Here is a 72,089-nt window from a genome sequence, read left to right on the forward strand (position 1 = left end):
TTCTACAAAATAAGAAGAGTTAATATAATTTTTGGTCCTTCAAGTTTGCTCTTATTTTGGTTTTGATCGCTCAAGTTTTAAATTATAGATTTTGGTTCCTCAAGTTTCATTCTATTTAAAATATTGGTTCCTATAATCTAATAAAAACTTGGATCATTTTGCTCCTTAAAGGACCAAAACCTATGGTTATAGATTTGAAGGATCAAAAATTAAAATTAGGACAAATTTAAAGAACTAAAGATTATATTAACAAAAAAGAAAAGAATTAGTTTGCATTTTATAGTAGCTTTATTTACTTCCATTTTTAGGAAGAAATGCTGTTCTAAACTGATTTTTTATGTTTATTTTGACCAATAGCTCAAATAAATATAAAGGGAAAAGGTGGAAAAATTCCAGCTAAAAAATTTAATTACAGATAGGTCTTACTTACGTATCATTATGTTGTGGTATTTACATGTCAACCGGTGATATGTTGTCATAAACCTATTAATAATTTTAAAAAATATATATCTCTTTACCTATTATTTATGTTATATATGAAAATGCATATGTTTAACTTTATAGTAATTTTCTTGATCAATAACCCAAATAGACATAAAATAAACAATGAGGAGGAGAAATGGATGGTAAGGGTAGACGAGGAAAGCTGCTCCCGTGACTGAGTTGCTGAACCTTGAGAGTTTTATTTTGTTTTGTTTACCAATGGGGTGGCTCATTTTTTGTGGGGGAAAAATATTCTTCAATGTATGCTAAGTTACTGCCAAGGATAAATGTTTAACTTTTTTCAATAGCATTTGATTGCCGACATTTTCACTTATGAGTAACAAGTAGAAAGATCATAATCCATTAAATAGATGATTACTTTAAACATGGCCACATTTATTCTATTTCATAATCCTTATTTTGGTATTGTGTTAGATCAAAAATTGAACAAGCAAATTTGTGAAGTTATATATGGATAATATTTGACTCATGAATGATTTAATTGATTTTTCCACAATTGTCGGACAAAGGCAATTATTATTACGATCATCATCATCATCCAAACACAAAAGAAAGCTCTGTTTTGCTTGCTCTAAAACAGAGCATGGTGCGATCGATGCGTAATGTTGAAAACCGATTGGGAGGTTTCTTCAAAACCCATTCTTTACAAAGTATATTTGAGATTTGGTGCAACATATGGGACTCTAGCTAGGCCAAAAGAATATAAAGCAGATAAAAATATTAGAAAGAAGGCATTATAATCTGCATGAAACCAGATGGGATGGCAGTGTTCTTGATTGAAATTAAAAAGGCATCAAAATTTGGACAGAGAAAGGTGCTATTTGCATGAGGCACAGGATAAATTTTAACAAGCATGAAATAGAATCTGAATAATTTGGCCGTGCCATTGGGAAGTTTTATAAAGTGTCTCATAATAATTTGTGTCCAAAGCCCAAAGAGGAAATGGAACCAGTGAATAGCCCAATTTGAAGAGTCTTGGACATGGCGCACCAAGTTCAAAAAGAAGAGCATCAGATTTGTTGGATTGGGATTCATTAGATTGGACCAAGGAATAAGTAAAATAATATATCCTGCCTCTCCTTAAACCACTCAGTTTAGAAGCACCCTCACATTCATTTTCGCTCTTACAAGTTGCAACAGCAAAAAGAGAGAAAGAGATGAGAGACCGAGAGAACTGAGGGGATGTGAAGAAGAGATCGAAGATGAGGCAAAGCTGTTCCCTCACATACAACAAAACATGTAGACCAACGTAAGGACCTTAAATCTCATTCCATTAATACTTTCCCCCGCGGCTGTGTTCTACAAGTAGATGAGAGGTTTAAATATAGTTTTTAGATTTTTCAAATCTGGAGTTTCTATTTTAGGGGACTATTATTGTGTGTGGGTATATTGTTGGCATTCTAAATATGATCTTCAAACTCTTTTTTCTCATAAAAAGGACAGAATTTCCTGACCATCGCCACGAAATTAAAACAATCCAGCATATGGGGGCCGATCGAGAAGTAAAATGATGCCATTAGCAATCAAAATCATACCTTGGTGGGGGATTGTTGTGTTGCTTCTCCCATGTTTAAAGATTGATGTGAAGAAAGCTTATCCTCTGCTTTTTCTTCAACACGAGAATCTGTTGTTTTAGGACTTGCTTGAAGTTGGATACCTGAAATTTCTGAAAATAGAATTTTAAAATGTTATAATAAAATTCATATAATAATTTTCAATTTTAAAGAACAAATTAATTCTCTTAATACATACCATGAAAAGAAAACTTAGAACAATCACCCACTTTTGTGTTATCACGTCCTTTCAAAATCTGAAAATCAATCCCATAGCAGACACTATTGAGGTGAGGAAGATTCCATAGTATCAGTTGATTTTGTTGTGGGAGCAAATCCTCCATGATTATCTCTTTCATCTCACCTCGTCTTACTAGAACATGCTCAAGTTCATAGCCTCCTAGTATCTTCAAATATCTTAGCTTTGGAAGGATATCAAAAATAGCGATAACAAACAGGTACCTCAATTTGTCACAATCACTTACAGAGACAACTTCCAAGTTGGGAAAGCTTGATTTATGTTGTGAATGATCATCATCATTTGTTTCATAATCTTCTTCAACAATGTGAACTAATTCTTCACAGCCTGATATATATAGTTCTTTCAACATGGGTGGGCTTCGCACCATAGACGTGGAGAAGATAACTTCGAGCTTGCGTCCATCAATGAGTAGCGATCGAAGACAATGGAAGCATATGATATGTTTAGGCCCCACACATATATTCACCAACTTACTTAGATCTCACAACACCAATATTTGTAAGCTTGATGTCAGTGGTTCAAGACCATTCCTTTTTTTCTTTATGTGCACATAGGTCAAATCAACAATTTCTTTTATCTTGGAGTCCCAAACTTCAAGAGTTTTCATAGTTTGTCCATGCAGCTCAATTGTCTATAAATTTCATGAAAGATACATCAATTCCAAATTTATTTTTAAAAAATATAAATTTAAATGGGCAGGCCAATTCGAAATATAGTAGACTTTAGGATGAATGAAACTATTAAATAAAAATTATGACGAAACAACTACATTTGAATTTTGAATATGAATGTTCTTTTCAAACATGTAGATAGAAAATAAACTAAAAAAACTCTTACAGTTTAACGAAAATATATAATTAGTGAGGTAATATTATTATTTTCTGCTTTAAGAGAAAATATGATGAAGTAGTAAAAAATATTACTGCTCCAGTTTTTAATATAAGACTTATTTAACTAATTTGATTAGATTAAGGAAGTTAGGTAAGTTAATTAATTATAAAAAAAGTGACACATTTTTCTTAAAACACCATAATCATCTTTCTTAATACCCCATCTCCCTCTTCTACTTGATTATGACTGAGGAAGTATCCATAGGGGTAATTTAGAGAAAATTGATAAATATGAGAAATGGGTCTTATATTTAGGATCAAAATCAACTTAAGAATTAGATCCTATATTAAGGACCGGAGGAGTATTAAAATGCAACTTATCAATTGGGGAAATATATTAGGGCTAGTAAGAGTCATACCTTTGCTTCCAGTTGTTCTGTATGCCAACAAAACAAAAATTCTTTGAAAGGTCTTGTAAACTCTAAGAGCCCCCTTAAAACAATGGACTTTGGAGATAACGATCTTAAATTGTAGTTTTCGGGATAAATGCTTACAAGTTTTGGCACATGACAAATATAAATATCAATTACAGCAGGGAAATCTATGTGGGTTTTGTTATTCTGATTTTGATGAGTTAGACTATCTTCATATTGGCTTCTTCCAAATACATATTTCAACCTAGGAGCCCAATTGATCTTCAAAGATCCCAAATATGCAGGGCGTCTAAAAGCATATGCTGGCAATAAATATTCGAGTGCTTAAAGAGTCTAAAACCTGTAACCATTTCAACTTTGGAAAGATGGAATGGTGGTTCATGTGAATTCTAGCATCTCCCTCATCTTCTACAATGCATTTCAAGTTCTCACAATATTTGATTGTCAAATCTTCCAACAAAATTGTTGAGGCAAGGGACAGAGTTGACAATGATATTAAGTTCGTACACTTCACAAGTTCCATTTTTCTAATATTTTTAAATGATTGAATCAGAGGGGCTTGGGCTGCATGGAACAGAGGAGCTCCATTTGTGGGTAAATCTACTTCCTACAAGCCAATAATTCATCAAGTCTCATCATGCAATAATACACAAAAGTAATATACAATATACTACCTAGATTAATTTGAAATAAAATTTAGCTTAATTTCCATTTTAAAAAAGTGTGCTAATTATCTTACTCATACTAAAATTAAAACTTAAGTTCAAAACGTTTTCATCTTATAAGCATCAATATACTTCAATCCAAGAAACAAGTAGAGCATTTTGATAGCTGACCTCATTCCCAAAGGTAAATTTACCAGACTTCTCATTGTAATATGTTCAAAGCCTTTTTTAAGGGGGAAAAACCCTAAACTAACTACTTGAATTATCATGCCCTATTGTAATATTTGGTTAACAAACAATTAATCTAGAAGCTTAATGTATAAAAATATTCATAAATGGTTGTGTCAAATTAATGTTTCATTTCACAATGATCCAAAATAGATCGACATGCGTGATGTTAGGTGTTCCATATGTGAACTACTGATCGTAATGTTACTTGTTCTACATCGACGAATTTGATAGGATGAATATATTTATCTTGCAATTTTAATTTAGAAATCAATTAAAATAAAGGCTAAAGTATACGTTTAGTCCTTAACTTTATATAAAGTTTTATTTTGGTCTCTTAATTTTAAAAAATAAACTTTTAGTCCCTAATCCTAAAACTGTTCACAAAAAATGATGATATTGAGCTCTTAAAGGCTGATAAAATATTACTAAATACTAAAATATTAAGTTAAATTTTCAAGACAACCATAATTGTTACAAAAAATATCATTTAAGACTCACATTTTTTCGGGTTAAAGGATTAAAAGTATACTTTTTAAAGTTAAAGAACTAAATTGAAATTTTATATGAAGTTAAAGGACCAAATGTATACTTTAGCCTAAAATAAACTTCTCAAAATATGTAATGTTGGAAAAGAAAAGCAAGTTAAAAGTTGTGTATGAGAAAAATGGGAAGAAAAATCGTAGACATGCATGAGGCATAAATTTATTTGTTAAGTTCAATTTTTATTAAGGACAAAGAGTTTAGAAAATATCAATGAAGGATCATAGTCCTTGGTTGAAATCAGAAGTTTTGTTGAGTTTATTTTTTCATTACTCAACTTTAATTTTTTTAATATTACTATTTTCAATGTTTTCAATACATTTATTCTATTTAATATTCATGTTTAATGTTTACAATACTAAAAAAATCAGTTAAAAACATCAAAGTTGATGCCATGGATAAGGGAACAATATCGATACTGAATTTGAAGGGAGAGATATACAAGTTTTATTTTCTTAATATGACCAACATGGAGTACTAGCTGTCTTACAAGGATAGTATCGCATTATCAATCCGTTTCTTTGATGCAAGTAATCCTTACAAACAGACATTGTTATTCAACAATGAAACCATTTAATGTATTTTTCCATTCATGAAATGTTATACTGATACTAATCAGTCAATGTTCACCGCGATGCATTTTTTTGACACGAAAGATACATATACACAGAGAGAGACAGTGTGTGTCTCTTAAATTTTTATGCAGTCAATCTAGCAAATTAAGTATCAATCACGTGTGAAGAAAAAAAAGAAAAAGGTACTTTGAATTATTTTTAAATAATGTATCATACCGAGGATTATAATCGATATTTTCAACACTCAGACTTATTTTATCCAGTTGTATATCATTCATATTTTTGAAATAATTAACCACAAAATTCATTAGAGAGACATTTGAACAAAAATAGTAAAGCAAATGTAGCATACCAGTGTGATAGTGTGGTCAAGCGGCCTATGTTCAGAAACAACAATATTGGTCTCTTCATTGGCATGCCCCGATTTATTAAGAGAACAACATGCTTGAAACCAAGAGAAAGCATGGATAGCAAGACTTTGTTTTATCTTGTTAGGATTATGTCTTGAAAGTGGAGGTGATGGTTTTTGCAGTGATGAACTCGTAAGTGGTTGATGTCCTCCGAAAATTCCAATGAAACACGGTACTCCGAAAAGTTGCAGCTCTTTTAGTGAGGGAAGCATAGCATCTTCCTCCTCTTGTAGCTTATCAAATATGTATTCTAGTTGCTGACACTCACATATACTTAACTCTTCCAAAGATGCAAGACCTCCAACAAATAGGATGGGCAATATTATTCTTAACTTGGTGCACTTTGCTATATGAAGCAATTTCAATTTTGGAAACAATGAGTCATAATAACTCTTTCTGCTACTGTCACCATCTTCACCCACTATGATGTATTTAAGTGCATTGCAACTTCTAATTGTTAATTCTTCCAATTGCTTCAGACTTTGAGCAGCGGATGGCTGAAAAACTAATGTCAACATTGGACAATCTTCTAATTGCATGGACTTAAGATGACATAAGTTGTAGTTGCCATTTGATAATATGCTCCTTAGGCTATGACACTCCTTCAACTTCATAATCTCTAATTTCTCCAAAAAGTCAGATGGTAGAGGATCACAACATAAATCTTGAACACCCACGTTAGGGAGACGTAGTTCAACCAAATTAGCGAAAGCAATCACACCCAAATCATGAACTTTGGTATCTACGAGGCACTCAATTTTAGGACATGAGCTCAAATGAAGAACAATCAAATCATTCATCATCTCAGGGATAAGATTCTTCCATATTCTTTGCACATCATCTCCTTCCAAGATAAGAAGTTCAGCTCTTCCAACAAGTTGCTTAAATGTTGCGTCTGAAACTAGATGACTTAATTCATTATCTATTTGAAAGCATCTTGAGATGGCACCATACTTTTCAAAATAACTTGAAAGATACTCAGAAGATATGCAATATCTATGTAATGTAAGAGCAGGTCTATTTTGAGAAATTGCATCTTTCTCTTCATTGTCACACTCATTATGAACAAAAGTTAATTCTTCTAGTTTTGAGCAACTCTCAATCACATTAAAAGGATTGTTCTTTGTAATTTTACATTCTTCTAGCTCCAACAATCCCAACTTCTTTAGTTTAAAAAATTCTCTTGGTTATTCATTGATTGAACAACCATAAAACCAAAGAGTCCTTAGACTCAACAAGTTTCCTATAACAGAGATGTCACCTAACTCCAAATTTGCTAGGATGAGTGTTCGAATATCTTTCAATGGCTAAAGTGAATTTGTCAATGATAGAGCTGGAATTCTATAGACACATCCATGAACTAAAATAAAAACTTTAAGCCTCATAATCTTTTAAACGAATATATTCAAGACATTCAAATCCTTTGAATCATTGAGCATTATTAGAACCTCCAATCTATTTCCATCAAATTCTTAGGAAAAACACCATTCTTTGAAAACGAATATCTCAAATTCTGTTTTATAGGATTTTTCACATCCATAAGAGATTGAGTATCTTTCTCTTCTATCCACAAGGCCACTTCACAAACCAAATCATGCATCTTTAAAAAGCCTTCCTCACTTTTCAGCAATAAAAAAGAATTCGTGAGTTCATTTATAGCTCCGCCCACTTCACTTCTTACTAAATGTTATTTGTCATTTTCTCCAAAATAATCCAATCCTATGCCAATTTAGGTTAACATTTGTATAGGAATTTGGGCATCTTCTCAGAACAAAGAAGATATCAGAAAGAGCTCTTTAGCCTTTTGATTTTTCAAGTTATCATAACTTAACTTCAGACAATTATAAGCCTCTTTCAAATTTTGGTCAACACTAGGTTTTCAAAGCATCTTGCCAAATTGTTATAGGCTGATTTTTTAATGCTTTTGCTAGTGCTATAATTGCAACTGCTATTCCTCCACAATGCTTCACAAGACCATGAGAGGAATCATTAATGCTAACATGCATAAGAAAAAGATTCAATGCATCTTTATTAGCCAATGATTGAATTTGAATTGTTACTTGGCATCCCATTGATGTACAAACATGTAAGTTACACGTGGTTATCAATATATTGCAAGCCTTGTGTTCGTGGCTTAATGGGATCCCTAAGTCTTGTTTAAGATGAAGCTCTTCCCATACATCATCTAGAATTATAAGCAGCTTTTCCTTCATATTAGTGATTTTGGACCATATTTTCTTTGATTGTCCTTCTTCCTCTTCTTCTAATGTCAAATCATCAAGATGCTTCACCAAATCATGTCAAATCTTTTTCAAATTTGGAGGTGAGAGATGACAAGAAAGATGACTTTGTCAAATTTGGATCCTTCGAGTTCAGTATCTACTTGTATTGCCATTGAGGTTTTCCCTCTTCCCCGCAGGACATGCAATCCAATCATATTGTAATTTTCATATTCTAATCTCTTCTTTAGGTCTTAAAATATTGACCTTCTACTCTCAAAATGCATGAAATTGTTGAGTCTTCTCTGTCAGGTCCTTAACTTTCCAATATTGTCACCAGCAATTAAGATACTAATTATTAAAGCATTTCCCTTTTCTATTATCGAACTCAATGAGACTTTTAGCTTCACATGTCCAATGCACTACTTTATTTGTAACAATAGAAACACCTTTGGCATTTTCTATTTTTCTATTGACATCATGTAGTTTTGCTTCTATTTTTTTTTCTTTTTATGATTAAATGTCTCAGCATAACTACTAAAACAACATAAATGTTGAGCTTCGCCTTTCACAAAATTCACTAAACTTTGCATTTCATTCTTTGCAATTTCAACATATGCCCTCCATCTCATTAACAAGGATATACACGAAAGGCTATTATAAATATATTTTAGACTAGGATTTTATTTATGAATAATGACTAAATCTTAAAGCTATATATATAACTACAACAATCTATGATTTTAACAAGTGTGCAAATGGAGAGGTAAGGAAACTGATTAAAGCAATAAATGACTTTCAAGATAACTTATGAGAAAAAGACATGAGATCATATGTTGAACACCCAATATATTCTACTACAGATTTTCAAATATATGTTGCTCGACACTTGATGATTAAAACCAAAGAAGATCACCTATTGTTAGGTGGAGATTGTGTTAAGTAATAAGTGACAGTCATAGTTCCAACTCACGTATTTGTTATACATATATGATGGTTTTTTTCTTAAGCCATCATCTTTTGTTGTCAACAATTAAAATAAAGTAGTTAAAAAAAATGACAGTATTTTTAGAACAATATCATCTATTATTTCTAAACATTTCATCTCCCTGTCAGATTGTCGAAATAGTGCAAATGATGACTATATAGCCCTAAGAGTGACTATCCATCTTCAACTTTCAAATACCACAATGATGGCTCTAATGCATTGTTTCCACTCGATTTATACCCCTCACCCCAATAGTCTTTTTGTACCAAAAATTAACATCGCCCTCCCTCAAAATAGTTCTATGACAAAAGGCTCTAGCAGGCTGTTCCCCTATTAGGGACCTTCTACCCCTTCTCTGCTACTTCCTTTATCCCCTCCACCTGCACGTCCTCCACCAAAGCGAGACTCTTGCCCCACTGGACGACATACTAAGGCGAGTCATACGCATGAACCATGTCATGCGTAGGTTCACCTTGTATGTCTATGAGTGTTGGATAAAAGTATAGAGACACAAGGGATGTAAGAGTGGCTGCTAGGAGCAAAGTGAAATGACGATCCATTTCATGGTCTATTATTTTGTTGAGTAATAAAATAAATGATGACGACGTGAGATGTGAAGACCATAAAGTTGAGGATGATCCATTTCATGGGATGTCCCTAATGAGTCCTTATTTTGTTATGATTTTTCATATCTTATTTGAAGATTTTATCACATTTATTGGGTTTAATTGCATTTATTATGATTAATTTGAATTAAATGTAATTTGATGAAAATACTACTAAAAAGAGCAAAAATATCATATTTTTATGATTTATTTTAACTGATTAATTTTTAGAATATTTGATATTATATTATCTTGGATTTTATTGTAGAAAAATTAAATGAAAAGCTGAAAGTGAAAAAGAAAATTGGGGTCCCAAACAAAGAAGGACCAAGCCCATATGAAAACGCAGCGTTCAAACATTAGGGCCGGTTGGTAACTATTCATTGATCATCTTCGTAAAGGAGGAGTCCACGCACGACTAGAGGAAGCGACTTCCATTCCTTTCCACCTTCACCATCTTCCATCTCCCACCTTCTCTTTCTCTCTCCACACACCATCATCGCTGGCAAATCACTCCTTCCTTCCGTCACCGGCGATGACCTCCTTTCCAATCATCACCATCTTCGCAGAGGAGGGAGATGAGAGGCAGAGTGGCGGCAACCTTGAACATGAGCAACCATCATCATCATCAGCAACACCTTCCACCTCCGTCTTCACTGTCGACAACGCCGTTCATCACTACCAGGATCAGTAACGCCTCTTTCTTCTTCCTCTAAACTCACTGCGTCTGACGTGATGAGTGGCTGAATCTCATTGCCTCTTGGGATGGAGACAATGATTCGAGTTCCATTCATTTTCTCTTATCTATGTTTTGATTCTCTGGTTATAGAATGGTGCTTTGTAATGTTAGAGACTGAGATTTTGAGTTGATTATCTCTGTTGAATTGGGCAACTGTGACTGCAATTGGATTTTATAGTTTGAAAGTTATATATTCCTATATTTCCTTTTGTGAGTTTATTGATATTGTATTGTTTGGCATGGTAGTGTAGATAATACAGTTGATTTGAGCTTGCTTTTGAGTGTCTTGGTTGAGCACTCTATTAATGTCTCAGTTGAGCATTATTTTTAAAAAGAACGAGCTATTGATTTAACCACAGTTGCATACTAAGTAGCTTTCAATAGTAACTTAAGAGGTGTTTATTAGTTACGATAGTAGAAATAATCACCAATTGAGATTGCTTGAATAGAACAATGTTTTGGGGTTTTCCATTAAAGACTTAGTGCATTGTTTTTAACTCCCAAAATATTTTGAACAAGGAAAGTCATTAATCCATTTCTAAGAAGCATTCATTTAATACATTTTATCATATCCATTCCCATTCACTTTTATAAAAGAAAATATAAAAAATAATAGTTTTGATTTATTCCATTACATCTTTAATAGTTAGTAAAGTAAAATTAATTTTCAAAACTCAACACCTTTTTTCCCTGTTAATTTATTATTTTTGATATTTAGTTTGCTTAGGATTTTAAATAAAGGCTCCTTAGAATGAAACGACTTGAGTTTTGCATTATATTGTATTGCTTGGATTTATTTTTGATTCGGAATCCCAAGGCGAACGACAAAGGCTCTCATCAGTCCCTTGAAACAAATTTTAATGAAGATAATGCTTTGCATGACAGGCATGATCAAAATGAAGGAATATGAATTTCAAAAGGGGAAAAACTTCACAACAAGAAGGAAAAATTATTTCAAGTTAAGACATTAAAAAAGGTCAAGATTAATAACGAAAAAAGCAGAGACGCTACCACTTGATTGAGAACATAACATTAGTATTATTATTATGTATGCATCCTGTTTAATCACTTAATTAGCTTTTGTTGTATGTAATTTAATTTGCTAGTTGTTATCGCATTTTGATTCTTAATTTTATTTCGTTGTATATGCTGGTTTGTGACAGAAAAGTAGGGGGCTGCTGCTCGAAAAGCAGCCCTGCTATTTTAAAAACAAAATGGTTGCCTCACGTGACGTTTATTTGTTAAAACCATCATGTATTGTTATCATATACGTGATGGTTAGGAAAAACAAACCAACACGTAAGGATACTCATGTAGGTTACGCGGCCTTACTAGAAGACTTAAATATATAATCATTTTGGACATAGAACTCACAGATATTCTAGACAATACATGATGGTTGCGAGCGTTTTGAATAGTCACATATTTTGCCAAGAGAAAATATGACACATCTATTAGTGATAGCTATCAACGATCATGTATAACTAAAATTACCCTCCCACACACACACACAGACAATTGCCAAGGAATTTCCCGTAAACAGTGAAAGATTTTAAGTAGAAAGAAGCTATGTCTGTTTTATGAAACTCTCCCACGTGAACGACTCATGTAATAATTTCGTATGCCCATAAATTTTGGACATATAATATAGTTTTGAATTTTCCTTGTTATTTACTCACGTAAAAGTTTTGCTTCGAATTCACCAACATTAACATTGAATGCACTTAATGAAAAATTATATATCAAAAGAAATAATGAAAAGTTAATTATAATTTTGTCATAATTATTTAGTTTTAAACTATTTTTGAAAATTTTAATTTTATTCCCAAATTCTAACCCTAAGAAAAAAATTATTCATTAGTTTTATATTTTTTTAATTTTTTTTTAAATGATAAATTTATAAAAATAGTTATGCACTAGGTTATATAATTATTTATATTTATATTTCAAGTTAGTATCATAACGAAATCCAAATAGCACGACATTTATATTGATATGAAATTAGAGCAATTGCATCTTTTGTTTTTTATATATATAATTGAAATGAAATATAATACTTAATTAGTATTACGAATTCAACTTCGTATTTTAAAAATTAAATGCAGAATTGGAATGAAGAGGTTAGATTAGTGGAAATATCATTCTATAAGTACATATCTAGTTAAAATAAAATCTAAAATCATGTACAAGGCATAATAAGTAAAATACTCTAATCTTTCTTATATTTTATCTTAATTAGAATAAAATCTTCTTTATTTTGAAAACATACACATTCAAACTGTTAACTTCATAAAGAATATTCTAAAAAAATGTTTTCCAATTAAAATTTATCTTAAAATACTATTTCTTTGCTAATTTATCCTTCCTCATATTAAATCTGTAATTTTAAATAAAACTGTTTCAAAAAATTTAAGATTTTTCCTTTTATTTTATTTTTTTAATTTTGAAAAATAATTAGTTGTTTAATTTTTTTATAATACTGCAATAGATAATTAAGTAATTTAGTTAAAGGAGAAAAAACCTTAATTGAAATTTTGATTAATTTTTTAAATAAATAATAATTGACAAAATATGTTTATAAATGTTAGTAATAACAACAATAACAAAGTCTTATCCTACTAAGTAGGGTCAGCTATATGAATTACATGATGCCAATATGCTCTATCAACATCCAAATCCTTAGATATGTTGTTGATTAGAAGGTCTCAGGCAATGACCTTATTGATCATTCTTCTCGGTCTTTCTCGGCTTCTTTTTATAGGACTCCATACTGTCTGATCTACCATTCTCACCGAGGCCTCCAATGGCTTTCTCTGCACATGCCCAAACAATTTCAAGCAATGTTCAACCATTTTCTCTTTGATAGACGCCACACCTATCTTGCTCTGATATTTTCATTTTAAATCTTATCTTTTTTTGTATGACCACACATCCATCTCAAACATTGTCATTTCTACTACCCCAACTTTATGCTCTTGTTTTCCCTTTATTGTCTAACATTCACTACCATACAACATAGCTGGTCTTATAGCAGTCTGATAAAATTTTTCTTTAAGCTTCTTAGGTGCCTTCTTATCGCAAATAACTTCAATAGCCTTCCTCCACTTTAACAAACCAGCTTGTATTCTATCAAGAATGTCTCCATCAATTTCACCATTCTCATATGCAATGGATCCTAAATATTTAAATTTTGACATTTGAGGAATGATTTGATCTCCCATCTTCACCTCCAAATCACCATGGTTTTGTCTCCTCCCAAATTTGCAATGCATATTTTGTTTTGCTCCTACTTAAACCTTTTGACTCCAAGGTCCCTCTCCATAACATATAAATTTAAGTGATTTATATAATCTCTCAAATTTACATTATTTAAATCAAATGATGAAAATTTAATAAATTTTGTAACATATTAGAAAGCTTCAAAAAATATGCGACAAAAAAATCAAGTTAAATAATTGTGATGAAAAATTAAAATTATAAATTTTATAATATAATCAAAATTAATAAATTTTATAACATATTGGAAAGTTTGAAAACATATGTATTAAAATTATATTTCGCGGTATAAAAACTTATTTTTTAAAATATAAATCACTAAACAATTCTTATGTTAAGGAGAGGTATTTATGTCAAAATAAAGTTTACAAACCAAACGGTTGGATGGATAAAAGTTAAACTTCAAATGCAAAAGAGCAAGTTTGTACAGTGTATTACTCTAGTCATTAATAAAAGAGCTAGTTGGGAGTTGGATTTAATCCTAAATATAAGAGATCAATTTATTTTGTCTCCTATATTTATCTATAATTGATTCTCTAAAGTATCCCATTGATTTTAACAAGGGAATTTCAATTCAAGAGTAGTTATGACTAAAACCATGCTTTAGGAAAATCAACTCATATTTATTAAAACTAACTAACTTAATTAACTAATATTTTTAATCTAGTCAAATTAATTAAATAGTTTTTAATTAACTAAATATTTTTGACATATTAAAGACCAAAGGTAGTACAAAGGGAGTTTATATAATTTAGGTAAAATAAAGAGCCAATTAATATATTTTACTCTTACAATACACATGACATCATATGTATTTGTCTTCTTGACTTTGAAAATTTATCTTTATTGTAAATTAACAATAAGTATTTAAAAAGTTATTGGTTACAAAAGAAAATGCTATAGACTAAATTAGGATATATATATATATATATAATTATAATTTTAAGGTAATATCAAAATCATGCAATATTTTTGTGAGTTCCCTCTGTCGAGTTATGACTTTTTTTTGTTGCTTTAGATCAGGTTAATAGTTTTTTCGCTTCTCCAACATCTCTAAATTGTATACTCTTTATGTTCTCTTCAAACACTACTCTAATTTATCAATTGTTCAGTATATTCTTCTCTTAAGTTTTTGCTTGCAAGCTTTTAATATGCAAGTATGACATTTCTCTCAAATAATACTATTAGAACAAAAGTTCGGTTTCATCCCACAATTTGGAAAATCGAAGGCTTTGAAAGGTTAGTGTTTCAATCAGCAACCTTCCCACAGTTTTATAACTTCACTTATACATAGATGTTTCTTAACCTATCCAAAGATTTGGCAATTAAACCTCAATGTCATCATTTGATCTATATAGCTACCCCATCTAGTTGGATAAAACTTTGCTACTGTTGTTATTGTATACAGATGTTTTTAGTTTTTAGAAATTAATTCCTTAGTGCCCCTTTAATTAGAATGTTGCCACTGATAGCTTACTTTTCAGTAGCAACTTTAGAAAGATGCCCTTAAAAATTTTCCTTTTACTTGCTATATTTTAGAGGCCTCTAGTAAAGGTCTTTTTTTTTTTTTTGGCCAAAAGACTCTTAGCAACAATAAATCTGGAAGACAGGTTTTAGCTGGCAACTAGAAATTTCACCCCTGGGATGCACGGATTAGCATCTTTGATTATATTTAAAATTTTAATAAATTGCATTATCTAAGATAGCTTAAAATTTACTTCTAATAGGAATATATTTTTTATTTATTTTAATGAAATTTGATTTAGAGATGTGAAATTTATGGAAAATAGATGAAAATTTGAAATTAATTATTTGTTTCTCCATTTAAGCCTCTTATTTATATACTATTTAATTATAATACCCCCATTTAATTTAATATATTCAAATTTCAATTAAGGTATTATTCAAATTCAAAGTATATTATTAATTTCTTCATTGGAATCTTTATTTGAAATTGCATTTATTTATAATGTTTCCTATTTAATTCAATATATTCAAATTTCAATCACGATGTTATTTAAATCTCTTTAGTTGAATATATTCGGATCCTATAATCATATACCTAATCCATTTTCAAACGAATCGGGTATTACAAGTTTTTAGGAATCTAATTGATTGATGATGATTGATAATTGATTGATTGACTAACTGACTTCTATAGAGTCATTTTATTGAAAATCTTCACTGAAAGTTGATTTTCTTTCCTTTTTAGTGAAAATTGGTGCTATTATATAATATATAATATATAAGATGTTGGAATATGGCTAATATGATTTCCAATGAAAGACAAATATACGTGAAAAAAACAAGACCAACATATATTCTCACCTTTTTAAATTTTTGTGGATATTTAGAAGTTGTAGCTATGACAAAGAAATTGCTTTTTCTCTGTCTTTTTTCCTTTCCCCTCGTTGACTTGAAGGAGAACAAACAATAAAGAGAACAATGATATGATTTACAACCTGTCAAACAAAAACATATTTAAAATATTTTAGTATTGACGAAAGAATATGTACAAAATATATAGCAACATTGGGTACAAGAGTGATTATACTATTAATTGGAAATAAAATATTAAATATATAAGCATGGTATTAAAACCCGGACCGGACCGGCCGGTTCGGACCGGAAACCAGCAAACCGGTCACTTGTCAGGTCCGGTTCTTATCTAAAACCGGAAAGAAACCAACCCGGCCTAACTCGTTCTAAACCGGTGTAACCCGGACGCAACTCGGGTAACTCGCTGGGTTAGATGGGTCACCGGGTTAATTTTTCTTTTGTCTTCTGGGTTCCAAGGATGACACCACACTCTAATAGAAAAGAAGAAAGGTTGAAGAAGACGGAGATAAAAGCATACAAAAAGAAAAAAAGAAACTTAAAGAAAAGGAAAAAATAAAAAAAAATTACCTAGCATAGTATATAGCTGTTAATAGAGAGAGAAGGAGAACACTAAATCGTTGATAAGAGGGAGGAAAAAAACGCCGAGCAAACCTGCAGAAGACGGAAGAAAACGAAGAGGAACTGGAAAGGAAGAAGAAGTGAAGAACTGAAGAAGTGCGAAGGAGGTAGACGCCTGGGGAAAAAAGCGCCGAGCAAACCTGTAGAAGACGTAATGTTCAGTCAGTCTGCTACATTGGGAGAAAACAAAGTTTTGAAAAGTCAAATAAAAAAATTATATGCAGACCAAAAACGTCCATATCCGGATGCGGCTTTTGCTGGCTAGGCTGTAAGGATACTAGTGCATAGGTAGAGCTGTGTAAGTCTAACACTCTAACTGATGTTCAAAAAAAGTAGGTGTAGGAAAATAAAATTATTTATTCTAATCTCTCACGGTTACTTTTATTAAAAAATAAAACTTATGTTTATTATAAATTTGTGTGTTATTATATTTTGCCATTTATTTATATTATTTAAAAAAATTTATATTATCATTTTGGTTTATTATTGTATAATTAAGAATTATATTATTTTTATTATGACCGGTCTGACCCCGGTCTGACTCCGATCTAACCCACTAACCCTTAACCCACTGTCCTAACCGGTTCAGTAACCAGTCCGGTTTTCAGTACCTTGTATATAAGTGTTTAAAAAAGAAAATATAATTTTTATACAATCACTACGAGAATAATTTAGTAGTCAAAATAATCTCTCACATACACACTACTATTCTCATTTCTTTTTTTTACCAGCGCTACTATTCTCATTTCAGATATCGGAGGAGGCTGAAGAATTTATGTTTTTTCTGAAGATCTACGATGTATTTAAGTGAGTCAAGCTGAATAAAACGTAAAGTATTAAAATTTTGAGGTAAAATGCTGCTTCAAGTTCACTTACGCGCATTTTCTTGTTGTTAGGATCAAAAGGATGGATTATCAGGCTCTCCAAACCCAACCAGTTAATTTCAGTGACATCTTTACATCTATTATCTCTCTTTTGAAATTTAGAAAGCCTAAAAATTCCAATGATAGAAGTGAAATTAGTGAGAGCACATTTCATGCTCATCTTTGATCAGCATGAAGTGTTCATCATTAATTTGATTATATGTTCAACTTGATTTGATTAAAATATAAAATAATGTTCTATTAATATTCGAGAGTCGAGACCAATAGTTAATTCTCGGATTATTTTTCCTTTCTTTATTTAGCTGTAATTCTTCAATGTGTTGTAAATTTGTAAGCATGAAAAAGAATCACACCAAGTGAAGCATTCTAATACTATATTGCTAATTAAAAAAAGGGAGAATACTTGGGATACTCCCCCCCTGCCAATAGAATACTTGGGATACTTTGAAACATAAAAGGAAAAGGTAACTTGAACATATGAGATTATATGCTCAAATTAATAATTTAATTAATTTGATTATATGTTCAATTTGATTTGATTATACGTATTCTGGAACATAAAATAATCATTGTAGAATTAATATAAGGAGGAATAAAACGAAAAAATTTTGAGAAAATTTGATCATTCTTATATATAGTTCAAAAAACTTTTCTTAATACGCCAAATTTAGAACGTCATATTTACGTCTGACCGTTAAAAAAAAAGGTCAATCTCATAATTATTGCAAGATTGATAACTCTCTATTTTTAATATATTTAGAGAATATTTTGAGTGATTTTTGAAAAGTAAAAAAAATCAGAAGATTTGATTTTAAGCATTATTTGGGAGATTTATTATAAATATCTTAGTTGAAATAAATAAAAATAATTAATATTAGGTTTAAGATTTAGTTGATTTTATCTTATCTTATTTCAATTTTTTATAGTTTAGTTCCTTTCCTTTTATTTTATCTTCCTTTTCATTTTAGCTTTTCTTTTTATTTGTTTTATTTTCTTCTCCTTCTTCCATAATATAAGGAGGAATAAAACGAAAAAATTTTGAGAAAATTTGATCATTCTTATATATAGTTCAAAAACTTTTCTTAATACGCCAAATTTAGAACGTCATATTTACGTCTGACCATTAAAAAAAAAAAGGTCAATCTCATAATTATTGCAAGATTGATAACTCTCTATTTTTAATATATTTAGAGAATATTTTGAGTGATTTTTGAAAAGTAAAAAAAATCAGAAGATTTGATTTTAAGCATTATTTGGGAGATTTATTATAAATATCTTAGTTGAAATAAATAAAAATAATTAATATTAGGTTTAAGATTTAGTTGATTTTATCTTATCTTATTTTAATTTTTTATAGTTTAGTTCCTTTCCTTTTATTTTATCTTCCTTTTCATTTTAGCTTTTCATTTTATTTGTTTTACTTTCTTCTCCTTCTTCCAGCAAGCATCAACGCACCGTTTAGGAAATTCTTGAAGGGATCATGAGGAGCACGTGCTGATCGTGGAGATGGGGACGACACCGTTTGAGATCAACGAGCTGAAAGGTCTTGAAGGAAGACTCATCAACCTAGGCCTAGGTCCCGTTTTGCAGAGAAGTGGAAATTTCTGTAAAAAGTTGAGACAAAACTCTTCTCACATACTTGTTTTATATTCTATAAATTATTATTAAAAAACTATTTATAAACTGTTCTAAATGGATTGTTAATGGATTCGGCGGGGCAGGAAGGGAGGCCGCACTGTTCTGGCAGCTGGTTCTGGTTTGAAAGGAAGGAAGGCCGCCGGAACTGTGGGGGTGATCTTCTTCTTCGCTGGACCTGAGGAGAAATGCCGACCGGCTCTGCGGACAGGACGGCACTGGTTCTGAGTCAATGGGGATAGAGGAGGAGAGGCGATAGAGCACTGTTCAGTTTTTGGATTTCTCACGCCAATCAAAAGCAAGGAAGGAGAGATGCTGTTGAACTAGTTCTGGGAGGAGAGGAGAATCATTGGGATCGTCTTCTTCATTAGAGTTAGGAGTCGACTGGTTTTGAGCAGAGGAGCTGTGATAGGGGCTTCAAACAGTGTTTTGCTTCCAATCTTTCTTTCTTTTCATGATTTTCAATCTGGAATAATTGTTGCTGAGATGATTATGTTTAAAATCATGTGTAGGTAATTTTTTTTTACAGCCTAGAGAAACTATAAACTTGCTAGTGAATTGAGCTTTGTTTTCACCGAATTGAGGATGTTTAGTGTTAAATTTTGGTTACTTAATCTTGTTCTTCATTGTCCATTTGATGATTGGCCACCATTAATTGTGAAATTGAGAATTAAAGTTTTTCTTGACAAAGGAGATTTTAATTAAGCTCTTAGATTAAGTAATATGAGATTGGATGATAATCTAATTATGATTAGGATAGAAATATACCTAATTGCTTCGTATAATTGTTGATAAGTGAGATCGAATTGTTCAGCCTCTTAAGTCTTAGGTAATTGTGTGAGAGATTAATTAATTAATTTAAGAGAGTTATAAGTGGACCGACAAGCACTTACATCTAATTATACTCTAGATTAACAAAATTGACATTACAACTAATCAATTTAGTGAAACAAGATTTAAGAAACTAGTAAGGGATTGGTGACTCTAGGTTGTTCTTTTTAATATTTGCTCTAGTTAATTTGAAAAAGCTTTGTATAAGAAAATTAATTTGACAGTCCTTGTAATTTTATTCAATTTTGAATTAGGTCCTTATAGTTTTTTTTCTTTTTATTCCCTCCTTGTTGTTTACTCAGTTATCTGCTTTGGTCCTTGTGTTATAGATGCCGTTAGTTTGGGTTGACTAGGGGCTAACATAGCGCTAAATAATATTTGACTAAGCATACCATCTTCCTCACCCACGCCACCTCCTCCCTGAACTTCTCTCTCTTCCTTCCCCACAAAGCTCGTGTTATAGAATGATGTTGCTACTTAGGCTATCATAGCTCGTCCATTCATGCTAAGCTAAAGGTACTACAGTGGTGGTCACTATGTCAGAAGAATGACGATACTTTTTGGATTAGAGAAGAACGCAATGTCAGAACTTGTTCTGGGAGTTTGATTTCGTATCATCGTTATTTAAATCGCCAGAACACGTTGCCCAGAGACAATGGAGGAGCTTGAAAGAACTTCTATGGCTTCTTCTTCTAAGCTGAGAATTATTGGTGGAGTTGAAAGTGCACGCAGCCTTCACTAGGTGCGACCATGTTCTGTTTGTCTTACCGCCGGGACCGATCTAGTCAAGCGTTAATATATCCCAAAAGAGCAGACACTTCTCCTTCCCCGACCCCACGCCGTCCGGTCATTGGATCTGCAAAAGGAACGTTTTGGAAATCTCCACGTCACCGCAAGAGCCGTAGCCATTTCGCGAGAGCCAGCCGAGCACCATGATCTAAGTGAAGCTGGCTTACTCTCGTTGGCTCAAGCTCTGTTACTCCCGTCGCCATGGGAGGTGGTAACAATTAGGGAGGAAGAGGATACCATTACATATGCGAGAAGGAATTACTGAATCTGAAACTCAAAGCAAAGCTTCTACTAAAGACGATGATTGCGAATAAAGAAAGAGTACATTCTGGCCACACAAAAAAAAAAAAGAATAAAGAAAGAATACATGAACTATAAGAGAGAGAGAGAGATCACGGTGTTGCTTTGAAGAGACTGTGTGGAGAAGGGAGAGAGAAGCTGGGGAAGGAGGTGGTGCCGGTGACGAAGATGATGTGCTTTGTGCTTACTCAAGCATTATTCAGCGCCATGTCAGCCCAAACTAACGGCATCTATGCAGAAGGATCAAAGCAGATAACTGGGCAAACAATAAGGAGGGGATAAAAAAGAAAAAAACTACGGGCACTTGATTCAAAATTGAGTGAAATTACAAGGACTGCCAAATTAATTTGTTCTATTGTTTTATTTTAATTTCTTTTCACTCAATTTTATTAAATCCTGATTTTCTCAACTTATATAAACAAAAAGAATATTTTTATTGTCTAATTACTAATTAATTGAGTTTTCTATGGGATGAACCTTGATTTGCCACTTTCTAGTTTTATGACCCATACACTTGCAGTGCGTCTTACTATTTGGTAGCATCAAAGGTATTCACTATAATTAGCTCAAAGTGCAAAACTAGCTATTATCTATTAAAAGACAAAATTATGAAATTATAACACAATAAAAAAGACAGTCAAAAATAAATCCTTGCCTTTTTGTAGGGATTTCAATGTTGTAGTTTTTTTTCCGTAATTTGAAGAGGAACAAAATAATGAAGAGAAAATGAAAAATTTTCTCGCGGAATGACAAGGACACAGAATCGATCTGCCAAGCAAATGATCACAAAAAGTTTAAGTTTTAGAATTTTAATGATATAATAAAGAATCATATGTAGTATATGGCAAGAGAGACGAGACAAATTAAACTAATTATTTAAACGGAAGCATGTTATTCAAAGTGATAATAATATATATATATATATATATATATAAATATAGGCCATATGATACATGCGACACCCCGAAAGTTAAGGAATGACCAGCATAGAATATGAGAGAACTCACCTTCCTTAAGCCTTAGAGCAAATAAATAATTACCCGCTTAATAATGTTATTATCACTAAATCAACCATATAAAAATATTTATTGTATTCACACATAAACATACATTCCAAAATAACAAACGAGGATAGGAATTTGCATATAAACTACACAGAGCATTTAAATCATAAAAATAGAAATAGATGTAAATTTAAATTTACGTGAATTAGTAGGTGTACTCAATAAATTTACAAGCTTTGATTAGCAATGAACGCCTCTATCATTAAGGTCGGCGATGCTCTCTAAGGCTGAAATTTTTTTTTTCCGATGAATAATGTACCATTATTGAGAATAAGATAAAGCAGTGCAAAAATTAAATACATATTGTTTTCTACAATAAATGATTAACTGTTATTTATAAATCTTCGATAAGCTAGTAAAATATATAAAAGAAAATATATAAATGATTTTTAGTAGATAAAATTTGAAATTTACTAAACATTAAAACAACTTATGCATGAAATCTAATCACGTAACAATGTGAAAAACTATTTTCGATTGAGGACTTCAACAGAACTAGCAACAAACATAGACACATAGTCCATGAGGGCAAGTAACTAACAAGAGTGGCTGAAGCCAGAAATGCAAGCACAAAAACGATGCTCAGGAATATCAAGCGAGCTCTATGTTAACCAGGATGCACCAATACAAGCGTAGCTGAAACCATGAAACAAGTGTAGCCAAAGCCATAAATATCAAGCGCAACTGAAACCATAAATATCAAGTAATGTTTATGGGATGCTATTTACATACCTGCAATACTCTCAATATACAGTTTACTCCTATTAATTAGCTTCTGAATTATATTTACTCCTTCATATCTAATATTCCAAATAATGTCATTATTATTCCAACTATAACTTTTTATGAAATATTCACAATATGGCAGTTAACAGGATTTTCTTTTCCCTAACAAGGTTTTCCTTAACTTTTACCATATCCAAACATTATTTCAAGTTTTGTAAGTCACTTCGCATAATTATACCAACACTTAATATATCCATACACTCACAATTCGATTCTTAAATCAAAGCTATTGTTTATAAAACCAAACTATGTTATACCAAAAAAAAAAAAAGAAGCGCATCCAATACCTCACAAACAATATCCTAACTTTATAGGTTAAACTTATGTTACTTAAGTCATTTATTAACATTCTTCAACAACTTAGCAAGTACAATCAAGCCCTACATAGACATTCCTGGGTTAACATAAGAATAAACAAACTTAACTATCGAAGTTTCCAAGTCGTGTTCTTTCCAACATTAATTTTTCTTTTTACCAAGTTTTCAATTAGAACACTCTTAATTTAACCAAATTTCTTTCCTACACAATTCCACAAACACCAATCGTCATCATCTCAAATTGCTAACCAATCAAATTTAAGCATTCTTGTTAACCCCCAAAACCAAATAAATTAGATTTCTTGACAACTTTCAACCTATCAATAAACATCATACTCTGCCATTCAACAACAACATATCATTCAAGTTCAAGCGTCAAAGTAGTTTCACAAAAGTCTCAATATTTCATTCAATACCAATATCTTGCTTTCAACTCAGCTTTCAAACATTTTATCACACACCTAATGTGCATTTAATTTGGCAAGTTAAAAAAAAAAAAAGATGTTCCTCTTAAAATTACAGCCCCGAACCACATACATTATATTTATAATTCAACTATATTTAGTCATCAAAACTTGATAAAGCTAAACTCTAACACCAACTAGATTTCCCAATCCATACACATACCTGAATGGAGAAAGAACTTTGAGGGGGGCACTCTACTACATTAAGAAAAATAACAGCATTCTAAAAACAAAGTAGGAGGAAGATCTCTAAATATACCCAGGAAATCATATATGAATAAAAATTTGAAGCTTTGCGTGGGCCTCGTCTCACTTCCAAATCACCAAAACAAAGAGGGGAGAACCAGGTTGGTGTTTCAAAACACACCCTTTTAGCAATATCAAGCCAACTAGAGGGGCACATTGTCAGCAAGGCGGAAGAACCAGAGGAAAGGAAGCAGGCAATTTCAGTGTTGAGAGTGGGATCAGATGAGATCCTCTAGAAACTTCTTTTCCTCTACCCAGGATCACCGACCTCCTGGGGAAAGAAAGAGGGAGTAATACATCTGAAATAAAATAGCCTAATACAATCTTTGCTCTTTTAAAAATTTCTAATAGAGATTAATGTTATAAATTAAAAAAAACCTTAAGTGACCAAAATCAAAATGAAAACAAACTTAAAGTACTAAAGTTTTTATTAATCTAGGGAAAAATTAATTTGGAGATCCTTATAATCTTCATCAGTTTTGAATTATGTCTTCGAGTTTTTCCCCCCTTTTATTGGGCCCCTAAACTTTTCCCCATCAAGTCCCTGGGTCCTTGCCATTAAATAGTTATTAACACCGTTACAAATATCGACTATGTATCGGTATGAGATTAAAGACAACCTTCAGTGTCACTAGAGTATGGAGATTGTTCTAATCAATAGAGAGAGGAATGCCTAAACTGATAACCTGGGCAAACAAGATCTAAGCTGTCCCTATGGGCTTCAGATAGTAGGGAACTCTTAGACATGCTCATGCTAGAGGTTAACACAGAATGGGTCGTTGTTTTGCCTTTGTTTCTTTTCGTTTTTACCTTTCATGTATAAAAAAAAAAAATTTGATTTAGTGATGCATGCTTGAAACATTTCCCACAACGAGGCACCCACAAGAGTTTGCTGAGAACACCTCCGTCCTCTTTCGGGACTGCACCTCAACCCTTCTACTTATGGTGGGACAGAAAAAAGACCCAACTTCGACTTATGTGAAATAAAAGTGACATACCATTAAATAGTTATTATCTATGCATGATATGTGAATTAGGAGAACCTCCCCTGTTTTAGTAATTGAAAAACAGAGTAAAGTGAACTACTCACCATCAACACGAGGCTACCACTAAAGATCTGAATATTATTGCAATCTCCCACACCTTCAAGAATCAATTAATATTTCCCTGAATCTTCACTATATATATAATATTATATGACTGTGGAATCTGTAATTTTCATTAAATCATTAATCTGCATATAATGAGAAAGTACTCAATGGTGGACCTAAGCTTGCTTTTGATTGTCCAATAGCAATTATAATAATATATATTTAAAAAGCTCACGTAGGCTTCTTAACCTTTTTTTTTTTTGTGCTTTCCCTATAAAATCAGTAAACACTCTTTTCTTGTGTGCGTACTCTAATTAAGTTCGGCTATGAGCAAAAGGGTCAAGTTGCAGTTGCATGAACTGAAGAGGGTGGGGGTGTTGTTAACAATCTCTTAGGGGTGATCGGTCATGTGTTGCCTGGGCAAAGTACAGTTCAAGCATTAAGAAACTCCAGACAGGGTCAAGCTAGATGGTGAGGGAGACCTTTCAAACGCGTATCACTTATTCGTAACCGAAACGGCAAGGACCAAAGGATTTAACGGGAAAAAGTTTGAGGACCCAATGAAAAGAAAAAAAAATGCATGAGGACCTAATTCAAAATTGATGGAAAGTACAGGGATCTTCAAATTAGTTTTCCCTCAATCTAATAAAATATTAACGATATTATGTTTATTTAAGGGTAGTATGGTAATTTTGAGTGATAAAGATGACAAATAAATTATTTCCTTCACACACTGGAGACTTGAGAGGAACAAGAAGCAAGGCTCTTTTAGATTTAAACTCAAATATAATAATGAGATATTAATACTGTTTAGTATTTAATTTCCCATATCTCTTTTTTCACTTCCTTTTTTAATTCAAATTTATTATTTTTAATTAATAAATAAATATTTATTCACTACAATAGAATGCACCCAACTTCTCTTTTTGTATTTAATCCAAAAATTTAAATATAGATATGAAATATGCAAATCTAATAATATTGTTGTTATTATTACTACTGTTACTGTTACTTTCGACTATATTCGTTGTTTCTTCTCTCTCTTCTTCTTCTTTTTTTATTTTATTTTACTGACTTGCATCATCCATTAATCAATTATGGTTTAATTTAAGAGTTCTCAAATAATTCTTGGGGTCATTACAATACAAGTCTTCTATTTATGTTATTTTTTAATCACATGATGTGTGTGTGCGCATTTTGATTAATATTAGAATTAATATAAGGATGAATAAAAAGAACAAAATTTCATCATACCCATATAATTTTATGAAGGAAAAAAAACTCTTCACAATGCACAAAGTTTAGAACACCATATTTAGGTTTGACGTAAAAATATTTATAGTATATTTTTGGGATCACATGATACATGTTTTACTCTTCTACTATAATTCAGAATATTCTTAATTCTTATTTTTTTTTAAAAAAGTCATAGAATTAAAAATTGATGATTAGTATTCATGTTTCAAGATTCTATCGAGGTCTCCTAGGATCACAAAATGTGTTTTTATCAATTTCATTCATTAGGGTACTTTAACTTCATGATCACAATGTTGTTCAAAATTTAATCATATGACACTAGTCCAAACACCTTTCTAATGAAAATATTTTATCATGAATCTTTTCTCTATTTCTTCTTCAATTCTATTATTGGCCTAAATGCCCATTTGGTTGGTAACAATGCGACTAGTATTTGTATTTACAGAATCATCAGAAAATAAATTTCAATATAATTTTGAAAATATGGGGAAGATGAACAAACAAATTTTACATGAAAACAGGCCGATAAAATCAATGATGTCATTTTGTGTATAGGATTGATGTCTTTTTGTCATGTGACACCGCTTTATTGACTTCCATATGTGTAATCTTGCCCACAATCACTTGTAATATAAGATCCATTTCAATTGTCGATGTTTAAAGTGAAAAATGTGTTTTTAAAATTAAAATTGTGGCATTTTCATGATATATATGTCTTTAAGAGATGATAACAACAACAATAATAATAAGCATCCGTTTTATGTATGCTATTAAAGAAAATTTTTAATATATTTATGTATAATTAACGTATTCCAACAAATTATGGTTAAAGTAGAAATTTAAAAGAAAAAGAAAAAGAAAAAGTTTTTTTTTTTGGGTCAGGAAAAAGAAAAAGTAAATTGGCCATCGCATGTTGCATTCTTTTTCAAAAGGAATTTGCGTTTATCAATTTTTTAATTGATAGTTTAATTAAAGTTATTTTTAATAATTTTTTTATTGCAACGGGATGTGATTTTTGACCCCCTTAAACTTTAGTCATTTGTAATTATGATTACCTCCGAATCATAAAATAATATTTATTATCGTTTATTCTTTGCTTGTTCAGTAAGTTCCCAAGTTTCTTTCTATAGGTGGTTTTTCTTTTCTCCTTCTTTTTTTTTTCTTTCCAAAGAGAGGCAAACTAATATTATAAAAAAAATCATTACATCTACCGTTCTGATTGAACAGGTAAGAACCTGAAGAACATAAAAGATAGAAAACTTCTGAGTTACAAATATATATATATATATATATATATATTATATATATAACTAATAACTTTTCCTCTCTGACTTTTTTTTTTTTAACCAGCCCTCTCTGACTAATAATTCCCTCTCAATCCCACCCACTCACTTATTCAGACACATTATCTTTAGGCCTTACCTACATGGTTTCAGTTTCATCTAAAAATAATACTCATCTGATCCTAAATATAAGACCTAATTTTTAGTATAAATTACACTACTATAAAATGAGTCTTATATTTGCGACTGGAAGAGCACCAAATAATTGTTATGTGCTTACAATTTTAAATCCTGCCATTATTGTCCCAGAAAATGTATTTTAAATTTTTTTAAAAATGATGATTCTTATATTTTTTGGTTGATGTATACAATTATTTTTTACTTTTTTCCTCCAAATATTTCTGAACTAGCCAATGACTCTCACCACAAAGGGTCTGAATCGAGAATGAAGCGTTGCTGCTATATGCCTTCCTATAACCCTTTTCATTTTCATTTGTAGTATTTAATTTCAGAATTACTCTCTTCTTTCTTGGATTTCTTGTATTTACTTCTGAAATTTCTGGGTAACTAAAACAGGCTACGTTTCTTCCTTCTTTTTTTTTTTTTTTTCCCTTTTTGCTTTCTTTCTTTCTCTTCTGTGCTTTTACCCTGTAGCTTCATCTTCTCTGGAATGCCTAATGGCATAGCCGAATTGTTTAGATTTTATTTCATGCTTGTTAAAACTTATTCTATGTTACAAGCTGTCAATGTTAGCATGATGCAGATAAAACCTTTCTCTATCTGAATTCCCAAGATCCATTATTCCTAGTTTTGGATCACAGATCTCACATGAACGGTCTAAATTTTTTCCTTACTTATACGATGCTTTATTAATTCCAATCAAGAACACTGCCAAAGTTAATTCCTTTTCATGCGGATTATAATGCCTTCTTTCTACTATTTTTGTCTGATTTATATTCTTTTGGCCTAGCTAGAGTCCCATATGTTGCACCAAATCTCAAATATGCTTTGTAAATAATGAGTTTTGAAGAAACCTCCCAATCAGTTTCGAACATTACAGATTGACCCCACCATGCTCTGTTTTAGAGCAAGTAAAACAGAGCTTTATTTTGTGTTTGGACGATGATGATGATGATGATCGTAATAATAATTGCCCTTGTCCGAGGATTGAGGAAAAAATCAATTAAGTCATTCATGAGTCAAATATTATCCATATATAACTTCACAGATTTTCTCGTTAAACGTATTAGAATCATATGGTTTATTTGATGATCTAACACGATACCGAAATAAGGATTATGAAATACAATAAATATGGCCATGTTTAAAGTAATCATCTGTCTAAAGGATTATGATTTTTCTACTTGTTACTCATAAGTGAAAATGTTGGCAATCAAGATGCTTATATGTCTGTCTTCACCTGAGCCAAAAGATTACAAAATAACGTCAAAAATGACGTCGATTCCTCCCACTGGAAAAAAGTTATTCAAATGGGACAATGAAAACATCATTTTTGAGACGACAAGAACATGACAACGAAAGGTTATTAAAATAAGACAATAAAAGGAAACGTCATTTTTGGCATCTCAGAAATAACATCCTTAAAAACAGAGTCATAGCTTTATGGTTGTTGTGGAGTCTTCAGAGATCGGTAATACTAACCATAGAAGAAACATCGTTATCCACTTAAATGTATTGTGCTTCGTGCGAGAACAAAGCGTAGCTCATCATGTTGATTTTGTTTTGCTGAAAGATTACGTATGGTCAAGCGATCTGTGTTCAGAAACAACAATAATATTTTTATCAAACAAGTCTTTATGCATGACTTAGGAGCATTCTCTCTCTCTGTTTTTTTTTTGTTGGGGGGGGGGGGGGGGGGACCACCAAATTGCATCTAATTATTACTCGTTGCATAGTCTATACCAATAATAAGTCTTTTTGTGAAAATGAAAAAGGACAGCATGAAGCACACAAATAGTTGCTAAAATCCAAAATGCCTATGTTGAGCCGTAAAGTTGGCATGCTCCTATTGGGCCACTTTGACCACTTTTGCATCCTCTACCTCCTCATCATGAATAGCTTGAACCATTACCTCGTTGCTCTTAATTAATATCATTGTCTAAACCCTTTAGAACATTTTGGATGCTATTAACTTCAAATTTGCTCAGAATAAAAAATCTTAGGACCTGTTTGCTTCAATCCCATCGTAGGCCAATGATTATAATGGGGATTACCTTTTTAAGAGAATGATGTTTCGTTACTTTTTAGTATGATAATAAGGTTTTATCATAGTAATGATGATTACCAAAAATTTGGTAATCCCCATTCATACTTCCCCCTATGAATACTCATTACCAGCCCATTGCATGTTTTAAAAAGTCTTATTTACCCACCATGACTAATGTAAAAAGACACAAAATACCCTCAATCCCTCCACTCATCTTCTTTTTCCTTTGACTTCTTCTTCCCCCACCTCTATCTCATTCATCCCCATTGTCGCCGGCATCATCTTCGACGCCCCACCACCTCCTTCCTTTGCCTCCACCATCTTCTTCAATGCCAATGGAGCCTGTTCCTCCAACGCCAAAAAGCTGCATCTCCCAATCATGACTCCTCACAATCGTATCCCAAGGCTTTCACTTTTGAAGTTCGATCTCAACACCAAGCAATTGAAGAGGATGTATGAAGAGGAGGACCAATAGTTTTGATTTTGCCAAAGGCCCAAAAAATTGATTCCAGATTTGTATAGTTAGTTCCATGTTTGATTTGTCATTATTTATGTTTTAGTTAGTTACTTCCAAAAAATTGGCTCCAAATCCGTATAGTTTGTGGCCAAACTTGTGCTTCATGAATTTTGATTGTATATTGAAATTAATGTCATGGCATGCTTCCCTTGTCATTTTATTTGTTGTTGTTGAAGAAATACAAAAGGAGAAGGCAAACTTTTTTTTTTTTGGTTGGATGATGATATTTTGGTCTTTTATTTGTTTACATATATAATTTAGTATAAAAATTAATTTTTCTTTTACACATCTCCAATATCATACTAAACATTCTGCTGGTAATGAGGATTGCATTGCACCTCATTGTATTGCATAATAGAAGATATTAGGGGTGTTCACGGGACGGATCGGGACCAGGACAGGCCCGTCCTGGTTCCATCCCGATAAACAGTAACGGGACAGATTTTCTGTCCCGTGTCCCGACCCGTCCCGGGGTTGTCCCGGTCCCGGTCGGGACAGGACAGATCCGGGACGAGACCTGGACGTCCCGAAATTATTTTTTTAAAATTTTTTTATTTTTTTTAATTTTTTAAAAATCTATTTTTTTAATTATATTTTTTTTAGCTTAAATCTTATAAAAACATCTTTTTTATTTGTTTGGGCACTCTTAAACAAAAGCTCAAAATATGACATATAATAGTCATTAAAAACTCTAAACAAAAGCTTTTAACACAATAAAAACTTGCTAAAAATTCTAATCATCAATAATCTCAAATCATTAACAAATGTAAAAACTCTAAATAAATATATCCATAGCTCCATACAATAGTCTCAAATCTTAAAAAAATATGAAAAAAATGATATTATATAAAAAAAATTAAAAAATTAAAAAAATTTTAAAAAAAAGGAACAGGGACGGGACGACCCCGTCCCGTGTCCTGTCCCGTCCCAGTCCCTTTTTTGTCCCGTCCCGGTTTGTCCCGTCCTGAAAAATTTCGGGACGGATCCGTCCCGTCCCAATAAGACCGGGACCAGAACGGGCTGACCGGGACGGGCCGGCCTTGAACACCCCTAGAAGATATATGTAATTGAACCAAACAGGCCCTTGCTATTTATATACTCAATGGAGTCCTTATCAAAACCCAAAAGATAAGCATCCTTCAAATGTTCTGCCAACATCATCTTGTCTGCCTCGGTGATGGTGAAGGGATGGTCCGAGGCTATGTAGCAATCTATATACATAAAAGAAAAATAATCTCACTTTTGGGGATGTCTTGTTATGAAGCATTACTTTTTATAACACTTGGACTTCTTTCTTGGTTATTCTTCATTGGAAAAAAAAGGAATGAATGAGTATTTAATAGAAAATCAATTCAACTAGTATTAAAAAAGAGAAAAAAGTTTTATGAGAAATGACTTATTTGTGTGTGCACGGTTGTTCTGACTACATAGGATAAGTTGACCTTTCCCCCCAAAAAAAAATTGTTATTATTAATGATTTATCTTTACTCAAAGATAAAAATTGTTTTTTCATCTCTTGTCATTTTTCGCAGTGAACTCAATGTTTGGTAGGAGTGTTAACTTTATAGTCCCTGTTTTGATAATTCTTTTTTCAATTGATAATTCTTTTTTCAAAAAAAAAAAAATCAATCTACCCGTGAACTTTCCAAATGACATAGATACCCTTAATTATGCTCCCCTGTTTCTAACAAAGTGACTGTTAGAGAAACTCTTTGGCGTGTTAGGGACATGGATATCTCACGCAAAATCTCAAATATGAATGGTGTTTTTCATAATGCTTCCCAATAATGTGGTTTGTTAGAGTTTTAATTCTCCTTTAATTCTATTTATAAGGCTGAGAGAAAAAAAGTTTTTTGGTCATATTTATAGAGTAAAGAGAGAGATTTTTCATATAAATGTATAGCTTTATCCTTTTTTTATTATTATATTGACTTTGTTCTCAAGGGGTGTAATGCATATTAAATAGGGTTAAAATTAGAAAGTTATTAAATTTTAAATGAGAGTTAATGAAACTTAAGATTTTTATTAGTTTATGAAACATGTTAGAAATGACTTATAAATAGGATTAAAAGAGTAGTTTATAAAAATATATAGATGCAAAGGTGATATTTGTGCAGTTTTGGGCAATTCATTTTCTCCAGGCCATACCGTTTTGGAAATATCACCTTGGAAATACATAAGCCTTTGGTGGTAAAGAGAAATTAAGAAAATGTGGGACCATTGGCAGCCCTTGAAGAGAAAATGCCTGCTTTGAAAAGAATCAATCTGTAAGTAAAGTATATTTGATATTAGCATCTCAAATGCCATGTTTTATTACATTCTTAATTATAAGCATAACAGGGGCTCATTATATACACATGGAAAGAGAGAAATTCTAAAGTGTTTGATGATACCAAGTTCTCCCGTTTGCAAATTCTAAAAGCTGAAATTAATGTGAACGTGAGATATTGTCTTCCAAAGAAAGCAAGGCAAGTGGATATGGATGATCTTAGTGTCTGCATTATTGTGTAGAATCCATCTTGTAAATGTTATAAATGTTTTTGTCACCAATGAAGATTTTGGAAAAGATACTGAAGAACTCGTTTTAAAAAATGGCCTAAATTTTTTTTGCTCCCCATTTGTGTATACGTAGTTGATCTGGTTTTATGCGACGAATTAAAATTCCAAAAAGAAAACAGAGAAATCTTATCATCATCATTATTTTCAAAAACAATTATTTATTACAAGCAAAATTCTCGCATGACGTTAAGGCCTCGATCGCATATGAAAGGTAATTTTGCGTCACTTACATGTACGATGCCGTTTTCATTATCCAACAACAACAGGGGAAAGACACAGATAGCGTAAAACATTAGAACGAATGAATTCATTAATTCAGAATTAAAAAGAGGTAATTTGATAAGAACTTTGTAATTTGCTTTATCATAAAAAGGTCAAACAGAGGACACCACACATTGATCTCACCATGCTCTGTTTTACAGCAAGTACAACAGATCTTTGTTTTGTGTTTGAATTATTATTATTATTCAATAACTTAATATTTAAAATTAAATAAATTAATATATATTGAACATTGACCGTCTTTGTGCCAGAAGAAATCAGTAAAGAAGGATATTATCAACTGCATTCAGTTCCATCCACTCAAACATAAAAATGTCAATATGTTTTGCAAACATTTTTCCACATGGGGAGCAGTCTCGTGAGTCGTGATAACAAATACATGAAGTGAACATCTTTTAATCACTCAAAAACAACAAACACAAAGCATGAAAATAAAAGTACAAGTTCCTGGTCACACCTGTAATTTTAGTGAAATCCAAAAGCATCTCTAAACACCCTCAACATTGCAGAGTTTGATATAAATAGATGAAGTGCACATCTTTTAATAAACCAAAAAAAAAAAAAAAAAAGACATGAAGCAAGGAAAAGAAATCCAGGCTAGAATCCAAAATGTTTATTTTTAGCAGCAATCATTTCCCAGTATTGGTTTTGCCTTGCTAGAATCTCTTGTCGGGCCTTCAAACGTTGAGTATGATTTGCCATCACATTTGCATGCTCTTGTAACGCAGCTTCCAGGTCCTTTTGAGCCATTTCGGCCACTCGAGCTGCCTTAACCTCTTGATTTCGAGTAGCCGCAAGCATCGCCTCATTGGCCTTGAGATCACTGTCCAAACCCATTATAATTTCTTGGATGCCGTCAAAATCAGATACATCACTATTAAAAACCTTAGTCTTGATAGATTCAAGCCAGTCCTTATCGAAACCAACAAAACGAGCATCCTTTAATTTCTCTTCCAACAACCTTTTGTCTGCCTCAGTGATTGTGAAAGGTGTTCTGGTGGTTAGAATGTGGAGTATATCAATCAATACCCTATAGGATATGCACAGCATTTGGGTGCTTCGATCATTTGTAGACAGATGCAGCTGTGGGTGAGTCTTGAGTGCCTCTTCCAATAAAGAAGTCTCAGAACCCTCTAATTTCATCATCTCAACTATCTCTTGCACTCCACTAATATTCAAAGCTTGGTCAGTCTCAAGAACAGAAGCTGCCGAATCTGAAGGAGTAGAAAATGGAAGCAACGAAGATTGTGCATGCTCAGTATTAATATTTGATGACTTTGTCACATCAGGATGCTTAATTTGGCCTAATAAACCATCACATTATTAGTAGAATATTTAAGTGGCCCAAAGCAACATGGTTAACATTAAAGGGAATATATAGATAACCTCTAGAACATGATAGCTCTTGTTCCAACTGCCAAAGATTGCTTGGGTCATCAGCCACATGCTCACTTGAATTTGGTTGGCCACCACGGGACGCCATTTTTGTCTTGGATTCATCTTGGGTTACATTTGTCTCATTGATGTCCTTGTCGTTATTAACACCCTTGTTTCTAGTCGTTGGCCGTGGCATGGGTACACCATTACCAATGACAGTGGCAGGAGGCTTATCAGAAACTTTAATATCATCTGCAACACCATGAGTTCGCTGGTTAGTGGTTTCAAAACCATTTCGTCTATCTCTTCTTAAACTAGTGAATTAATGATAGAATGAAAACTATCTAAAAATTAATCGAGAAAGACGACACTCAAAGAAGGGTACAAAGAAACTCACTACCAGTAGGCTTGCAGAGTGAAGCTTTTGAAGATTTAGGACCCTGTGGCAAGATTGCCTTAGAAGTTTGCTCACTTGAAACAGTTGTCGTGCATGGCACAAATGGGTCTCCTATGAAAACATGTGTACAGAAAATATAGTTGTCAAATGATCTAAGGATAAAAGATTTCATTTATAGAAAGCAATTGATTATCGTACCATGAATGGAAGTCTTAGGCTTTTCTTTTAGGAAAGAGTTCTTTGCTTTTATGTCACTTTGACGATGTCGGATAGTTATCAAGCCACCTGCAAAGCCCAAAATAAGTAACCAATATATTACTTATAAGACAAGACACTAATATATATGTTACCTTCTCTTTCCTCTTCCTCTTCTTCATCCTCGTGAGATCGTATATCATATCTTGTCGTTTCTTCTTTTGACTGACTGAGGCTCTATCATGATTATTGATTCTGTTTTCACTTCTTTGTTGACTGACTCATCCTATGTGAAGATAAATATGAGAGGGACATAAGTTCAAATATCTAGCATAAATATATGTATTGATCTTAGAAATAACAATAAGTCACATTTGAGTATTAATTCTATAAGGAACTAAATGCTACGTTTGTAGTTCATATTACTTTTATTAGTTCTAATTAAATCAATTAGTTGATGTTTCAGTTTTCTTTTGAATTTTGGCTCTGAGGTGTACTTGAATACCACTTTTTTTTTTTTTTAAATTAACCTGCACCAAACAAAATGGTTACTACTTATTTTTTAGGCTGCATTTGATATACCATCCAATGTACCTTTGTAAAGCTATGTGAGCCCAATGTAGATTGTTGTGGATCGATCATGGTTCTTTCATTTCTCGCCACTTTGCCCACCAATTCGTCCTATGTGAAAGATAAATATATAAAAGGCAAAAGTTCGAACAAGCTAGCATGAATAAAGAATAATAATCTACAGGTAAAAGATGATGATGATAATGATAATAACAATATAACTTTTGAAGGTGCATTTTATGGACCGGTTTTGTTTATAATACTTAGATATTCCCTTCATAAACAGATAAAGAGATAAAACATGCTGATTGTCCTATTACATTTGAATCAGATGATAAATTTGTCATCTTTGGCTTCTCAAAAATAAGACCCTCTTCAACGATTTCCTTTGCATCTTTGTTAGTACCCTAACCAACGCCACATGATAAAAAAGTTTAGTTATGAATGAAAATGTGCACGTGTCTCTGTATATGATTGTAGTTTTATTCGGTTTTCAAATATGACATCAAATTCAAATTTTTATGCCAACATTTAGAGTAAAAAATCCTGGTTTGCTTCAAGATAACTTTGAAACAAAGAAAGAGAAAGAAAATGAATATGCTATACTAGTGAATGCATGGTGGCATATGATTAAAGCTTGTAGACATAATCATGCTGGTGACAAAAGAAAGTAATAAAATGCCATTAACAAAAATAATATATGTACAGCAATGAAATGAGATATACTCTTTTGAAATTTGAGGAACCAGCTGTGGATTGTTGGGGTTCTAAGGCTTGTCTTCCATTTGTATGGGAAAAAAGATTCTGCTCTGTCTCTTCCCAAACCTTAGAATAATCTTGATTTTTACAGTCATCAGAAAATTGAGTGGTTGTAGTTTCTGCAAGTACATAATAATTTTCAATTTGAATTAATGACTGGCTTCTTCGAATGCATACCATAAAAAGAAAATTTGGAACAATCATGTACGATGGAAGATTTTTCCAATTTCTTATATTAAAACCCGAATAATTTACCTTTCATATGTTTGCATGAATACATTTAAATAATATTCCTATTCCTTTTGTGTATTAGGTTACCTGTATCAACTCTTATATTACCACTTCCACTTGAGACGGCAGTATGGCCAAGGGATTTGTGAGAAGCTTGAACATCATCTGTAACTGTAGAAGTTTGTTGGTTAGTGGTTTCAACGTCATTCTGAAGATTTCTTCCTAAATTAATCAAGAAATATAATGCTAAAATGAAAACAATCCAAAATGTAATTGCAAAAGCAAATGAAGATTTATAATAGGTAGAATCACTAATGAGGCATAGACTAGAGTCTTCTGCAAGGTTAGTGACACTCGCTGTAGCAAGGTTAGCTTCTACTATGTATGAATAAAACTTGAATGAAATGTCACTATAAGATGACAACAAAGAAAATCACCATTGGAAGGCTTGGGGAGAACGGTTGAAAGACTTTGATTGAGGCTTGTTGAAGCTTTTGTTGACATAGGACTCAATGGCAAGATTGCCTTAGAAGTTTGCTCGTTTGAAATAATTGTTTCAGGTGGCACAGCTGGGTTATCTATGAAAAAATTATTATTATATCAAAACAAATGATGAAATACCTCATTTAAAGAAAGCAACAAGTACCATCAATAGAGGTTTTGGACTCCTCCTCTAATAACGAATTGCTAGACTTCATGCCACTTATTTGAGGACGTCGAGATGTTATCACACTTTCTGTAAAACCCAAAATTCGAGCACCATCAACCAGTATTTTCTACAAAACAAACACATCAATATTTTACCTTCCTCTCCCTCTCCCTCTTCAAAAATTTCGGCACTTGCATGAGTGTTGTCTCTTGTAGGAAGAACAGTGAGGTTGGGACTTGCATGAATTGGCGCCTTCTATTAGAAACCAATGGCCATATAAAACAATGATCATAAATTAGTGTAGTTGCTTTCTTTGTACTCTAACCAACACCCCAATATATAAAAAGAAGCTTTACGGAGATTGGCTAACAAATAAGTCTTAAAAATTTTTTGAATCCAACGATAAAAACGAGCTCTAGTTCTTGTCAAATTCATCAAAAATTTGGAATATACACACTATATCTATGTGTGTTAGATTTTATTGTTGGTATTTTAAATATCCCCTTCAAATTATATGTTTTTCTACTAGCAACCAGATTTTTTAGGGGGAAAAAACATAATTGGGTTCATATCACAACTGTAAAGCACGGAAAGAAAATTATTGTGTAATAGAGACATAAATAAAGAATAAAAATCTATAAATAAAAATCATTTAATCTTAGTTTTGCTGGTATCTTTCTTAAATCAGTTCTAATTATTCAGCATGAAAAAGAATTAATTTTTAGCTAATATTTAGTAGTAATTATAACATTTGAATTTTGAATACTGGTTAAATAAGTTAAGTTGACCCAAAAGTTGGAAAGAAAAAGTTTAAATAAGACAATATAGAGCAAAATTATAATTATAAAAAGATGCCCAAAAATTAGAGAGAAATCCCAAAAAGTAGAGAAAAGATTTTCAAAGCACATCTGATGTTTAGGGACATTATTTAAAGACTAAAGTATATATTTGATTCTTTAACTTTATACAAGATTTTAATTTGGTCCATTAACTTTAAAAAGTATATTTTTAGTCCTTTAATTCTAAAATTATTAGACTTAGATGATATTTTTTGTAACAATTATGGTTGTTTCGAAAATTAAATTAACATTTGAGAATGTTTTATTAATATTTAAGATTTTAATGTTATCTTTTTTGTTAATAATTTTAGGATTAAATGATTAAAAAATATACTTTTTAAAGTTAAAGGATCAAATTGAAACTCTATATAAAATTAAAAGACTAAATGAATATTTATTCTTATTTAGAATATAAATGTCTCAAAAATGAATTATATATTGATCAAAAAGCCTATTTTATATGAGAATTTAAGGAAATAAAAAGAAAAATAATTATTAAAATTATTTAAGGCCTAGGAAAAATGTGAAAAATATTATGAAATATTGTTTTGAGAATTTAGAAATATTATGAAGGGGCTTATATTTTCCAAAAATAACTTAATAATTTTAAACCAATTTATGGGAGAGAAGGGCCTATTTATTAAAAAAAATTGACGTGAAAATAGTTAGAGGCTAATGCTCAGCCTTAAAGTTTTAGAAAAATTATTTTAGGAGCTTGGAGAAGTTAAGTTAAAAAAACTTCATATCAAGTGTCCTAGACTAGTTTTTGAAATTTAATGGGAAAGTTCAGTTAAAAAGAACATGATAACTAAATTATACGATTTAAGAAAATAATAAAATTAATTAAAAATAATAAATATATGAGAAATACCTTTTTTTTAGTATACCCTTATTTATAAGGGGGTAAGCAAGAAAGAGAAATAAAGTAATAATAAAAGAAAGTATGAAAGAGAATTTAATATGTCAAGTTGTCAACTTTTTAATTAATACAATGTATAAAATTAATTAGGGACAAAAATGATAAGAGCATATTAAATGTTCAGATAACCCTAGGTAGGCTTTTATAAAAAGAACTTGGGCAATTCAAATTTCTTGCTTTCATAGAAAGGACCAAGGGAGTACTTATTAGTGATAGGTACAACAGCAATTTCACTTTCTCAAACCTAAAAAGGAAATTGGATCAATGCATAGCCCAATTTAAATAGCATTGTACGTGGTGAACTTGTCCAAAAAAGAAGAGCATCAGATTTGTTGGGTTGGGATTCATTAAATGCCAAAGTAAGAAGCTCATGGGGTAAACTTGCAAGGAATAAGTAAAATATATATATATTTATGTATGTATGTTGCCTCACATTCATTTTCGCCCTTGCAACAGCAAAGAAAGAGCGAGCTGGGGGGAGGCAAAGAAGTGATCGAAGAAGAAAGAAAGCTCTCCCCTCACTTGCAGCCGAACGTTTAGACCAAGTAAGGAGCTTAAACCTTATTCCATCAATATTTTTTCCAGTGGCTGTGTGTTCTTCAAATACATGAGAGGTTTAAATCTGGTTTTTAGATGATGGATCAAAGCTTGTAGGGGTTCATTTTATTCCATGCATGTTGATTTGTGTGAGAAGAAGTGGATTTTTGAATCTGGAGCTTTTGTTTCAGGGGACTATTATTATTTGACTTCTCTTATAGGAGCTGAAATCTGGAACTGGGAAGCTGAATTTTTCCCACTGTTATAATGTTTAATTATGTACTAAATTTATATCTAAGTGGGAACTAAGTTTTATTCTGCTCCCTTGTTCGGCCAAAGTAACTGGTAGGGAGAGAATTAAGTTTGGATGGATCTAAAGTCTAAACCCCTAAATGTATTTTTAAGAGGAGTTTATGAATTTGGAAAATTTGAGAATGTAAATGGAAGGCTGTCCAACACTTTAAAAGTGGATGAACTACGCATGCAAAGGGTGTAGCGGCTCCTATATATAGTGATTGGATAGGCAATGGGAATATCAAAGCATTAGCTTTGTGAACTTTAATTCTTATCCGCTGTTTGGACAGCGCCATGTAGATGTTTATGGAATTAAAATGTTGTAACTTAAAGAGGTTTAAATGTTACTGTTTTGACATGTTATAACAGGGAACAATTGTTTTAGATTCCCAAACTACACCAAAGGCACGTCGAAAGGCTCCTAGCTTGGGTCTGATGAGTCTTTTAAAGTGACTGGCAATAAAAATATTAAATTTTATAAGCTTTTCACTTAGGTCCTGTTTTGGATAGCATAGTTTTAGTAAGAGGAAGTTTAGTTTTGGTTAAGATTTAGTAATGAGCTTTAAGTTTTAGTAGCAAGTCTCTATCATAAGTTTAAACACAAAATGAAATTAGTAAAGCCCTGTTCAGCCGGCATGCTTTACGGTATAAAAGTGAACATTGATTAATTTAAAGGCTTCAATGGTTTCAAATGTAGTACGGTGTGGGGAAAAAGTTAAGAATTAGTCAGAACAAAAAGCTTTTCAAGAGCTAAAATTAGAGCTTGGAACCACTATTTTTATAACTATATTGAATTAGTTATAAATCTTTAAAGTATCTCAGAAAATCTCATCTCAACAACAGGTGATAGCAACTTAAGTTTTTTGGGGAAAAAGTTAATTGTTGATCTTTTTGGGATTCTAAGGGGTTATAAGTGGTTCTTAAATGGCTAAACATCTTTAATTTAATTAGTGACCCTAGAATAAGGTTTGACAGTAATTTTATTTATTTCTTTTATTAGAAGAAATATTATTATTTATTAATTTTTATTTCAAATTTCCCACCCAGTGCTTAACAAAATTAAAATAAATCTTAAAGTTTATCACCTTATAAAATTTGAACAGAATGATGTGGCAAAAAAATTCAATCAAATGATGATGATGTCGCTTTTGGTTTTTTTTTTTTTTTTAAGTAACATGCTGATTACCATAGTGGAATGTATTGTTTCTTCAATACGCTGTAACTTCAAGTTTTTTCTTTTCCAGCTTATGTCAAATTCATTAAGCAATGGGAAAACACACGTGTTTTTCTCATCAAACTCTGTTTTTCTCATCAAAAGGATAGAATTTAAACAATTAGACGTACATATAATCATGATGGGGACAATGGAGAAGCAGTAAAATGATGCCATTAGCAATCAAAATCATACCTTCACGAGGGATTGTGGTGTTGCTTCTCCCATATTTAAAGATTGTTTGGTATTGAGATGAGAAGAAAGCTTCTCCTCTACTTTTTCTTCCATTTGAGAATGTGTTGTTTCAAGGTTTGCTTGAAGCTGGCTAGTTGAAATTTCTGCAAGTAGGATTTTTAATGTTGTTATAAAACTCATAATAATTTTCAATTTTATAAAGAATAAATTACTTCTCTTAATACATACCATAAAAAGAAAAGCTCGGACATTTAGACACTTTTGTGTCATCATCTACTTTCAAAATTTGAAAATCTATCCCATGGCAGATGCTAACAAGGTTGGGAAGATCCATCAGTTTCAAATGAGTTAGCTGTGGAAGCACATCCTTCATGACCATCTCTTTCATATCACCTTGCCTTACTAGTACATGCTCAAGCTCATAGGCTTTTTCTATCTGAAGACATCTTAATTTTGGAATGATACCAGAAATAGTGATAGAGAACAAGTACCTCAATTTGTCACAATCATTCACAGAGACTTGTTCTAAGTTGGGAAAGCATAGTTCATGGCACAAATAATGAGCATCATCATTTGTTTCATAATCTTCTTCAACAATGCTTACTAATTCTTCACATTTTGATATATCTAGCTTCTGCAACATTGGTAGGCTTCTCACCATACATGGAGGGAAGATAACTCTAAGCTTTTTGCATCTACAAATGGCTAGCTCCTGAAGACTATGGAAGTATATGATATGTTTAGGCCCCGCACATATATTCACCAACTCACTTAGATTTTGCAACATCAACTTTTGGAAACTTGATGTCAATGGTTCAAGTCCATCCCCATTTTGTTCTGTCTTCAAATGTGTCAAATCAACAATTTCTTTTATTTTGGAGTTCCAAACTATTAGAGTTTTTGGAGTTTGACCGCACATCTCCACTGCCTACAAAATCCATAAAAAAATAAATCAATTCCAAATTTATTTTTCTAACAAAAAGAACTTTAAAATGGGCAGTCCAGTTTGAACAAAATCTTGGTAGAGTTTACAGTGACCGAAACTACTAAATAAAAATTCAGAAGAAACAAATAAATTTGAGTTTTAAATATAAATGTTATTTTTTCAAACATGTTGTCTGAAAACAACCAAAAAAAAAAAAGCCCTTATAGTTTACAAAAATAGAGGATTAGTGAGATAATATTATTTTTTCAACTTCCTTACGAGATCATATGAATGAAGTAGGGAAAATATTATTATAATATAACTTATCAATTGGGGATATATTAACACAAGCAAGAGAAGTCGAACAGAGTCATACCTTTTTTCCCAGTTGTTTCGTATGGCAACAAAATAAAAATTCTTTGAAAGGTCTTGTAAACTCTGAAAACTCTCCCAAAATAATGGACGAAAGCATATGAAAGCATGTGAAAGCATATGCTGGGAATAAATATTCCAATGCGTTGCAGTCTAAAACGTGTAAAGTTTTCAACTTTGAAAAAATGGAATAATTGTATTTCATGTGAGTTCCAGCATCTGCCTCATCTTCTACAATGCACTTCAGTTGATGACATTCCCATATTTTCAAATCTTCCCACAAAATTGTTGAGGCAAGGGATAGAGTTGACAATGATATCAAGTTGCAACATCTCCATAGGTTTACTTTTCTAACATTCTTCAATGATTGCACCGACAATATTTGAGATGCATGGAAAGGAGAAACTCTACCTGTAGATGAATTTAATTCCTACAAACACAAATCTTTAAAAAGTTATATCTATCACCAACGAAATAAATCACTCTTATTTTAAAATAAACAATATGCAAGATTGGAATATATAATGATACGTAACAAATCAAAGATATTTTTAACATAACAACAATTAGCAAAATAAATCATTCTTATTCCAAAACAAACAATCAGTGAAGATTTATTAGAAAAAACAATCAGTAAAATTTGAGAATGTAAATTTTTTATGTAGTCATATCGTATACAACAAATAACATCAGAGCAAATAAAAACTTAAGTCAACTCTTTATGAGCTCCCCTACGCCCCATTCCATTTGATAATTTGTTAATAAAAAATTACATAAAATGTTTATAATGGAAAAGAAAGTCTTTTCAATTTAAAATGATTATTGCTTTTATGTGTGTTATTCTGTTCCACACATGGATAAAGATCGGAATCTGTAAAAGATTTGACCCAAATGTTTTATTTAATATTAACTTGGTCCATACAATTTCATTAAATAAATAATTAAATTATCCCCATACCTAAGTATAAGGTATAGGAGTGGTTAAAAAAAGAACACGGCACATTAAATGAAATTGTATTGATGTCAATAAGGCACTCAAAGCTTGAGATATATTTTATCTGATATTTTGAAATCATTAAGACCAAATTAATGCTAATTAAAACACCAAACGGGTTGAAACTTTTGAGTAATAAAAGTTTCATTTTGCCAAATATATATATGGAACTAAATGACGTAATTTTACATGTTAATTTGCATAATCCATTCATTTTGAAGTCTTTATTGGTAACCATATAACAATATCACCCTTGTTAGGCAACAATTAAGTCAATATTTGTTAATAAATAATTAATCTAAAAGCTAAATTGAGTGAAAAAAACACTCAATATATAAAGACGGCCATAAATAATTTCATTTTGATCAAATTATACTCCATTTGTAATTAACATTATCAAAACAGAACAAATCATATGCACAGAAGTTAAAGAGAGTGTACCTCTGAGATCGTCAAATTCACCATATCATAATCATCGAAAGATTTAATGCTACAACTCAACAACTCACCATGTCATAATTCTTGGCGCAAATGCTTTTGATCTTTGGCGCATCTTTGATGGAGAGGGTCTCCAAAGCAGGGAGCTCGAAATGCAGCTCTTCATTTTGCTGATCTTGCTGGTAGTTCCCAACAACATATTTTAGTTCAGGAACTTCCCAAATAGTCAAAGACTTCAATTTTTGAAGGCCGCCGGATATTGATGATTGAAATACAAATTCCAATTCCTTGCAATCCTTGATTTCCAGTTTCTCTAGTGTTGGAAAAATGGAACAATAATTCTTATTATCAGCTTGAGCATCTCCCTCATGTGTTGTGATGCACTTCAGTTTATGACATTCCCAGATTCCCAAACTTTCCAACGAAATTGTTGAGGCCGCAATGGAGAGAGTTGACAGTGATATTAAGTTCCCACATTCCTTAAGTTTTATTTCTCTTAAATTCTTCAGTGATTGCACCAAAAGGCTTTGAGCTACAAGGAAAGGAGGAACTCCTTCTGTGGATGCATCTAATTCCTACAAACACAAATCAATGCATAATAAATCATTCTCATTCCAAAACAAACAATATATAAAATTTAAATATACATTAATACATAATAAGACTTGAGATGCATGGAAAGAAGTAACTCTACCTGTAGATGAATTTAATTCCTACAAACACAAATCTTTAAAAAGTTATATCCATCACCAACAGAATAAATCACTCTTATTTTAAAATAAACAATATGCAAGATTGAAATATATAATAATACATAATAAATCAAAGATATTTTCAACATAGCAAAAATTAGTAAAACAAATCATTCTTATTCCAAAACAAACAATCATTGAAGATCTATTGAAAAAAACAATCAGTAAAATTTGAGTATGTAAATTGTTTATGTAGTCATATCATATACAACAAATAATATCAGAGCAAATAAAAACTTAATTCAACTCTTTATGAGCTCCCTTACGCCCCATTCCATTTGATAATTTGTTAATAAAAAATTACGTAAAAAGTTTATAATGGAAAAAAAATATTTTCAATTTGAAATGATTATTGCCTTTGTGTGTGTTATTCTATCCGACATATGGATAAAGATAAAAGATTTGCAATTTGACCCAAATGTTTTATTTAATATTAACTTGGTCCATACAATTTCATTAAATAAATAATTAAATTATCCACATACCTAAGTATAAGAGTGGTTAAAAAAAGAACACAGCACATTAACTGAAATTGTATTGATGTCAATAAGGCACTCAAAGCTTGAGATATATTTTCTGACATTTTGAAATCATTAACACCAAATTAATGCTAATTAAAACACCAACGGGTTGAAATTTTGAGTAATAAAAGTTTCATTTTCCCAAATATATATATATCGAGCTAAATGACGTAATTTTACATGATAATTTGCATAATCCATTCATAACCTTTTTTTTTTTTATTCAAAGTCTTTATTGGTAACCATATATTAATATCACCCAAGTTGTTAGGCAAGAATTAATTCAATATTTGTTAATAAAAAATTAATCTAAAAGCTAAATTGAGCACACACAAAAAAAGCTCAACATATAAAGACGGTCATAAATAATTTCATTTTGATCAAATTATACTCCATTTGTAATTAACATGATCAAAACAGAACAAATCATATGCACAGAAGTTAAAAGAGAGTGTACCTCTGAAGTCGTCAAATTCACCATGTCATAATCATCGAAAGATTTAATGCTGCAATGCACCATCACAACATTCTGAAGAGATGACAGCACCATCTTATAATTCTTGGCGCAAATGCTTTTGATCTTTGGCGCATCTTTGATGGAGAGGGTCTCCAAAGCAAGGAGCTCGAAATGCAGCTCTTCATTTTGCTGATCTTGCTGGTAGTTCCCAACAACATATTTTAGTTCAGGAACTTCCCAAATAGTCAAAGACTTCAATTTTTGAAGGCCGCCGGATATTGATGATTGAAATACAAATTCCAATTCCTTGCAATCCTTGATTTCCAGTTTCTCTAGTGTTGGAAAAATGGAACAATAATTCTTATTATCAGCTTGAGCATCTCCCTCATGTGTTGTGATGCACTTCAGTTTATGACATTCCCAGATTCCCAAACTTTCCAACGAAATTGTTGAGGCCGCAATGGAGAGAGTTGACAGTGATATTAAGTTCCCACATTCCTTAAGTTTTATTTTCCTTAAATTCTTCGATGATTGCACCAAAAGGCTTTGAGCTACAAGGAAAGGAGGAACTCCTTCGGTGGATGCATCTAATTCCTACAAACACAAATCAATGCATAGTTAAATCAAGAAAATAAATCATTCTTATTCCAAAACAAACAATACGTAAAATTCGAATATACAGTAGTACATAATATTTCAAAATATTTTTAACGTAACATCAATCAGTAAAATAGATCATTCTTATACGAAAACAAACCATAAGTAAAATTTTTATATGCAGTAATGTACAGCAAATTAAATAATATCAAAGCATAACAATATATCAAAACAACGATAATTATGAGTCTTCATAAAGTGTCAATATGCATCAATTTAACCAAAAAGTAGATTATTTTGATACCTTGTCTTAATTATTCCCAAAAATAAATTTATTATATCTCTCGTTGTCATGTGTTCATCGTCTTTCTTGAATCTAACCCTTTGAATTATTGTGCTCCATTCTAATATTCTAATTTATAATGGCTCGACAATCAACTAATCTAAAAGCTTGCTATATTAGAATATTCATAAATGATTGTGTCAAATTAATATATGTTTCACTTCACAATGACAATATGATCAACGTATTTATAAATTAATATAATTTGTTGTGTAATATGTTCATTTTTAAATGTTCGTCTTTATCACCCTTTTGAGTTAAAACGCCACATTTGGTTAATATTAATAAACAAAAAATTAATGTAAAAGGATTAGCATATTAGAAAATCCATAAATAATTGGATTTTTTGTATCAAAATAATTAATGTTTGTATGTAAAAATGACATTTAAGCATCTTCTATAAACATTTTTTAACCAAACAATCTCCTATAAATATTAATTATATAAAGGACTGTGAATTTTAAAAATATCAAGTATGGATCAAACTCCTTGGTTGAAATCAAAAGTTTTGTTGAGATGATTTTCTTACTAATCGACATTAATTTTTGTAATTCTGCTATTTCAATGTTTTCAATACTTTTATCTACTTACTACTCTTTTTACTGCTTTCAATACAAAAGAAACTAAATGAATGTTGAAAACATCGAAGTTGAGTAATTGGGGGGGAAAAAAGAAATTTAGGTATTAAAAAAATTGAAAATATGAATATTGAAAATATTAAAAACAAGAATTGAAGTGGTTAAATTTATGTACTTGAAAAATGAAGAATATAGAAAAGAATCAATATAAAACATTTAATTCTAACCAATGATCTTAATTTCTTTTTTGAAACTTTTAAAATTCGTGGTCATTAACAAAAAAAAATTTATAAAGTGTTTCATTGTATCCGTGATATATTTCTTTTTGACACTTGATATCTACATACGCACACAGTTGAATTTTCAAGTGATATTTGTAGACACGCATGAAATCTAGAAAACTAGCACATCATGTAGTCAATTTTCATCTGACTATATTTTTACACTCTCTTTATCCAACTATAATTTCAAGAAATTTCGCAAATTAAGTATCAATCACAGGCAAAAAAAATTTTATGAAGTGTTTTCAAACCTCATTTTTTTTTATATTTCACTTTTGAGTAAGGATATCAATAGAGAACTAACAACATCAAGACAAAAAGAGAGCATTACTCAAGGCCGTGCCCTTTTCTGTCACCAAAAAAAAAACACAGAGAGAGAGAGAGAGAGTTACCTTTGTGGTATTCAAATTCAGTTGTGCTTTGTCTGAACAAACGTGTGGTAGAGATGGTGACACCATTTTATAATTCATGGGACCAATGCTGCTGAACTTACGTACTTCCTGTAAATCGAGGACCTCCAAAGCAGGGAGATCGAAGTGCCACTCGTCATTCTGATTTTGATTGGATAAACGATGCTGATGCTGGTATTTCTCAATAACATATGTTAGCTGAGGAGCATCATCAATAGTCAAGGACTTTAAATTCTTAATTTCTATAGATATTGCAGGCAGAAATAAAAATTCCAAGCCCTTGCACGATGAGATTTCAAGTTTCTGTAACTTTGGGAAAATGGAACTGCAATTGATTTCATTTTTATAATCATCCCCCTCGCTCGTTACCAAGTGCTTCAGCCTATAATAACCCCTGATTGTCAATTCTTCCCATGATATCGCTGATGCCATAGATAAAGTGAACAAAGTTGATACTGAATTTGAAGAGAGATATGCAAGTGTCATCTTCCTGATATGACCAGCAACATGGAGTGCTAGTTGTCTCCCAGGTGTAGGAGCAGTATCAATCCATTTCTTTGATGCAAGTAATCCCTTCAAAAAGACATTGTTGTTTACGCAATCATAATGCTCATAGATATCTAAACTAGGAAAATAACTTAGAGGTAATGAAGATTTTTGTTGTAGATGATGTGTAATTTGGTTGAAATCTAGGAAACTATCATTATCCGATTATAATTTCAAGAAATTCAACAAAGATATATCATAAATTTTTTATGTGTTAAGCATTGTTAACTATATTTCTTGCAACAAAAGGCATTGTTGCATGCGCATGAATATGTTTATGTACGTGAATTTTTACCGAGGAACAATTGTTATAAAAAGATCTATTTACAAAATTTTGTTACAGATTCAGTCAATCATGCAAAAACAAGTACTTACAAATTAATTTTAAATAATGTATCATACCAAGGATCACGGTAAACATTTTTAACACTCATACCTTATTTTATTTAATTGTAAATTAACAATGTATAATTCACAAGAGAGAGACTTCAATGTAAAAGAAATCTGAACATAAGTAGTGAAGCGAGCTTATCATACCTGTGGGATTTCTTCGTCAAGCAATGTCCTTGTAGAAACAGCACCATCAGCCTCTTCAAGTGTGGCCTTTGATTTAAAACAACATACTTGAGCCCAAGAGAAAGAGCATGTCTTGGTGCTTGGAGGTGTCGGTCCTGGCTGTTGCGGTGACAAAGAGATGGATTTTTCATACTCCCTGAAAACACCAACCAGACTTGGTAGTCTAACAAGTGTCATTCTTTCCAGAGAGGGGAGCATAACATTGACCTCTTGGAATTTATCAAATATATATTTCAACTTCTTGCACCGCCATATGGTTATTCTTTCCAAAGGCCATCCACCAAGAAGGATTGGCAATATTATTTCTAAATTGTGACAACTATCAATTTCAAGAATTTTAAATTTTGGAAACAAAGTGTCATAGCTCTTTTGATCATTGTCACCATCATCACAAGCTATTTCCCCTCTTGAACTCTTATCTTCTACAATGCATTTCAATGCATCACATCTGTCAATGTTCAACTCTTCTAACTGCAAAAGACTTTGAGCAGTGGATGGGAGGAAAATTGACGTTAGCTTTGGACACTCGTCCAGTTTCAAGGTCTTCAGATGACACAGGTTATAGTGGCCACTAAATAATATATTGCTCAGTCCCATTTTAGAAAGATATAGTCCAACTAAATTGGAAAAAGCATTCTTCACGTCAAAGCGATTGTTCACAGCATCAATGAGACATTGCATTTCAGGCCAAGAATCCAATTTAAGAATGATCAAGTCAGTCATGCCTTTGTTGTCTACTAGAACAATATCAGGGATAAGATTTTTCTGCTTTGTTTCTCTATGACCCTCTAATATGAGAAGCTCAGCTGTTTCAGCAAGTTGCCAAAATGTTGCCTCAGAGATGACGTGCCTTAAATTCTTTGGCTTAAAGCATCTTGACAGGGAACGACATCGCTCAAAATAATCTAAAAATTCACCCTGACGATCACAAGATATTTGATATATCTGTAACTTCGGTAACATATGAAAAGATGCTTTATGAGAAATTGTATTTTCTATTTCCTTCTCATCATACTTATTACTCAAAAAAGTCAACTCCTCTAGCTTTGGGCATGCTTCAACCAGTTCAAAAGGATTGCTCATATTGATTTCACAATTTTCTATCCTTAAGAATCTCAACTTCTCTAACTCAAAATTTTCCCCAGGTGATTTAATAATTGAACAATCATCAAACCATAGACTCTCAAGATTTGGTAACCTTCCCAACATAGAGATGCTATTGCATAATTCAAAATTTTTTATCCTGAGAGTTCGAATATTTTGTAATGACTGAATTGACAAAAATAGTGATGGGGCTGAAGTTCGATAGAGAGCTTCACTCCGTAGAAACCAAACTTTGAGATTTTTCATCACTGTAAAGAATGTATCAGGGACTTCCAAATCCTCTGAGTTATCTAGAACCCAAAGTAAAACCTCAAGGTTTCTACCATCAAAGTGTCTTGGAAAGCAATTGCCTTCCCAAAATAAACATTGCAAGCCCTTCTTAGGCTGTTTAGATTCAATAACAAATTGAATATCCTTTTCTCCTATCAATATGGCTACTTCATGAACCAAATCATGCATCTTTACACGTTCCCTCTTCGCATTCAACAATAAAGAAGAACCTAGGAGTTCCACTATAGCATCAAGTGCTTTTCTTCTTCTTTTGCTGTAGTCATCAACTTCCTCACCAAAAGGGCCCATTCCTACACCAATTCTAATTAAAAAATCCATAGGAATATTAGAATCTTCAGGGAATAGAGAAGATATCAATAGGAGCTTTCTGGCTTTTTCATTTTTCAAATTATCATAGCTCAGCTTCAAACCTTCATAGACCTTCTTCAAATCTTCTTCACAAACATTAAATATTGACTCACCACTTTGCAAGTTCCTCAAGGCTTCCTTCCAAACTATAGAAGGTTGATCTTTTAATGATCTTGCTACAGCTACAATTACAACCGGTACTCCGCGGCAATGTTCCACAATTTTTTGTGCTAAACTCTGCAAATTAGAGGAACTATTAGTATTCTTGAGGAAAAGTGGCAATGCTTCCTTGGGGGTCAATTTATCTAGACAAACTTGTCTTTGGCATCCCATTTTTGCACAAATCTCTTTGCTCCGGGTCGTTATCAATATAGTACAACCCTTGTGCAGGTGATGAGGAGGAATCCCCAATTCCTTTGTGGGATCAAACTCCATCCACACATCATCTAGTACTATAAGAAGTTTTTCTTTTGATGCTTTGATTTTGGTCAATATTTTGTGATGGAGTACTTCTTCCGCTTCATCCTTGAATTCCAAACCCAAATTCCTAGCAATTTCACCTTGCAACTTTTTGAAATCTGGAAGCTTAGAGACAACAAGAAAGATGACTTTTTCAAATATGGATCCTTCTAATTTAGCACCTACTTCTGTTGCCATTGAGGTTTTGCCTGTTCCCCCTAAGCCTTGCAATCCAATCATATTGTTTTCTTCATCTTCTAGTGCCTTTTTAAGTTCTTCAAATGTTGACTTTCTACTCTCAAAATGCATGAAATTTGGTAGGCAATGGTACTTTATACCTGGAAGATCAATTGGACTTGCTACTATGTCAAAGTTACATCCCTCTAGAAGTTTGTCAATATCTAGAGTCCGCTTCGCCAAGTCTTTGCCTTTCTGATATTGATGCCAGCAATTACGACACAAGTCACATTTCTCTTTCTTAGTGTCAACATCAATGAGTTCTTCAGCTTTACGTGTCCATTGTAGGGCTACAGATGTGATAAGAGAAACACCACTAGCTTGATCAATTATTCTCCTTACATCTTCAAGTTTTGCATTCAATCTTTCCTTTGCCTGCTCATATTCTTGAACATAACTATTGAAGCAACATAAATATTGAGCTTCATTTTTCACCAAGTTCACTAAACTTTGGGCTTCATCCTCTACAAGTTTAGCAAGGATACCCCCCATCTAACATGGAAATAAAGTTAATGTTATTCTATCTTTCTATCTTGATTTAAGTTGTGAAATACCGATATAATGATTTTAATAAGATGATGAATGAAGGAGACTAACTGAAAAGGGAGCAAAATATATACTAATTGGGTATTTAGTACAATCATCTTAGAAAGTAAAATACATGAAGATGAATCCTGAAAGAAATTCACTATAGGTCATATATTATGACTCAACGAATGCATTTTGAAGCTGGATTTGGGTAGTGGTTTTAAATCGGAAGTCACTTAGACTACATTAAAATTTGAAACCCCATAAAATTAGAAGGAAAAAATTACTTTTAATATTCTAAAAAATATACATAAATTGAAATATTTTTATGTTTTTGGTATTCATTTAGGTAAAACTTCTACCAGTAAAGAAGAAAACGTGATCATGGTTTTGCTCTCAAGTGGAGAAATTCTATTGGAGTGGTCTAATGCTTCTATCCTAATTGAGAAACAAAAATATGATTTAAAAATGATAAAAATATAACATTTAGATTTCTTAAAAAATCTAAAACATATAAAATTTAAAAATATGTGATTTTTATAATATATTGATTATAAATATATGTTGTTTCTTAAGTAATTACGTGATAGACTTTACCTTTGTATTAACTTAACAAATATTTAAAGCCACAGTCCATAAATATCAATATTTTTATAAGACGCAATATATATGTCTCCACAAACTAAACTTTCCCGGTCTAACGACGTGGCAAATGTGTAGCCAAGTGTCTACATGGATTATTTGTGTTAGTATATTATCCTTTTTATTATAAAAAAAACATTTATTAAAAAGTTGGAAATAAAACTTTCAAACAAGGTTCTCTTTAACTTTATTGAATTGGCTTAATAGTATTATGTGTGTGTTACACATATTAACATGCGAATGAAATTAAGATGATCATAAATCCTAACCGTTTTTTTTTCTTTTCTGTTTTCATTTGGGAGAAGAAAGCAATTGATGAACTCGAAAACAAGAACACAGAGTTATGCACCCACAATTTAACAAGTTTCAGAATATTATATTTATTTTTTTTTCCTGGTCAGGCGTAACATCCCGGAATTTATTAAAATTACGATTAGGTCCCAGCTAAGATTTAGTCTTAGGAACCATCTCATCAAGGTCCCTATTATAATAACTTCTAGCCTATATTCATTTCAATTTCCCGTAAATAACTCTTGAGACTTCATCAGAGTTTTTATCTTTCTTGTTTCTTGGTCCCAGAAAACTCTCTCATTGCTATTTGGTCCTTGACAATCCTTCTATCTTTTCAGGAAACTCCTAAGACTCCTCTCAATTAGGGTCCAGTAGCTTGCTCATTTCATGCTATTTCTTACACTTCTAAGTCCAAACTTCATAATATTATATCGGGTACTTCTTTAAAAAAAAAAACAAAAAGGATCATGCAATACCATATTTGTATATAAATATGTGTGTGTTAGGAAAATAGTAATAAAAACATATAAACACAATATAAAAATAACAGAAAGAAACTTAATCAAATAAAACTTAATCAAATAACAGAAAGACACACCTAACTATGAATAACTAAAAAGGTATGAAGCTTCCTGGCCCGCTTGTTTTTCCAGTCAAATGCAACTAAACATACAGTTTCGCATATCCGTTTGTAATGAAAGTCATAATCAAAATGCTAAATATGATTGGAAGAATACTCCAATTGATGTGTGTGTGTGTGTGTGTGTGAAAGAAAAATTATAATATAAACATAAAACAATATAAAAGTAAAAAAACACATTCACATTAGAATATATTCTTACCTTTTTAGGAAAAGAGATTTCAATGTCGTTTCATAGATAAACTGGGAGTAAATAAAAGAAATCTCAAATCAAAACACAAGAACACAAGCCCTGTTAACAAACAGGGGGGGGGGGAAGACAAGCGAAAGCTTTAATTATAATAGAAAATATGTAACAAGTATAAGATTAAAGTGATCAAAAATTAATCCATTCATATAATATTTTTTGATATCACAAGGAATATGCATTTCTCTTTTGAACTATTTTTTTAATAGGCAAGGAATAAGCATTTTGCAGTTCTCCTCTTCCAGAAACTTCCAATTTTTTATAATTGAAAGTATTCAATATAAAAATCAAATGGCTACAAAATTATAATTAGAACTATACAAAAAGTATCATAATGCGTATTTATCAAATGTTTTGAGATTTCAACAATAATAAAGAGAATACTAAAGGAAACGGTCACGTTAAAAAATAAGAATATAAAAACATGTAGAATTGCATGCAGTTTTATATAAATATATATATATATAGCAAGAAGGTAAATAAGACATTTTGATAATGCAAAATCATTATTGCCAAAAATGATATCTAATAAATTGATGAAGAGGAAAATAAAAGAGAGAAAACAGTGAACACAGTAGTTGCCAAACAAATTAAAAAATAAGTCTTACTAATTTTAAAATGAAATATTTAATTTTAGAAGTTACAAGATCCAGTTATACAGAATAAGTCTTAATATTGAAAATCACCATTGAAGAGCTTGAACTCTATACAAGTTAATATAATAATATAAATAGACAAAAATACGGCTAAAAGGAAATATATTATGTATTGTTACCTTTTTTCCCCCTGGAAATTAGACTGCTATTTTGAAGAGAGAATAGAAGAGATTCTGAGATCAGAACGAGCTAAAGGGGTTTAGCAGAGCGCGAGAAGTGCAGTAATGGGAGATGAGTTGCTACTGAACAATCCTCAGATCTGGAAACATCACTCTCCTTAATCAACAGTTACTTTTGTCAAAGTCTTCAACAAAATATATTTTTTAAAAAGATAACTCCACTTTTCTATTATTATATTATTATTGTTATCGGATGAAATGACTTATAATTGATTGCTAGCAGCCACGCTTTGAGAACGAGATGATCTTTTATTTAGCAATTTTTTATTGAATGTTTTGTTTTTTATATAAAATATTCTCCTACTTTGATTGAATTAATTTTTTAACTGTCACTTTAATTAATTTAGCCTCATAATTATGATTCAATATGAGTCTTATGTTGTCCTTAAATCTTGATATGCAATGATTTTGTTCCTATTATAAGATGGACTTAAAGTCCTCACTAAACTAAGGAAAAAAAAAGGTTCAATTATTTGATTTTTGTTGAAAGTGAAAAAAAAATGCAAAATTTATTTCTAATTATGTCGAACAATACTTAGATATGATTTAATATATACTACAGAATATCAAATAACTAAAACAATATGAATGACATCTTAAGGAGTCACCAAAAAAATTGCATCATAATTAATATCCACTTGAAAATTTAAATAAAATTTTTTTTGTTTCTTTTAAAAAGGGTCTTACTATAAAGACGTGAATATTATTCTATATCAATTCATCTGTCATTTACTTAACCAATACATACATAACCATCATTGCCAAAATTTGCATCATATTAATTGACGTGTTCCTTAAAGAAAGCAGCATACCTCATGAGGGGAAGTCTGAAGCCTAAAATACATAATAGAAGGTTGAAAAACTTTTTAATGGGAAAAAATAATCTCTTTAAATTAAATCTCTGAAAGAAGATGATCAATAAATTCAGCAACTCATTTTTGGGCCACTTCATCTCATCTCAAATCTAAAAAGTAAAAACTGAATCAACTTTGAAAGCTTGCATTCTTTTCATGACCCGCCCAAAAGTTAAATATATATATATTATTTTTTTAATTGTGACTTTATTTAAATTAGCCTCATGATTGCCAATTCACTATGGAGTCTCATGTTGCCCTTAATCTTGATATGCAATGACTTTTTAATTTTGTTCTATTATAAGATATATTTAAGCAGCTCACTAAAACTAAGAAAGATATTAACTTATCTGATTTTAGTTAAAACTGAAAAATATTTAAAATTTTTCTCTCACATTTCAAACAATGCTTAAATCTGACTTAGTATATATTACAGAATATCAAATAATTATATAGAAGTATAAACTACATCTTAAGGAGTCATAAAAGAATTACATCAGACTTTAATGAGTGCTAATATTAAAAAAAGGTAATTAATATTCACATGATGATTTAAATAAAAATTCTTGTATCTTTGTTTTTGTCAAACGTCTCCTCTTATAAGAAAGGGAAGATTATTCTATATCAATCATTATTCATCCATCATATCGCGAGCGCACACCATTGTCAAAGCTTCGAATCATGTTAATTGATCTGTTCTTATAAAGAAAGCAGTAGGCAAATATCATAAAACGTACATTTTAATAAATGCTTTTTTATTCCTTAAAACGTTCCTTGCTAAAATATTAGATATTATTGGAAATGTTGTATATATGTTTCTTATTTGTTTTGTTTTTGTATGGGCTGACCGCACCTGACTGTTGCGTGTATGTGTGAAAAGCCTGCCCGTCTTTGTACATAGTCAGGACTCCTTTATAAATAGAGTCCAGTAGGCCCATTTTGGTGTAATCAGATTTTTCAATCAATGAAATATTCAATTTCATTATTCTAAGCTGTGCGTTTGGGAAAGTAGAGGCAGGGCGTCTTGATCAACATGGCATCAGAGCCACACGCCGTCGTTTAGGGTTCCTAATAGAGCCAATCGACGCAAGCCCTTGAAGAACCTCACACACAAACCATACACAGCAGACCCAATTGGAGAGGAGAAGATTGCGGCCAAAGCCATCCCTTTTCACACCCCCTGTTTTTACACCCTTCAGATACCTAGGGAACAACGATCATTCCTCATCTCCTCACCAGCACAGAGAACTATACGGTATGGTCTCGTGCGATGAGAATCGCCCTCCTCGGCAAGCATAAGCTTGGTTTCGTGGACGGCTCGTGCAAGAAAGTAGATCAAGAAATCCATCTACAGCCACAATGGGAGAGGTGCAACGTTGTTGTCCTCTCGTGGTTAATCAATTCGATATCTAAGGAATTGGCCACCGGCATCATCTACTTTCAAGATGCTTATGACGTTTGGACTGAGTTAAAAGAGCGATTCGACAAGAAAAGCGGCTCAAGAATATTTGCGTTACACCGGGAAATCAATTCCCTCCATTAAGGCCCCAATTCGGTCACGGTATATTTTTTGAAATTAAAAGAATTATGGGAGGAGCAGGCAGCGCTGGTTGCTATCCCATCTTGCAATTGTGCGACCGCCAAGGCATACTTTGATTCAATCCAAGCGCAGAAGTTACTCCAGTTTTTGATGGGACTGAATGAAAGTTTTACAGTTACTCCAGTTTTTGATGGGACTAAATGAAAGTTTTACACAAGCGAGGAGTCAAATCCTGCTCATGTCGCCTCTGCCATCCGTCAATGAGGCATATTCTATGATTATCCAGGATGAAACTCAACGGTTCATTAGCTATGGAGATAAAAACATCGCTACAGAAGGCCTTGCGATGACCGCAAGAGGAAGGGACCGCGGACGTGGACGGGGAAGAGGAGAAAATGTATCGAAATGCACCCACTGTCACAAGAAGGGACACGTTTGAGAAAATTGCTTCCAGATCGTTGGGTACCCGGCAAATTTCAAAGGCAATAAAGGGAAACAACAAAGGGAATTTCAGCAAGGGGGAGCAGATTCTGTCAAGGATTCAGACTTTCATGGCCACACAGCAACTACGGTCGCTCTGACGTTTACGCAAGAGCAATATGAAAAGATCCTGGAATTGCTTAAGAAAGACACAGAATTTGCAGTGCACGCTTTAACTGGTACAGGTTTGACTTCCCCTATCCCTAATTTTCAATCTTATACACACTGGATACTGGATTCGGGTGCCACAACCCACATGGCTGGTAAACTGGAACTATTTGACAATTACGAACAATACTTTGGACCGATCAAATCAATTAAAATACCCAATGGGGATAGGTTATATGTTACTCATATTGGTTCGGTCACTATAGCTGAAAATGTTATCATTCATAATGTTCTTTATGCACCCCATTTGGAATTCAACCTTATATCTATATCCAGATTCACTAGAGAGAATAATTGCATGGCAACCTTCTTTCCTGATCTCTATATACTGGAGGGCCTTCAGGATGGGAGGATCAGGATGACTGGTAGAGAGTATAAGGGATTATATGTGCTAAAAGTGACCAACAGTATTCATGATTCAGCTAATGTTGTCCAAAATGAGAAAAATTTGAAGAAGGATTGTGATATTCAGTTGTGGCATAGAAGGCTAGGACATGCACCCCTATCTGTGATAAAACATTTGAATCTTACATGTACTGATGCCTCTATATTGAATAAAGTTCCTCATTCATGTGATATTTGTATTCGATCTAAGTAGACTAAGTTTCCATTTAATTCCAGTGTGATTAAATCTAAGAGATGTTTCGACTTAATTCATGCAGATGTTTGGGGTCCCTACAGGAACCTCACACATCAAGGTTTTCAGTTTTTCTTAACCTTGGTGGATGATTTTTCAAGGGGGACTTGGATATTTTTAATGAGACATAAGAATGAAACTGAATCCCATATTAAAAACTTTATTGCTTATGTTTCAACACAATTTTCTGTCACAGTTAGAAAGATTAGGAGTGATAATGGGACTGAATTTACTAATAATCAACTGAGAACTTATTTTCAAGAAGAGGGCATAGTCCACCAAACAAGCTGTCCCTATACTCCTGAACAGAATGGGGTAGTGGAGAGAAAACATAGAACCATCATGCAGATTACTAGAGGTCTCATTTTGCAGTCTGGGATTCCTATTAAATATTGGGGAGAGTGTGTCAAAATGGCTTCCTATATTGTGAATAGGATACCTTCTAAAATAATCGATTATCAAACACCCTATGAGCACGTCTATGGGATCAAACCAGATTTAAGTCATCTAAAAAGGTTTGGATCCCTTGCCTATGCTACTGATTTGAAAAGTAATGATAAGCTACAGCCCAGATCTATCCCTAGTATTTTCTTAGGATACCCAGATAATCAAAAGGGTTTCTTGCTCCTTAACCTAAAAGAAAACACTTTCTTTGTAAGCAGACATGTTAGTTTCATTGAGGATAAGTTTCTTTTTAAAGATGTTAAATATAATTTTCAAAAGGGAATAAACAGTGATATAAAGTCAATGTTCTGGTTTGATTCTGATAACTTTATAAATCAAAATTCTGAGACTATCAAAGGATATGAATCAGTGAATAACAATGAGAATTCTCACTTAGTTGGGAACATAATGAATTGTGAAGAAGAAAATAACAGTAATATTGACAGCAATGTTAACCGAACTGATCTGTCTGATCAGAGATCCACGCGTGTGAGGAGACCCCCTATTTGGGCAAATGATTATGTTTGTTCCTTGTTACAGTTTGATTCCAATTGTTCTGTGAAAGGGAATTGTAAATATCCCATTGATGATTATCTGTGCTATGCTAATATGTCTGCTGATCACATGTGTTTTCTAACCTCCCTTGATTCTAATAATGAACCATCTTGCTATGAAGAAGCTGTGCAGAATACTAACTGGATTAAGGCCATGGAGGCTGAAATGAGTGCTTTAGAAGGTAACAGAACCTGGACAATAGTACCTTTACCTAAGGGTAAAAGACCTGTTGGTTGCAAATGGGTGTACAAAATTAAGTATAATGCTGATGGTAGTATAGATAAATACAAGGCTAGACTTGTGGCCAAAGGATACAATCAGAAAGAGGGGATAGATTACCATGAAACTTTTTCCCCTATTGTGAAAATGTTCACTGTTAGGGTTGTTTTAAAATTAGCAGCAGTGAATAAGGGGAGCCTTTACCAAATGGATGTCCATAATGCCTTTTTACAGGGTGACTTAGATGAAGAGGTTTATATGAAAATACCTCAAAGTTTTGACAGACAGGGAGAGCAAATGGTTTGTAAACTAAATAAGTCTCTTTATGGTTTAAAGCAGGCTTCAAGACAATGGAATCAAAAATTGTCTGAAGCATTGCAAAAAGGAGGCTTTATTCAAAGTAAATCAGATTACTCTTTGTTCCTTAAACATTTTGATCATGGAGTTGTACTTATTCTGGTTTATGTAGATGATCTGTTAATAACTGGAAGTACTGAACTTGGTATTGCTGAAACTAAAAGGTTCTTGCACAGTCATTTTAAAATAAAAGATCTTGGTTTAATGAAATATTTCCTTGGCATAGAGGTAGCTAAATCTGAAAAAGGGATTGTTCTATCACAAAGAAAATATGTGCTGGATCTTTTGTTTGAGACTGGTATGACAGGTTGTAAACCGTTGGGAGTTCCCATGGCGCAGAGCTTGAGACTTCTTGCTTATGATGAGAAGAAAAACCGCAAGGAGGACCTGTTAAAGGAACCAGGAAAATATAGACGTTTGGTTGGTAAGTTAATTTATTTGACTATGACCCGGCCTGATATTTCTTATTCTCTGCAGACATTGAGCCAGTTCATGCAAATGCCAACCAAAGCACACATGGCTGCGGCAAGGAGTGTTCTGAGATATCTTAAAGGAACACCTAGGCTAGGGATTTTTATTAGCTCAGAAGGGAAGCCGGAGTTGGAGTGCTACTGTGATTCAGATTGGGCTTCCTGTGCAATAACAAGAAGATCAGTTTCAGGCTATCTGCTGAAATTGGGAGGATCGCTTGTGATGTGGAAAACCAAGAAACAACACACTGTTTCGAAGTCTTCTACAGAAGAAAAGTACAGAGCCTTGAGTATGGCAACTTCTGAGGTAGTTTGGGCTGTTGGTCTGTTAAAAGACTTGGGTATAAATCATGAAGGTCCAGTGAAGGTGTATTGTGACAGTAAAGCTGCGATATCTAATCCAGTTTTCCATGAGCGTACAAAACACATAGAGATAGATTGTCATTTTGTCAGGGAAAAATGGGAATCAAAGCTGATTGATTTGTGTCATGTTAGAAGTCATGATCAAGAGGCAGATCTGCTGACAAGGGCTATAGGAGGAAATGTACAGAAGAGTCTTTTAGGCAAGTTAGGAACTATTGATGTTTTTAAGCCCTTAACTTGAGGGGGAGTATTGGAAATGTTGTATATATGTTTCTTATTTGTTTTGTTTTTGTATGGGCTGACCGCACCTGACCGTTGCGTGTATGTGTGAAAAGCCTGCCCATCTTTGTACATAGTCAGGACGCCCATTTTGGTGTAATCAGATTTTCCAATCAATGAAATATTCAGTTTCATTATTCTAAGCTGTGCGTTTGGAAAAGTAGAGGCAGGGCGTCTTGTTCAACAAAAAATTGTCAACTGTTAATTAATGAGCAAGTGTAGGAAGAAATTGTTTTGCAACAAATTTAATAAGCTCATATTTTTCGCCTATTTTATATTTGGTTTGTATAAGCTTAGTCATTAGTGTCTTATATTTTAAAAAACTGATAGAAGAAAATTGAGTATTATGAAAGGTTTCGCTGCGTCTTCCAAAAATTGTGTTGCTCGTTTAAAACCATCGCTTTATTTCAATTGTTTTAAGATAAAAGCCGTTCCATAAATTATTAGTATATGAAATTAAATTTCGTAGGAAAATAACTTAAATACGCTTAAGTTGAAATTTGAAAAACGAAATCACAACAAACAAATTACAGCTCTTATTCTATGAAATGACAATGATATATATATATATACACACACATATATATTTTGCCAACGACAGTAATATTAAAATCAGTGATAACTAATTTCTCAAATTCAGCTTTGCGTGTTATAAGTGTTAGCATAATGCTAAATATGAATGACAACGTTTTGTCCAGCAAATCACAATACTTTCACTTTGTCATGTGATGTGGATATCTCATATACCCTAGTGCTCATAAAAAATATTATCACTTCTAATTCTAAATATAAGAATTAGTTTATATTATAAATTACACTACAAACTACACTCTCTGTTCCTTATTATAAGATATATTTGATACTTATAGCATGTTTTCATATATAAGAAACACTTAAAAATTGTTTATTTTTTTGTATTGATTTCCTATTTTATCCCTATTTATTTGTCTTCAACTCATACTCTCTCTCCCTCCCACTTTTCTTCCCTTTAATAATTTAATTGTTCTCTCTCATACTCTCTTTCCTTATTAATGAGGACATTGTTGGGAAAAAAACATTATACTTTTTACATATTAATTGTCTTTAACTAATTTTAACTTTTTTTTATCAACGTAATTTAGTTATTTGTCTCTTATAATAAGGAATCTAATAAGGAACGAAGGGAGTAACTTTTATATTTAAAACTGGAGGTAGTATGTTGAAAGACTATAATTAAATTAACTTTTTAGTTTGCTCATGATTAATGCTAATAATCTCTTTAAACCTTATAATTATCTTCTTCAACAAATTCTACTTATAAGTTGGAACACGTTTCATCTTATCCTTACTCGTATTGAGCCACTTCAAAAGACATTTTTTATCCTATTTATCCTATTTATAGGGTAGTAAGAGAAATTTTTTTATATAAAGTAAAATATATTGAAAATGACTTATAAATAAGGACAGAGAAGTATGTTAGTAAACCTTATTAAGTAATTGGCTAATTACTTTCCTTTCAATTTAATATATTACCTCCAGTCTTTAATATAACAGCTAGTTGACTAATTTGAGTAGATTAAAAAAATTAATTAAGTTAATTATTTGTAATAAATAGGTGTTATCTTTTTTAAAATATCCTTACTAACTAAGTATAATAGTTATAACTATTATTATTATAAGAATTATCTTAAAAATAAATAAATAAATATAAAAGATAAAGCGGATTGGGATCTTATATTTAATATCAAAATAAAAATTAAACAAACTCTTATATTCAAAACCGGATGTAGTATTGTCTTTTTATCAAAAAAAAAAAAGTAAGGAGAACATGCAAGAGAGAGTAGGAAGGGAATAAACATAACACTATTGAACAGAAAATTGCTGAAAAATGCAAGTTTAAAAAGTGAGGATATTTCTTTGATCAACCTCTTTTTTTCGCAAGAGAGAAGGTGGGTGATGATTGAGATCTTTTGTTTCAAGGTTGTTTTGATTTAATAGCATTAAGTTACATTCAAGTATTATATGTGTATAAACTTTTCACAGTACTGATGCTTTTCTGTATAAGGTCCTTTAGGGCAATAAAATTTTCGAACAAGTATTTTTCAGCAGTTTTTGCTGCTTTAAATGTATTATTACCTTTCTTTTTTGCCTTTTCTTTTCCTGAAAGATGGACGAAGCTATGAATGGAAGCGAAAAAAATTCACTGGAACGCACGAACAGCAAACCCAAAACAAGCCCTGCATAAATGAACATTTTTAGGGTGAAATTTATAGTTTTAAACTATTAAAATTATCAATAAGATTTAATGAGTACCATAAGTAGAGTGAGCAATAAAAGATTTAATTTAATGGAAGAATTAAAGTAGAGTGAGCAACAAAAGATTTAATTTAATGGAAGAATTAAGGAAATGTTAATATCACAAACGTAATCAAAAGTATTTTAGCAATTTCGCTTTTCTAATTTATTGTGAACTGAATAATAGAGGAAAAAGAAGAACGAACAAAAATCAGAGCGAAAAGAAGTATCAATTTTTTTAAAAGGTAAAATTATACCCTTTTAAAGATATTCAGCGTGAATGCTTTAAAATCTAATAAATAATAATCTGAACTAGAAAAATAACTAAATAGAAGTTTTGATCTAAATATTATAACAGATAAAGCATATGAAAGACTAAGCATGGAAGGAAATGCAAATAACAATAACAATATTCATATAGGAGGGAAAGAAATATAGTAAGAATTACAAGTTTTTACTTGTTTTTTTTTTTTTTGTAGGGACTTCAACGTTCTTCGCCGGAGACTCTCCTTTTCGGTTTCTGTATTTCGGTTATGAAATTGAAATGAGAAGACTCTCCCATATGTGTCATCCCACTTGTAAGATGCCTTAACAATTACTACTCTGATCCTACTTATAAAACATTTCTAACATGTTTATATCTTGTCCTTATGCTTATTATTCTTATAAATATTGTCTTGAAAGATGTGATTAATCAACTTCTTAATGTTGCTCATAATTAAATTCTCAATTCAAAACGAAAGAATATGAATCCTTACGGTCAAAAGAGTTGGACTTATGTCATGGTACTGCATAGAGGCTACATGTGGAGGTTGATGAGGACGGGAGAAAAATTAGTACAAGCTACGAAGAATAGAAACAGGGACAATATTATTTTGGTACTAATATTGTCTTTAATATAGGATCTAATTAACTAATTTGAGTAGATTAAAGATATTATTTAAATTAGTTAATATGATTTTTTTTAAACACCCTAAATATTATTCTTAATTCTCTTCCTCCCTCCCCTGCTTGATTGTTATTGAGAGAATATCAATAGGGTTAATTTGAAAAAAAAATTAATAAATATGTGAAATAGGTCTTAGATAAGACTATATCAACCTCCTAATTAACTCCTATATTAAGGACCGGAGAAATATATGTCTTTCTATCTTTGTTTCTATTACTTAGCTTCGTAGGTACTTTTAACTTAATTAAAAGCATTTTATACTTAGCAGGGTCATCTATGATGTCCCGTTCATTTCCTGAGATGAAGAAACATTAGTCCAACAAGCACATAATTGATGGAACTGGAAAGATATTCAAGTTAATGCTGATCAGCTATACATTCGAGAGACAAGAAAAATAAAATTATTGCCTAAGTTAAGAAAAACGCTTTCCTTATCAAGAGACTTGTAGACAGTTTTGTTGAATTATAAGAAGATCCTGAATTTTAGGTAAGTTTTGTTAAATTCACTGACTTAATTCAATTCATTTAACTTAACTTACTTCACCTGATTTAGTTCATTTTGTTTTATTTAATTTACAGAAAGAAGACAAATAGAAAAACTAATACCCTGGATAAACAAATCTGATTATATTATTCTTACCTTGTCTTTTTTTTTTTTTTGAGACAGAATTCAGAGAAATGTCGAGCACACAAATAGCCAAGCAGCAACAGATCAACAAGCCTTGTGACTGCGCAACTTCAAATGAAAAAAAAAATTGTTAATTTCTCTGCAACTCCATTATATATAGCAGAAATAACTAAAGCGAACGGAAAAGAGTAAAAGAAATATGTAGAGAGCGTTCGCATTCCGTGCTCATCAGCCTGATGAGCACGGAATGCTCAGCACCTAAAACGCTGTGCATTTTTATTTTTTTAACTTTATTTTTTGTTACAAAAAAATATATACCATCTCAAATTATTAATATAAAAATTATCTTGATATTTAATTTAGTCTTAAATATAATATTCTAATCCATTTTATCTCTCATATATATTTATTTTTTTAAATATAGTCCTTATAATTGTACGTGTTAAAGATTTAATCAATTGGTGATTTTACTTAATACACATAATTAGTGAAAGGCATTTTAAAGAAAATAACACTTATTTATTACAAATGACTAATTTAGCTAATTTTTTTAATATACTTGAATTAGTTAAACTAACTCTTATATTAAGCATCAGAGAAAGTATGTATTAAAATTATTGTTGGTTTACATTTATCTAGTACTCAAAAATATTTTTTTAGATGTTTTCAATATCTTAAAGTATTTTTATAATTTATTTAGTACCTTAAAATATTTTTTCACGTGCATTTAATGTTTTAAAAAAAATTTTATTTCCTGATATTGTATCATAAATATTTTAGAATACTAAAAAATATTTCAGAATACCAAATAAATTATAAAAGACTTTAGAATACTAGATCCTGGAATATGTTTTTAGGTAAGCCCATCACAAAATATTTTAAATAATGAACATATATGAAAAATATTTTAGGTACCAAATAGACCATAAAATACTTTAAAATACTAGATTCTTAAATATTTTTTCAAATGCATTGTCAGAAAATATTTTAGAACACTAAATACATATAAGAAAATATTTCAGGATATGATAAAATATTTTAAAATATTGAATATGTGTAAAAAAAATATGTAAGTGTATTAGATAAACTTTAACTAAAAATAATTCTAGTACATATATTTTTCTTGTAGTGAAAAAAAAAGGTCCCTCACGTTTTGAGTGCTGAGCACTCCGTGCTCCTCGAATGCGGATCCTACGTAGAAATAGACAACGATTTTAACAGTATAGTTATAATCAGAACGTGTTCATACTCCCCCCCGGTCTTGCCTTCTTTCTGCGGCCACTTCAATGATGTTTTAATGGAGAAATCTGCTTTTGTTTTATAGAGATAGAGAACAGATACAAGAGCAACGGGGGCACAGAAAAGTGAGACGCAGAAGCAGAGGTTTTGAGCAAGACAAGAATAATTGAGAGTGCCATAATAAATTAATTGAGATTCTTTTACTGTAGTCCCCAGAAACTGTATTTTTTTATATTATTATTGAAGAGTCATATTTTACCCACTATCTCCCAGTCCTAAATATATTTAGGACAGTAATATGTAAAAATTTGAGACCCTTAATTTAAAAAATAACAAATAAAAACCTGATCCCATGTTACAAATACGAAATCTCAGTGAAATGTCAAATTCACTTTAATGAATGACAATTTCAGTAGACCAAATCACAACATAGTTAAGATATGTCAAATGACAAATTGACTATGAAAAATAATAAGTTCTTTTTAACGAATAACAACCTTGGCTGACATGCGAGGAGCATTTCAAACATTTTACCAAGATTTCATATTTATAATATGAGATTAAGTCTTTATTTGTTATTTTTCAAATTGAGAGTCTCAAATCATAATTTCATATATTATGAGTCTTTATTTATAATTTTCCTTTTTAATATTCCGGATGAATGGCATGATAAATTCTAAAATACAATATGATATCTAGTTTTAACTTTTTATACTAGCCTTCTTAAATAATTCATGTTGAAATAATATAGATAAAATTACACAAACACAAATAATTTTTTTATGGAGATCCAAATAAAATAAAATAATTATTTATTTTTAATATTTTCGGGCATCACAAAAAAATCTACTTTAAACTATAATTTCTCAATAATTTGATATGATGAGGTCGAGATTCAAAGTCAGCAAAGACCCCCACTTGGTTCAATAATTTTAAAGGTCCGGTACTACAAAAGTTAAAGTGCTTTGAATGATGACAGGGCCCCCATGTGACGCGCAGTAGTACAAAAGTTAAAGTGCTTTGAATGATGACAGGGTGCTCATGTGATGCACGGAGAATATTTATAATTTTGTTATTCATATGAATGGCCCCCACCTAGCTTGGTTTTTTTAAAAAAAAAAAACTGCAACTAAGTCAAAAAAAAACATAATCATTAGTCTCAATAACAACTGACTTTTTAATAGTTATTTTCTTTGTCAGCTACTGCAATTCTCTTTTCTTCAAATAAAAGCTAATTTTATTTAATATAAATAAAATATTATATAAAAAGACCGATGAGTTATATCGATAATTAAGCCCAAATCAATCAAAGAAAAGGTTAATTCAGAACATTTAAAACCAGAAAGAACAGACAAAGCAATGATTTTCTATTATTAACAAGTCCTCATGATCTTATAAGGAGGGGGAGAGGGGGAATAAATATGGCACTACGAACATAATTTGAAGGAAAAATTGCTGAAAAATGCCTGTTTGAAAAATTGCTGAAAAATTGCTGATAGGTATCTAGACGGCTAGACCAGAGTATTGATATTGCGCCTGCAAACTTTTTAAGGTACCGGCACTTTCCCAGGTATCAAGTACTTCTTTTAAGTTTTGGGCGATAAAATTTCAAACAAATATTTTTCAGCAATTTTTCCTAATTTATATGTATTATTACCTTTTTTTTTTGCCTTTTTTTTTCTGAAAGATGCACGAAGCTAAGAAAGAAAATAACAGCACACCAGAATGCACGAACAGCAAGAGCGAAACAAGTCCTGCGCAAATGAAAATTTATGAGGCGAAATTTATAGTTTTAAACTATTAAAACAATCAATAATATTTATTAATGACATTAGGAGAGTGAGCAACGAAAGATCAAATTTAATGAAAGAATGATGGAAATCTTAATATTACAAACATAATCAAAAGTATTTTAGCAATTTCAATTTTTTTTAAAATTTATTGTGAACCGAATGATGGAGGAAAAAAGAGAAAAACAGACAAAAATCTGAGCTAGTCCTTCTTATTTACACAAAAAAAAAATCAAACTTAAAAACAATAAAATTATTTTTTTAAGATATTCAGTACGAATGATTTAAAATTTAATAAATAGTAATATGAACTGGAAAATTAACTAAGCAAAAGTTTTGATCTGAACATTATGGCAGATAAAGCATATGAAAGACTAAACATGGGACGAAATGCAAATAACAATACATAACAATATTCATATAAGAGGGAAAGAAACACAGTAAGAATTAGAAGTTTTTACCTTCTTTTTTTTTTTTGAAGAGGCTTCAACGTTCTTTGTCGGAGACTCTGCTTTTCAGTTTTTGTATTTTTCTCGTAAAATTGAAATGAGAGGAACTCAGAGAAAAAAAGAGCAACGAAGTTGGGAGGAAGAAGCAGAATGCAGAAGTTTAAGCAATGAAACGCTAACAGATAGAATGACTTGCTTTAAAGAGATGAAATGATTTTCTTTTCTTTTCCTTTAAAAAAAATCAAGTCAACTTCAAAGTCTTCCTATATGTTAGTCCCATGTGGAATTAGATATCCCAGTGATTACTCTTTAATGAGACACTCTTAAATTTTAAATTTAATTAATTATATCTTAAAATTTAATAATTTTTTAAGTTTAACTCATTTAATATGCATTTTATTTTTCAGTAACATTTGTCCTTTGAATAATAAACAAAAGAATTAATTATATATGAAAATTTAATAACTCGACTCATAATAAATAGGAGGAAAAAACACGTAACCTCTATGCTTTATCTTATAAATAGTTTCAGAATTTAAAACAATACTCTTCTAATCCTGTTTATAAGGTAAAAAAAATTTCTATTCTATTTATAAATTATTTATTAAATTTGTTATATGAATATATAATTTTATTTTTTTATTTATTATTATATAGTATAGACTTTTTGTTCTTATGAAATAATATAAATTAAAAGAAAAATATCAAAAAAATATCATTAAAATTTTAAACTCTCAAATTAAAAATGATTACAAAAATATGCTGCATTTATTTTTTGAATGCTATCTGTTGTTAAAAAAAAGGTTTAAAGCATAATAAAAAATTTTAAATTTTAAAATTAAAAAAAATTGGGAATTCTCCTTGTCTTAAATAACGAGAAAGTTAAAAAGTTGATATGTCTCAATCTGCGTCCTTTTCCTACAGCGAAGTGGAGGGCTGCAATTAAAGAGGGTCATTGATCTAAAAGCAGAAACATAGACTTATAGGTTTGGAAGAATGGATGGCCGACAAAAAAGGTTCGGAACAGTAGGTGGGGAAGCACTAGAGGAAGGGTATAATGGTCAGTTTGCAATATTTTGTTTTTTCAATATAATTTCCCTATTTTCTTTTTCAAGACTGCTTGCAAAATAACTACAGCACGCCATAAATTAAACATAATAATTAGAATGTTTTTTCATTCATGACAATCATGCCAATACGACAAATTATTCTCTCAAAAAGTTTCACCTTCATTCTCATCTCTAGTTTTTATTCCAGCTTTATGCCCAGTATCATGATGTAAGACGTAACCAAAAAGGTCAGATGAAAACAATATATTAATATAGAGTTAAAGTATAGCTAATATTTTAAAATTTTTTTTAAGGCACATCTAATATTTCAAATATCTAGGGGTGTGATTTTGCCCCTCACATATTAAAAATAGATCAATATTATTCCTCAACGAACAGTCCACAGACTTCTATATCCTCTCCTTCAAAAAAAAGTTTCCATCAAATAATAAAAGTTAACTGAAGGGTGATATTAATCTATTTTTAATATTACTTCCGGTTTTTAATATAAGATTTTTTTTATTTTGATCGTAAATATAAGACCTCAATCCATTTTGTCTTTCATATTTATTTATTTTTTTAAGATAGTTTTCCTGATAATGGTAGTTCTAATCAATAAATATAATTAGTAAGGATATTTTAGGAAAGACCACAATTATTTATTACAAATAACTAATTTACCTTATTTTCTTAATCTACTTAAATTAATCAACTAGTTCTTATATTTAGGACCGGAAATAGTATGTTAGAGGCAAAATAGAGGAAAAATTACACACAAAAATATTTTAAAATGTTGGATGTTAATGACCCAATATATATATATATATATATATAATATGCTAAAATGACAAATATTCGGGTATTTCTATTTTTACTGTGTCCGGAGGAATCAAAATAAATATCATTTCTTTCCTTTCATTTTATTATGAAAATTAATACATTTCTTTTTCCTAAGACGAACTGATAGAATGGATAGGTTTAGGCAAAGCAGCGTGAGAGCAATTTTTTTTCCCCTCTTGTTTTTTCAATTTAAATAGCGGGCATTAGCAATTTGATACTTCCTCCGGTCCTTTCTATAAGAACATATTAACTAAATTATATGGTTTAAAAAGAGTTAGAATTATTTAAAAACAATAAATATGTAAAAATTAAATCTCTTTTTTTAAAGTATGTCCTTATTTAATGAGAAAACAAATAAAAAATACTAATAATGAGATAAATGATAAAAAAGAATGAATTTGAGAAAAAATGAGTAAAGAGAACAGGAAATAAATTAAAGGCAAAATTGATAAAAACACATTTAATGTTTAGATAATTCTTAGTAGGATCTTATAAGAAAGACCGAATCAATTTAATTTTAGTAACTTACAAATGAAACCAAACCTGAGACCTCCCAAGGGGCTTTTATGCACTAGGGAACAAGGAATAATACTAATACTCTTACGCAGTTTGCCCTAGCCAAAACTCCTGATTTTTTTTAATTTATAAGCTTATGTTATAAATATAATAATATTTTTATGGATGTCTATAGATCTTCCATTATCTTTTATATCTCTTATAATCTCTAATATCTCTCATTATCTCGATATTCTACAATTATATCATATTATTATGTAATCTGTAGATTTTATCAAAGATGTAAAGCTATGTCTATAAATAGAAGTCATGTATCATGTATTTAGCAACTCTTGAATGGTATGAGAAATATTCTCTTTTGTTGATCATTTCTTCTTCTTTATTATTCTTTTCTATTTCTTCTTTATTTATAACACATTATCAGTATGAAACTCTAACCAAGATACGTATAATATACCTTTGATCCTTAACATAACTTTAGAATATCACTTCTATGATTTTTTTTTTAAGTATCATTTGCTCTATTCAAGTAAAAATATCTCGAACATTGTGTATATGATGTTTCGAACTTTTCGTATATGTAATTGATCTTCTAAGATAATTTAAGCCATTATATAGAATAAAAAAAATTCTTTTAACATTGTTTTATACATCGAGTTCCATGACTAAGATTGAATATTTCGCTTTACATTTTAGCACTACAATTTAATTTTGATATGAATATTATACCTTTCGAGCTAATTGTGATAAGAAAAAAATTTCCCCCCTCTATTCTTCATTGACCCGATGTCACTATTTCAATAAAACCTGAAATTCCAATGGGTACTAGCAGTATCTTTAAAAGGTTACGGTCTAAAGTTAAATGGTTATAAGCCATATAATTCTAATTTTTCATCTTATTGAGATTAAATGGTCAGAAGCCATATAATTTTGATTTTTCATTCTTTTCAAATTAAAGGGCTAGAATTTATATGGTTTTGATTTTCTATATTATGATCAGAAGCCATACAACTTTGACTTTTTGTCTTATGGCTAGAAGTCATATATATATATATACATATGTAATTTTCTATTTTATTAA

General features: G+C 31.4%; 1 protein-coding gene across 1 annotated transcript; it reads right to left on the minus strand.

The window, feature by feature from the left end:
* Nucleotides 1-35,371: 35,371 nt before the first annotated feature.
* On the minus strand, nt 35,372-52,217 carry LOC114721246 (uncharacterized). Its single transcript, XM_028907084.1, has 11 exons — nt 49,248-52,217; nt 48,252-48,737; nt 45,956-46,549; nt 44,297-44,800; nt 41,725-42,424; nt 41,497-41,639; nt 37,655-37,754; nt 37,288-37,428; nt 36,938-37,072; nt 36,686-36,738; nt 35,372-35,380 (listed from the first exon to the last, which is right to left on the minus strand). Exons 1-11 carry the CDS (start codon nt 52,215-52,217, stop codon nt 35,372-35,374), a joined length of 5,835 nt encoding a protein of 1,944 aa, XP_028762917.1.
* Nucleotides 52,218-72,089: the final 19,872 nt, after the last annotated feature.

Source organism: Neltuma alba, unplaced genomic scaffold, assembly GCF_004799145.2.
Source record: "Neltuma alba isolate B1F8T4 unplaced genomic scaffold, ASM479914v2 tig00002282_pilon, whole genome shotgun sequence".
Taxonomy (NCBI): domain Eukaryota; kingdom Viridiplantae; phylum Streptophyta; class Magnoliopsida; order Fabales; family Fabaceae; genus Neltuma; species Neltuma alba.

Excerpts from the sequence above, each read along its gene's own strand:
- LOC114721246 (XM_028907084.1), bottom strand. The coding sequence starts at position 52,217 with ATGGGGGGTATCCTTGCTAAACTTGTAGAGGATGAAGCCCAAAGTTTA. Across the intron at positions 37,755-41,496 it reads CACCACAATCCCTCGTGAAG|AAGGCGCCAATTCATGCAAG; the intron begins GTATGATTTTGA and ends GGTTTCTAATAG. Across the intron at positions 36,739-36,937 it reads TAATATAAGAGTTGATACAG|AAACTACAACCACTCAATTT; the intron begins GTAACCTAATAC and ends ATGTACTTGCAG.